At 43.5% G+C, this 72089-nt stretch overlaps 1 protein-coding gene across 1 annotated transcript; it reads right to left on the bottom strand.

Annotated features, from left to right (window-relative positions):
• Window positions 1–15402: 15402 nt before the first annotated feature.
• Window positions 15403–63004, bottom strand: LOC147900715 (brefeldin A-inhibited guanine nucleotide-exchange protein 2-like). Its single transcript, XM_087375926.1, has 11 exons — window positions 61590–63004; window positions 61118–61435; window positions 60690–61041; window positions 60025–60447; window positions 59629–59921; window positions 59243–59516; window positions 42816–43324; window positions 42370–42691; window positions 41629–41977; window positions 27800–28488; window positions 15403–17486 (listed from the first exon to the last, which is right to left on the bottom strand). Exons 1-11 carry the CDS (start codon window positions 62771–62773, stop codon window positions 16860–16862), a joined length of 5340 nt encoding a protein of 1779 aa, XP_087232052.1. The 5' UTR covers window positions 62774–63004; the 3' UTR covers window positions 15403–16859.
• Window positions 63005–72089: the final 9085 nt, after the last annotated feature.

Here is a 72089-nt window from a genome sequence, read left to right as displayed (position 1 = left end):
GAGTAGCAAAAAGGCCATGGAGAGGGTCAATAGACATGGATGACAGTTGGGTAAGATTAGCAGGGATAGGAGTAATCTGAGCAGAAGGGCTAGAGCGATGGATTTGAGTTTTGACTCCTAGAGAGGTAGCTTGAGGCTATTTGGATGGGTCAACAGCCACAGAAGGGGAATTGATGGAGAGGCACCAAAAGTAGAAGTAGAGTGGATGGGAACAGCAGCAGCAAAAGTAGAGGGAGATTTGCTTGTAGATGCATGAGGTGTTGAACCTGGGAAAGAGGGAAGGGGTTCACCGGTTGTGGCACATCTTCTTTGATGAAAAGGGGGAAGCTTTGCATGATCATCTAAAATAAAACAAGAGTGCTTGTGTCTGGCAATATCTACACTTAACCTTTGATGTTCAAGGTTGTATGCACTAATGATGAAGTCAATTCTCCTTTTTTCCTGTTCCACCATGCAGCAAACATAGCATCAGTAGAAAGATCTTTATGATTAAATTGGAAGTTATTTATAGATATTCAAATGAACCAGAGTGCATGGGCTCTGATGATAAACCAAGGCTCATGCCCTACCCTGCAAGCATCTCCTAATAGAATAGCTTTCCAGTTAACAGGTTCACCACATTCCATCTGAATAAATTTCCATACTTTCTTGGCACGAGGGCAAGCAACAAAAAGGTGGAAGACATCTTCAACAAGGTCTAAACATCTCATACACTAGCCATCCCCTTTGCCAATGCTGAATCCTCTTGACTTAGACCAAACAGATCTATGAAGTATTAGCTAGGTAAGACACGACATTTTCTCAAGCACATTCCTAGTCCAAATTCTGTGGAATCTGTAGTACCATTTGGTTCTATCATCATTCAACTTCCACCTTCTGTTAAGGGTTCTAAATAAATCCTCCATATCAGCAGTAGGAGTTGGGATGGGTAATAAGGAGGAGCACCCCACCCAGCTAAACTCCTTGTGCATGCGTAGTACTGACCCTCCCTTCCAAGTCACATCTCCTTGCCATAATTCCAATCTATCCATAATGAGTCTTTGATGTTGGTTGGTTAAACAGAACTCTCTTCTGATTTCAAGTCAGGATTTGCATCTGATATGTTCTCTATTCCAAAGCTGCCCTCAAGTTTGAATCCCTTTCTTGAACAACTTAGCTGCAACTGTGAACTAATCATCTGACAGAATGGCAGATCTAAAAATGGAAGAGACCCAAATAGAATCAATTAACATGAAGTTACCTTTACTAGTGAAGATGATATAAGCTTTTATCTCTTCAAAAGTTCCCCAAATAGACTTTCATAGAAGACTCCCCTTGGATTTACAAGGTTCAGGATTAAAAAGAGCAGAAATAAAGGGATATTTTTTCCAATTGGGTGCCCTACATGGTCTAATATAATTCATGTTTCTCAAGAGCAGTTGTGCCCAATCCTCCTCAAGATGAAGAGCATCTTTGATGATCTAAGTGGCAGATAGTTTTTTGGCAGCAGAGGAGATGTCAATCACCCCTAACCCCCCTTCCTCTTTGGGTTTGATACAATATTCCCATTTAACCTTAGAGATTTTGTCAGACCCCCCCCATAATAGTGTGATAAATCTGTCCAGGCTAGTTTTGGTCCCCACTGTTCCTAGCATTTTTTCATGATGATGCTAACACTTGCTCCTCCATCTAAGATTGCCATAGCTTTCTTACAATAGAAGGAGATGGGTATCACTGCATTTGTGTCATCACTCTTAAAGTATTGGCCCAATTTGTTGACTGGCACCCTTGGAAGGTCTTGAGCATTATTGGGAGATTCAACATTATCAAGATTTGTGGGTTGGGGTGTCACCTTTTGCCCATTCATCCAATCCGAGAGGTCTCTCCATGGAGTAGGATTACCTCATAATAGTGTCGCATTGGGCATCTTGATCTCAGTGGATAGGAATGAGGCTAATCCAATGATGTCTCAAGGACTAGTGATAGATTCCATGCCTACTGATTTAGACTCTTCGAAGCCATATAAGGACATGTCATCTTCCTTTAGTTGTTGCAAGGCGGGGTCTTCTTCAAACATCCATTGCATTAGGGTGGATCCCTTTGTTGAAGGGCATGACACACCTTCTTCCTCTACCCTTTCAGGTATTTGCAAGGCTTTTGAGGCTCGAGCATTTATCTCATGTCTAGGATGAATTGTATCAGTACTCTTGCTTGCCTTAAGACTCTACCGACATTCCTCTTGGCACTTGTGTACCAATTTATGCACCTCGGTGGGACATTGTCTCCCCACCCATGGGTTGGAATATTCACCGTGACCCTTAGGTGTTGTGGCTTGTGGGCCATGGGTTGAAGCTATTAGTGTTACCTCATTTGCCTCATGTGAGTGGTTGTTGCTGGTATCATTTGAGAGGGTATCATCAGAGGAAGATGATGTTGCTAGGGAGGCTGTATCTTCATCTGACCCATCTTGGATGATGACCATATTTTTTCCCTTCCCAATCTTCGTTGCACCCTTGGTGCTTACTCGTACTGATTCAGTTGCCTCTCTAGGTTGTGGCATACTAGCTTTATCCCTTTGGACTTTATCAAGGCTTAATAAGTTAAGGCTTGTGGATTAAATGGCCTTCTCATCGAGCAATCCTTAAAAAGATGGTCCACACCACACCTAGTGCATAATGGTGGTGGTGTATTAGACAGTGGTGCACATGTGATTTGCTGCTTAGATTGCCCCTTATATGGACATTCATTGGTTGGGTGTGGCCCTTGACACATATGGCATTGAATGGATTGTGTCTTGGTCAAGTTCATATATCCCATTTTTGGACGAATCGGTGTTGTTTGGTAGACAGGAATGTGTTGATCACCTTGTATAATGTAGTGATTATAATGCTAGACTGATTTGCATTGTCACATTTTAGGGATAGTTGTGTCCACTATAGGTAGGTTTTGGGGTCTCCCCAATCACTAGGTAGCTCTTCCACTAATATTTGATTCAAGGGAGTAATTCATGGAGGTGGCGGTTGAGGTCCCATTACTGGCGGGGGTAATGGAATATTTTGAGCCCTTAATTGCCCTTGATTGGTTGATGTGGCTCCTTGTATTGGCCATTGTACCTGATTGGATGGATTGGGTGGTGCAGGCAATGGTAAATGCAGCCTCTGTTGATACATGGGTTGAGGAATCCTCCTAGGATAATGACATTGGGATGTGTCATGATTTCCCCAATGAACACAATGGGCACAATAGAGTGTTGGCCTGGCTCTAAGATGAGGGAATTCGTTAGTGGGATGATTTCCAGTGCATACCCCACACCATATGTTATCTCTTTGTGGAAAGAGATGGGGGTTGCTAGGAGCATCTTTTGGTGCTTCTATATTCCATTGTTGGCTCAACTTGTTTAATAGATCTATGTCCAACTCTTCCACGTTGAGCACCTTGGGCATAATGCTTGCATCCCTAGTTGCTTTTAAGGTTGAAGACTATGCTATTTGGGACATATCTGAGGAAGGTAAGGATTTATCATTTTGGGGCTTCTTCCTCATGTTATCCCTTAAGCGTATCGCCATCTTGCTGCATAGCTCAAATGATGTGGGATTCATAGCAAACAAATGATCATGCAACTTAGCATCTCATAGCCCTATGAGGAAGCATGGCAGAAGTTGCACATCACTCATCCTCTCATGGGGTTCACATCATGAGTTCAGATGCTTAATCCTAGTGATATAGTCTCTTAAGGACTCAATATCCTTCTACTTCACCTGATAAAGCTGGTTAAGCGGGCTCCACTTGGGACCACTAGGGGCAAACCCCACAATGAAGGATTTATGCAATGTGTAACAATTTATTTTCTCCTCTAGGTTTAAGGCTCTAAACCATTGTCCAACCTTGCCATCAAGACTCAAGCTAAAAGATTTGACTTTGTCTAGATCCTTGATATCACAAAGGTGTCACAAATTTGTTCAAACCTCTCGACATGGGAGACTGGATCTCCTTCTCCTACAAACTTGGTGATTAGCTTGGAGATTGTGATAGGCTTGCTCCTTGAGGGATTGGTATCCCCTCCTGGAAATATTGGTGGTGGAGCGGTGGCCCCCCTTCCTAGTGCTTGCACTAGGATTCTCATAGCTTCGTCTGTAAGGACCATTTGTGATGTAGTGGGAGGTTGTGGAATGGTGGGCAATGTCTCATACATTGGTGGTCCTGATGAAGGGTTCCATGGATTTGATGACATGAGGCCAAAGGGATGGGAGGATCCAGACCCACGGATAGGCATTTGCATTGTGACTTGGGTCAGGTTAGGCCTAACAGGGAGTGGTATGTTCCCTACAGGCATAGGCCTATATGGAGCACTTCTTGGGTAGGGAATATCTCCCATGTTTTTTTGCCAGGGAGGCATCATAGGGGATTCTAAGGTGGAGGGTCTTAACTGTTCGCCTTCAAAATTACTCCTTTAACCCCTTTACTTTTTTTGGGACCTTAGTGAGAAGGTGGGTCCACGTCCATCCCCATAGGATTGTCTATCATCAAAGACTTGGTACGACGCGGGTTGATTGCCATTAGATATTGTGGGACTTGTTTCCCTAAGAGTTGCTTCTCACATCGAAGGTTGGGCATGCATTTGAGCCTTTGACATTGCCCTAGTCTGTTAGTTGGTGGTTTCCACCTGAATTGCTTTGCCTTTCTGAGCATATGTCAATCTGGCTGGTGGTCTGCTTTCCCTAGTAGACCGTCTGAGCTGCTGTGGCGCTGCTTGGGGTGTTGCTGGCAATTCTTGCTCTTCTTCATCAACCTGTTCTGTAGATGACTGTGAAGTCGATGCTTCTATCTCCTGTGTAGGTGAGGTTTTCCATTCTGATTCCTCATTGAAGATTACATCTCTGGAGATAATGACTTTGCGGTTGATGGGATCATACAATTTGTATGCTTTGCTTTCTTCACTGTAGCCAACCATGATGCGTTTGCATGACTTCGCATCCAATTTCCTACGATGATCATCATGTATGTGGGCATATGCTATGCAACCAAATATGCGGAGATGCCGTTTGCTTCTCTTACTTTGCCCCTTTCATCCTTTACCCCTTGTGACCTTCTCTTACTTTGCTCTCCGTGTCCTCTCATTCTCTCACTTGCATTCTCTCGTTCTCTCATTCTCTTTCTTTTCCCTTTTGCTTCCCTCTCATTACGGCAAGTACCCTAGAGGGAAGTTTTTGTTTTGTGAGCTCTCCTTGAGCCACGTGCACAATTCTAAGCCCTTGATTTTACATTAATCTAAGGGTTAAAACAATGAATCTTCCAAATTTTACCCAAAAGCATACCAAAGATTTAGATTGTAAAAGCATGCAGTTTGTTTTGAGCATACAACGCCCTGAATTAAAGCTCCTTGTCAAACATGAAGAGTCCCTTAAGCTTCGCTCAACCACTCATCATTGAGTTGGGATGGTCAGCGCCATAGCCTAATGCTTCTACGATTGAGTGGCTCTAAGATAGGTGATATTGGAGAAGAACGCGATGTGGGATTGCAACCAAAAGAAATAGGAGATCATGTTCCATCAAGATCCACATACAACCCGATGCTCCAATCTTTCGCCAATACATTGTTGAACCTTTTTCATGCCTTTAAATAGGAAGAGAGAGAATTTTAAGCAATTAACAATTCTCTACATCTTTCACTCTATGCATGAGGCCTATCGTCATTTTTAACAACAGTTTAGGAACGTGCCAAGAGCTAGCTAGAGATGGAGAAATGACCTACGACATATCTTCATTCAAGCCATTCAAAGCATCGAAGAGCTCTTTTCTTCGACCTCATCGTGCTGTAGATTGTGGATCATGTTGAATCCGAAACTTTGCAAATGTCTGGGCTGGTTTATTCAAGAGCTCCAAACAAACAATATGTTCATAATGAGCGATCCCAAGGAAGGTCCCACTTCTGCACCACTTCTACTTAGAGGATCCAATGCTTTGCTTATTTTAATCCTAAATTCTTACAACATTTCTCTCTTTTGATGCATGTTATTGATGCAAGGAAGAAACAAAATCCAAGTTGGATACAAGATCGAAAGATACCGACACCTTTATTCATATGATTGTAGTCCATGTGACAATATTGTATAGACTGGAAGAAAAATACATTATTCTATTGCCTTATTCATGTATTTGTTTCACAAAGTCAATAATAAATCACCACCCCTGACATTTGCAAGGAGGATCAGGTCCTAACGGACCTTGTGTCGTTTCTCATGTCCACATTTTCACTCGTTTGAATTTTTCATAAAATGCTAGGATTCAGCTTCAATTTTGAGTTAGTAGTTACGTGCTCAACGACAGAAAGGCTGCCTACCACAAATCTAGTTTTTTTTATTATGCCTATTATGAAGATCCTTCATCTTCCACTCATAAGCATTCAAATCAATCCCCCCCCATAGTTGTAAGAAATCTCCCCTCCCTCTCCTTAATGCATCTCCTCCCACAATTCTTGAAGTAACGCCCATCCATCTCTATCATCACCTTGGCATTCATGTGTCTTATGTGCACCACAAATCCCCTGTGCCTATCCTCTCTATGATTACTCTTTGTTCTATTCCCATTGCGTAATAACCATCTTGCACGTTTGATGACCCTCACACTATTCAGCTCCCTCTCCAACCCTCCTCTTTCCTTGGGGAAACAATTCCATGTTTGCTAATGAAATGTCCAAAGGCAATAGGTTGATGTATCCTTGACAACTCTGACCTCATGCAGCCTCCTTTCCAACTCTCCTCCAATTTTACTAAGGAAACGATTGAAAGTTTTCTAAGGAAATATACAGAGATAAGATTTAACAAGTGAGATCCTTTGCACTCTTCTTCTTTTCTTTTTCTTTTCTAGCCTCGTTTGCTTCTACGATCGTCTATATGTTTTACCCCTTGGCATTTTTGTTGATCATTTAGAGAACTCATTTGTAATCATCATCAAACGATGATTATATACAAGCTATGAAAAGTCCTACTCCTTGCAAATCATCGATATTTGTTTGGAAATCTCATTTTCATTCATCATTTTTGTAATCATCGTCACCACAAAGATTACATCCAAGCTATGAAAAATCATATTCTTTGCAAATCAAGATGTAGCTAGGTGCTAAAGCAACTGTAGTTTGAGTGAGAAAACTTTTTTTGCACTCCTTCATAATCATTGTGAACGGACTCCTTCATAATCATTGTGAACGGTGATTAGTTACAGTGATGTTTGGAAAGAGCTCATATTTTGAGCTAGTTTGAGATGACAGTATCTATATCTTCATTACTTAGAGTAGTTCCTTATTTCATTTTGAGTTGATTGACATGATAGTATATATGTTTCATTATTCAGAGAAGTCCTTTAGAATCATAGTCAACAATGATTTATACATGCTTTGAAATGTTAGGATTCTTTCAAATCAAAGTGTAGCTCGGTATAGATATCGCTAAAGTGTGTGTAGTAGAATCGGTTTAGGGTAGTTTAGTTACACTCCTCAGTAATCATCATCAATTATGATAAGTTTTGGGACAAATCAGGTTAGTTGCAACTAAACTTCAATGCACAAAGTTTTAAAACTAACCCTACATAAGTTTTGAATTGCAGAGATAAAGTTAAGATAGGTTTGAATACTTGAACAATTATACAGTCTAGTTTCCAAGGATTCAAGTTCTGTAGTATAAGTTGAGAAAAATGGAATGAGATTCTTGCTGCTAGCTTGACCTATCTATGCTACCATTTTGCATGTATGACTTGTTTGGATGGGCCTATTTGTTGGCTATAGCTGTAAGGTTGATGTATTTTTTATTTTTCATTCCTCTATTCACATTATTGCTTTATTTAGGGTGGCTCGAGAGTTCTCAGAGAGGAGCAGTAATAAATATAGGTTTGAACTTGGGTCATCATTTTCAAAGATGCCTAGATGAGGAAAGGAAACACCTATGAAAGGTTAATTTCATATTTTCTTTTTTATACATTTAAGAATGTGTGTTCAATTGTTCATGCATATGGATTTTCCTTCTTGTACATTTATGAATACATGTTAAGTAAACTATGTATACTTTTTTTCTTATTATTACAACAACAGAGTTGTGATTTGCATTTAGGACCATTATGTAGAGCTGTTAGTGAAGAGGTTACCTCTAGGCCCAAGAGTGCTAGAATATATGTTGAGTCTTCACTTGATTGTCCTACATTAACAAACATCAACCAATAAGATGAAGTCAATTGATCCCATCACTTAAGTGTTGAACAATGTTAAGAAGAAAGGAGTTAATGAGGAAGCCATGGGAGATATTAATGTTGAAGGAATTGGAGAGCAAGATGAGACGAATGTTGAAAGAGAGATCGAGGATCAAGGTGGGAAAGAAAAGGGCAATGCATCTCATCCTCAAATCCTAGGGAGAGAGACCCATCTTGCTCTCTTCACCACTTGTTCCACTATGTAGGCTAGTAGCAACTGAAGCTATTTGTCCTGTCTCAAGTCAAGTAGAAACACTACATAGGAGTTTTAATTTGAATGGATATTCCATGGAAAGTGCACCATTTTTTGTTTCTTTATGCAAGCCAAGTGAGGATGGCATGCCCATGACCGACATTGATTTGCATGAATGAGGGCCCATTTGGAATATGGTAAACGCAGACTTTGAAAATGAAATCAATGAAAAGTGGTTAGATCTCAAGGGAAAAACATTTTATGTGGGATGGAAACAATAGGCTTAAGGCATGGTGGAACAAAATTCAAAAATTAAGTAATATTCATTATATCATTCTTTTTCCAAAATTGATAATGTAACTTTTTGTAACATACCTTGATTGGGTTGTCTAGCCTTTGGACAATTCCCTTCTTGACATATTCAAGCTCGTTGTGTCTTCTTGGACGTGGAAAATGAAAGAGAAGGAGAGTTGCTACTTGAATTGAGAGCAATAGACGAGTAAGTTTCAACTTTTTTCATATTATTTTACAATGGTAATGATTTCATGGACTTAATCTTTATTTTTATGGATTATGTTTACTTGGTCATAGGGTTACTCATGCACACTTGCCTGCATCAATTAGCCATGATATTTTCATGTTCCAATGCTTTAGCATGACGGTGTACAAGACCCGTCTACTAGCCAACTTGATCGACACAAGAAGTGGGTAGAGGTTGAGATGGCATTGGAGAAGTGAACCAAAATTTCATAGTATAATGCATCATTGAAGTGTATTAGGTCAGCTTGTTTCAAAAGTGGGAAGCATATATGAATACATACAATCTTGATGTGTAGACAAACACGGACATATTTGTATATTTTTTATTGTGTGTGGAAATATATGTACTGCCAATATGGATATGTGTGTGTGTGTGCGCGTGCACGCGTGCACGTGTGTGTGTGTGTAGCAAGCAGAAGAGAGAAAGAGAAACATACACACACACACGCGCACACACACACACACACATGCACGCACACACGCACATGCACATAGAGAGAGAGAGAGAGAGAGAGAAAGAAGTTAGAGCGGGGGGGGGGGGCAAAGAGAGCCCTTGGATTGATGAGGAGGAGCTTGGAATATTGCTATAGTACTATCCATAATGTCAGAGATGGATAATCGTTTATTATGATACATTGTATCATACTTAGATCTAACTAGTCATCTTCCAACACACAACTCCAGAAGCCCATATAAGGTATGTGACATGGAGACTTAGGAGCTCATACGAAAAAGACCTTGGAGGCACATGCTATTGGAGATCACTACCACACATATGAGCCCCCAACAAGAAGGACAAAGACGCAAGTGATGATCCATATTTGGAGGCAAGTGCTATTGGATATCATCACCTCACATATGAGCCCCCAAACGAGGAAAAAAGAGGCAATTGATGATTCGTATTCGTTCTCTAGAGCAAAGACAAGTATGAATGGGTAATTTGGTCTTCAAAGCAAAGGCAAAGTATGAAGATTAAACTGAGATCCGGAAGGTAGGAATCCCATATTAGATCCCAATCATAGATAAATCTACAGATATCTCGAACTAAGATCCAAAAGGAAAGAGTCCCTAGTGGGACCCAAAAGATAGGTAACCTTTCTAACAACTCAGATAGTACCAATTCAAGGGCTGACTAAAATGGTTGTAAATCAAGAGGGATCTCTCTATGATCGTCGTTTGAGATTTGAGGCACCTATCGTGGGCAAACACCATCGCCACTTGCAAGATGGCAACAATGAAGGGAGCTCTATCCTATAAAAGGCCATTGACTTGTACATACGTAATGCTAATGCTAGTATAGTTGTAAGCTCATGTTGTTGGAAGTAACAAAATTGTTGTTGCTAAGAGTGGTAGATATGACATCCTTGTTGTTGCTAAGTTTAGTGGATGTGTTGTTTGAAGCAACATAATCCTTGGTGTTAATAGGACCCCCAGTCGGTGAAAACAAGGTATCAATTAATTCGTTGTGGAGGTGGGAGGGTGCAATGCCAGATTTACCAAAGTCAATGGCGGTGAATTAATATAAGGGGAATAATTCAATTAATGTAAGCGAGGGAAAATGCCCGAAATAAATGTGCAAAAGTCGAGAAGTTTCCCATAAATCTAAGAAGGGTTTGTATTTTCCTCCCTCAGCAAGTATATGAGGGAGAGGGGGGGGAGAGGGAGGTAGAATTGAGGGAGGGGGAGGCAGAGTGAGGGTTGAGGGAGACAAATGGCTGAGTGGAGGGGAGAGGCTGAGCGAGGCAGGGCAGAGGGAGGTTGAGGAAGGTTGAGAGAAAATTGAGTGGAGGCGATGGAGAGGCAAGACAAAGCAGGAGACGCGAAGGGAAGAGGTGAAGGGGAGAGGCAGCCGGAGAAGGAGAGGCAAAGGGAGGCAAAGGGGAGAGGTGGAGTTGCAAGGCGGCAAGGAAGATAGAGGCAGGCACAGAGGAGAGTGAATTAGATTAATTAGGCTAGAATAGCTTAGGTTAATTAGATTAATTAGCAAATAGCTTAGATAGCTTAGGGTAATTAACTTTAAGGGAGAGGCAATTCAGATTAATTAATTAATAGATTAGGTGTTACTAGGAGCTATTGGTGGGAGATGGAGCCTTGTACGTAATGTAGCCAAAAAGCTCATCATCCAACAAAGAATGAAGCTTAGTAGTGTAATGTAGTTGCAAGCTAAGGTCCAAAGACAAGATGAAGGTGGCGTAAGGTAGCCACAAGAGAAGGTCCACAGCCAAAAGGTGTTTAGTTGATCTTAGTCTATGCAAAGCAGAGTTGGTGCAACTATGGGAATTGCCAAGTTGAACAAGCACATAATATCCCAGAAGCCCTTAGAAAAGGCAGCAAGGTTTACACCACTCTTTCATCAATGGAGTTGAAGTGTTGTTGTAGTGAAGCCCTTGATGGCTGTGTGTAGTCAAGAGCTCCTTGATACTTCTGTGTAATCAAGGAACGAAATCTTGTAATCTTTGGTTGATAAATTCAGCATTCCTATCTTAGCGTGCATCATTTTATCATATTTAGTTAATGGTCAGCATAGGACCAAAGAGGGGTTTGGGAGTCACCCCATGAAGTAAGACAAAGTCTAGCAGTGAGATGTGTGATGAATCAATTTTCCTCCCATGGTGTCAAACGGGTGGCCATGTTTAAAATTTTTCAAGCATAGCATCAACGTTGCATATATCATCAATCAAACCTATGTACATAGTCCTTGAGTGAAGGCTTATAACAACACCATGTAAGGCAAAGGCATGTCGCCATGCACCTAATATACCTAGAAGCCTAGCACAACATAGCTACATATAGCACTACATTGTAAGCATCAATCTTGAGTTGAAACTCTAGGATTATCGAGATAAATGACATCTATCAAGAAGGAACAATTCAACCAACAACTTCCATGCATAGCACATAGGTCATAACTAAGCAAACAAATTCAATGCACAAGTTGCACCCACTACAAATGCATACAAGGATTGGGAAATATAGCACTACCAAGAGGAAGGACATTAACAAGCGCTCAAAAGCATCCCATCTAGCATAAACAAACCTTGTGAAGACAAAAGATCTTGGCATGATGTGACACCTATAAGCAATGTGCAAGAACAATAGCAAATTCCAAAAAATGAGAGGAGAGACTCTCTGTTGACAATGGTAGCTTTCAAAAGAAGTCAATCAAGAATTTTCCTTTTACATCTCGATTAAAGTGGGGGGGGGGACCCTTGGCTCAATGGTATGGAAGTTGAAGAAGACCTTGTGTTTACTCACCCACAAGCATAATCTCTCACTTTAGGGATAGCCCACAAAACCAATTTGGTGATGACGATATTTAAATTTTACCACATTAGCTTCTTCCCCCAAGGGCACAGTTTTCCTTACAATTGTGTTAGGTGCAGCTTGGGGTGTGAAGTAGGATTTGAATTGAAATCAACAAATGACGTGACCCAACACCAACTGCATTATTTGTAATTCTATTTGAGCTATTGTCAAAATCCATTCAACTACCAACTATGCCTTCATGGTTTTTCCCTTTACAATAACCTTAATGTGCATTTTTGCATTTGGGGGCACTTAAGGGCTTTGAAGAGACACATTATTTAGAGCAACATATCTTTTGCCCGTAGATCCAAAGTAAAGATATGTCTCTAGATCAAAGAGCATAATTTACTATAGAGATTACACTACTGACACTACACAATTGAGTAAGCCTATCCTGCATCAAGATGACTCAATGGAAAAGTCCAAAGTTCCAAACAGTTTGTGATGGCAACAACTCTCGCATATCAAAATGCCACACCAATAATATTCTTATGAGAAACTACGAAATCTTGTACTAGGGAGATGATACCATGTGAAAAAGCAACTAAAGAAGAAAAGGTGATTTCAAAATATGCATTCATGTTGAATTGCGATTATGTTTCATGGTCCAATACGAAGCAAGCTATTGTGGAACTTTCTACTATAGAGGTTGAGTATATATCAATTGCTAAGTTGCATGTGAGGCCATATGACTTCATGTTGTCCCAAAGATGGAGTAACTATAATCTTTCATGATAGTCAAAGTTCCATAACCTTGTCAAAGAATCCAAAAGATCATGATCTACAAACACATTTATCATTGTACACTATCTAAACACAGGTTTCTAAGTTGAGTTTTCTCTAAACTCATTTACACAATATAATGCACAATACTCAACACAAATTCTCATAACTAGATGACCTGCCCATGACATAAATAAAAATTAGATGTCCCGCCATTAGATGATTATTAGATGGCCCACCATTTTCGACTTTTCCATCTTCGACTTCTCAGAAAAATTTCAATTAAATCCTTCTTCGAGATCTTCTCTTTCTCGTGCCCTATCCCCCTAACCTATTCTTTCCAGCTTCTCTCAACTCAGCAGTTGGGGATTTATTTATATTTTATGGGCAAAGTGTTGTCAATTGCAGCCTTGCGGGCTTGGTTTTCTTCTGTAGTTGGTGCTGGTAAAATCACTTCATTTATATTTTTGCGAAAAGGATTTTACTTTGCTCACTGTACAGATATAGGAGACTATTTTTCAACTACTGGGCATGGAAGGAGTTTGTGGTGCAGGACACTTTGCAATGGTAATGCCCTGGGATCCTGTTTTCGATCTTGCAGAGTCTCTGCTCCGTCACTGCCTAGTGTGGGTCTCTCTTAGGACTTCCCAGTTCCTTTTCTTCCACATTCTCTCCCTAACGGCCCTTCTTGGAAGAGTGCTTTTTATTCCTAAAAGTGATTTTTTGCTCACTAGCAGAGATGTTCGAGTTTGTGTGATGTGGGATATGGAGCAACCTATTCCTGCTTTCTTAGATGTGGATCTAGGTTTGGCACAGCCTTTTCGGATACATCTACAATTTGCTTCTTTTCCAAATGCTTATTACAAATGCAGACAATTTAGTCATTTCGCGAGGGACTGCCCTTCAACTGTAGCTAAAGATTTTACAGTCTCCTCCTACAATTCCAACAACTTCTATTTCTCCTTCTAGGCTACAAGTAGCCAGGAAATCTTCCAAACCAACTAAGGTTTGGAAACGAATTGAAGAAGCTTCGACATCAATCTACCCTTAGGTTAATCCCTATACTGTTTTAGAAGTTCAGGATCAACCTATTGTTGAGCAAAAGCAAACCTCCTCTCTTCACGATATGGATTCCCTTGCTGGGGAGGGCATCACTCAAGATGATGCACATGTTCCATCAAAGGTTGGTACACAAGGTGAAGCTGCCATGATATATCATAATTTATCATATACAACTCCCATATCTGAGATTGTGGATGCAGCTCAAATACCACTAAAGGAAAATTTAAAACCAATTTATGCTCAAACTACAAATGCTACTTTCACTTTGAACTCTTTTCATCCTTAGTTGAGACAGGTTTTTGATCCTATGGTTCAAAAATTCAGGTTGCCAACTTATATTTAAGAATAATCACAAGGAAAAAAAACAGCTTTGTTTTATTGACGGTGATGTCACCCCGCTACATCACTTTTTGCAAGTCAATAATCTAAAACTGGAGAATGTTTTGTTAGATCCTCCTCCAACTGACCTCCTCCAACTGATATGCAAATTTTATCTTGGTCACCTCATGAGAGTTTCTCTCTAAGGCTTGCTTGTAAATTTTATCTTTGTACTTATTGGTGGGTTTTCACCTCGTTGTGAGGTTTCCCACAAAAAATAATAAGATTTAACTAAAAATGTGTGTTTAGTGTGTGTGTGAACCATTTTTTAGGTCCAAGGGTCTTTATATGATCATTACCTATGCATGCATGCACAAACATGAATGTGTGTGCATGTGTGTGTGTGTGTGTGTGATTGGGGGGTGTGGGGGGGGGAGGGGGTGGCTTTATACAACCATATTCACACAAGCGGGCGAGTATGCATTCGTGTGCACAGGGATGTGTAGGTGTGTGCACATGCACACGCACGTATAACCATACATGGGTATAACATTAGCCATGGCTGTTCACAAAGGCATGTGGAAGTCTATATCTTATGATTGAGAAGATGGTCGTATTCTTCACAAAGGCTTCCCGCTCAACTTCTCTCATGCCTTGAGGTAGGTCCATCTTCCAAAGTTGGGTCTTCATGGAAGTGTCCTCAGAGCCACCTTTTTCATTATTTCCTTGAATGATGTTGCTGATCCATGATGACTTGGGAAGATATTGTAAATGAAATGTGGATAATGTGTTAAGTGCCCACATTCTTGACATTCTTGACATGCACATTATCAATTCACGCAGACACAATAGAACAAAAAATAAATGCAATTTCTCCTCATCTCCATCCATCCGTTGTGCATGCAAACCATAGATCCATCAATCTGTCCACACATGCATATGTTTTTATGTCCTGTGACCAGCACATCTGTATTCAACACACCGCCCCCCCCCTCCCCCCTTCGTCCGCCCTGGAAACAAAAACAAAACATATGCATAAAAATAAAAACTATCCAGAGAGAGAGAGAGAGAGAGAGACCATATGCTTCTCCAAAATCATCAACAAAAGCCCCTCCTGGCAAAGAGTTTCAAAATTTCTGTATGCCTTTTCAAAGCCCATTCAGCTAAATGATCTCCAACTCTTGCAGTCCTGAGAATGCCATACGTCATCAGCAATTATTAACTGTGAACAAAAGCAATCAAAGCATAGGTGCAATCTCTTCTAATGATGGCACTCCATATTGGCCTGATTGAGCCACATTGAACCATTGAAGGATGGGATTCGATATGCCACATCAGCTGATCGGTGTCAGAAAAATTGAATTACAAGACCTGGCTGCAGGATCCAAACATCCACTCATATTTTATGCTATTTTCAGAACAAACCATGTGTAGATAAGCTGTTGGCCTATCTCACAGAGCGGAGAGGAAGCATTTGTACCATGATCAGAACATAGTGACAGTTTAAAACCACCGTCATTTCTTCTGGAGTGGATCCATCCTTGAGAAAAGTGATGGGAGCTCATCCTGTGTCTTTCTTGAAGAAGTGTTACCATTATGTAGACAACTGACTGCCTATGCAATCAAACCCTCTCCTGAATTCATGAAAGTTGTGCAGCCAAAGGCATGGACTGATGATTTCAAATTTTAAATCCAACCCACCTGCTGCACCATTGGCAAACAAAGAAAGCTGGTTGCCACATACCCTTGCTTCATGATTGACCAGGATTCGATGTCCCAAGAAATATTTGCCACAATATGCTCAGAATATCCAAAGCGGCACAGAGATTGTACACGTTTATTACGACTTCTTCTATATGAGATCTATAGCACAATTAGTGACAGTTCAAAAAGAATGTGTAGTACTGAGCCATCTTATTCTCAGGGAAAGTATGAACATCAAAGTACTTTGCAGTCACAATTCAAAGCAACTGAGGTGTGCGCTATCTTATTTTCAGGGTAAAGGTGAAGATAAAAGTGAATTTGGAGGTTCCAAATATGAAACCAGTTCAACGGATGTTGTTGCCACTCAAAAGTGAGTACATTGAGCTCCTTGATTATACTAGAATCACCCAACGTTCCCACCTATCATATCTTCTCTCCTTCCATTTTCTTTGAGGGCCTTTCACAAGATATAAGTGCCCTGAATAAGAATTGGACCTTCGTCGTAGGAAGAGTTCTGAGACCTGCTAATTGTAACTCCAGCAACACTAGACTTCCTCAAGAATTAAGGCCCGAGGATACGATTCCCTCACTTCAAAAAAATGGGACTACAGTACATCTACACGGAGTGACAACAATCCCTCAGACAATCATAAGACATAGACTTCCACATTGAAAGGGGCAAAACTGTTATTGATGGATTGCCATGACAGGGACTATTAAATCCGCATATGACTGTATACATTGAAAAGAGATTTCGCTGAGGGATATAAAAAATAATTTCATCAGCAACCAGGAGCTAACCTGTAGCCCGCAGTAAAATGGGGCCAATCCAAGAGCTGAACATTTCACTCAGAGCCACCTGGACCTCACCTGAGCCATGCTCACAACTTATTAAGCTTGCAAGGAGAGGGAAAAAACGCTTTAAGTATTTCTCAAATGATGAATCTTTCAACCCACTGATAGCCTGTAAAGTAGCTACAACCAAAGGAGCTCGTGAAACTAACTCTCTTCTCCTTGAAGAACCCAATGGAATTATCCAAAGCGGACTACTGCGCTGCTCCAAATGGTCCTTAAGAGTAGGCTGAGGAGCAGCCGTTGCAGTATTCAGATATACCCATAAGACTTCCTCACACAGCTCCACTAACCTGCTCTCCACTTCTACATCCTTGGCAAGGGCAGGTTTATCCAAAGGTAAATGCTGTAGCAAAGCTAAGTATGCTTGGTAAGACTCACTTTCTAATCGAAGCAATGGTGGATCAGGCATCTGAGTGACCATTTGCATTCTTTGTAGCCTTGACCTTAAAAGGAAGTCGCCATTGATCTTATGGGAATGAACAGCAACTTCATGAAGAGTGTCCAAGAGAAGCATGGTATGCCCAGCTGTCAACCTGCCTCCATGCACGCTATAAATTTCACTGACAGCCTGTAAACACAGGAAACAAAATAAATTACTTGCTGAAACTTTAATTAGATACATATTTGAACGACAGATTTTCTTCTTTTTGAAGTAAACAGGAGTCTGTATATTGAACTGAAATTAACACTACCAACAATAGCAACAAGTGTATCAAACACACAGGCATCCAACAAGAAACAGCTAGGACATGACCCAAACATTATCTCGAAATCTATGATCCATAGTTCTCGAAATCTAAAGTCCTTCAATATAGACTACTGAAGTAGACATTCTGCTAATTAAGTACATCAATGTGATAATCAGGAAAAAGGTGATGTGCAGCTCTCTCTCTCTCTCTCTCTCTCTCTCTATCTATCTATCTATCTATCTATCTATCTGTCTGTGATAATCCGGAAAAAGGTGATGTGCACCTCTCTCTCTCTCTCTCTCTCTCTCTCTCTCTCTCTCTATCTATCTATCTATCTCCCCTCCCCAAAAAAAACACCTGAAACTGGTGGGATCCTCCCCTCCAACACCACCTGACAGAGGAACCCTCACCCCCTTTCCCCCAGCCCCCTCTCCCCCCATGGTTGTGCACCCTTTTGGGCCCATTACCTGCTGCAGTGGTGCTGGCAGCCTTCCTTCTAAGGGCTGCTTGGATTCCACCTTAGAATTTCAGGATGCCTAATCATCCAACTGGCAATTTGCATGAGGTGCAGGCAAAGAGGCGTGTATATGAGAGAGATTCCCCAGGTACCACGAGATCAGAATTAATATCGTTGCTTTTTCAAACAAGCTTTCCAAAGTCAAGTGATTGATTAATCAGACTAGTACTTTTAGCTGATCTGTTTTGCCATTGTTGCTGCAGACTTTTACCTCTGTTCTGGTCATTCTCTAGCCGCAAACTTGGTACTAGCTCTGCTATGGACAGGTGGCCTACCTGTTGGATAAAGGTTGGTCTTCAAAGCAATTTTTCAAAGTTTGCATTACAAACGACACGCTGCAAATATTTGTCGCGTCCATACTCTCTGCCTCTGTGCTGGAGCTGCTCCAGCTCCACAATGGCATCCAGGTATGCCCTTATGTGCTGCCCACATGGCAGCCTATGTGCTGCCCATGTGGCATCCCCTTTTCATTGCTTTCCTCTGTGAATATGCTACCCGCATGATAGCCATGTTGCTGTCCATGTGGCAGCCCTATCCTACCCTAGTCCACGCCCTGATGCACTCCTCATTTGGGGGCTTATAGATGGGGTCCGGGAAGGTGACCAAACCATTTCCAACAATCAGGTGGTTGTATGGCACTTCAGCATTCACTTGAATGCATAGAGATGATATTTACAAACTTAGTATCCAATTAGTCCTCCTATTAGATTAGGAGATGCATCCCCACTAGGTTGGTTGCCTGCTAGCGAAGGAAATACCCGAATGCCTTAGCCACAAACGAAATCAAGAAGGGGGCTAGTGGGCAGCACTAGGGCACTAAGCATGAGAGGGAGAAAGCCTCCCCTTGTACCATCAATACGAATATGGCCGGAGCTGCTTGCATAAAAATGCTGAAATCACATCCTCCATCTCTGTTTTCCAACATCATAGGCCTTCTCAAAATCCAAGAGGAGGACAGCGAGAGGCAGAGCCTCCTTGCGCGTCCAATCAGTGGCCTCCCAAAAAGTGAAGATGTTTAGGATACTCGTCTCTTGAACTAGCATTGTAGATGATGTTCAAGAGGTGAGGTTGAAGCGACAAGCTCCGAACCTTAGCTAGATCTTGTAGGTCGTGTCCAATAGAGTGATTGGATGCCATTAGTGATCCCTCTCCTCCTTAATGTTCACAAAAGATGTGAAATTATCGATTCATATAGCAAAATGGGTGGGTATAGCGGGGATCCCTCCTTCTCACGAACAGCACTACTGACGTCTTTAGACATACCTTATATTATGCTCACTCTTCTAGTGGCTTCCTCTTATAAATCCACAATTGCCAAAGTGATGTGATCCTCAATGCAAAAGACCTAAAGTCCAGAGAGACAAGCTCAAGGCATTGACTTCAGATCCTTCTAGAAGTGTACAAAGTAGAAATATCTGTTTTCGGCGTTAAATCTCCCCGATGGGTGCTGCAAATCGAGAGTGGAATGATCTCGTCTTAAGTACTCATTGTTGAGCATCTCTAGGGCTGACATGTACTCATCTGATACTTATTGATGAGCATCCATCACCTTGGCCATCAAGCCGTCTACTAGGATGGTGTGATAGTTATTGTGTCCACAGTATCACTTACTTTTGGATCCGGATGAAGGTGTTGCTAGTCCAAGGAATGGAAAAGACTTTGCAAAAAGCGCCATAAAAATTTTGGCTAGGATAGGAGCATGTGTTTCTCAATCATGGGTTAGGAGTTGAACTTGAAGGTCTTCATAATTCTTGGCTTTGCCATTTCTAATTCATTGGACATGGTGTGATGAAAAGTTTGGAGCGGGTGGGGAAAGGAATATCATCTATGTTATGGGATGGTTAGGTGCATCATAGAGTGCATCATCATCAACCTCCTAAAGACTCAGGTCTTGGATAGGGCATGGCCATCTCTTTCTTCTAGAACTCTTTGGAGTTCCTACCATAGACAAAGCTCAGGAGTTTCTACTCATCTTACTGGAAGTCATCATTTCTTGCGCATCACAAAGTATTGAGACTCTTTCACAAGAGGTCTATGTTTGAATGTCCTTGCTCGGTCTCAAAGTGCCAATGTCTTTTTATCGCTTTGCCAATGTATTAACCACTTAAAGGAAAATAGATCCTTTAGGTGGCTTTCATGTGGAATTGATCCTATAAGGAAAATAGTGTGCGTGGTGATATACCGATAGATGCGTGTGAAGTTGGGTTTCATCTAGGGTTGGTTTGTTCTTAGTGTTACCTAAAAATGTTTGTAAGTAGCTGCCATGTATATGATCCAATTAGTGGTCAATTTCGTAATGGTCTATATAGGCTTGGGCTGCACTAGCCCTATAAATAGGGCCCAACGGGGGCTCATAATTCATCCTTGAAGCAGCAATTCTCGAAGGCATCCTCAATTCCAGTTACTGCTTTGTTCTTCCCAAGAGCATCTACTCCATCCATCTCTTCGTTCTAGTCAGAGGCTGTGAGATGCATCTAGTTTAACTACTTCATTCAAGTTGTTCTCAACAGTTCTAGACATCTCACAGTCCCTTCAGGCAGCATCCCATTCAGTAGGTTCATTAGAGGGGTGCTCATCAGCAGCTCCTCCATTCTCTACTTAGAGGTGTGCAGTACCAATCCTCTCTCTCTCTCTCTCTCTCTCTCTCTCTCTCTCTCTCTCGCTCGCTCGCTCGCTTGCGTGGAGACATCCATAGTTCCAGATTCCAGGAGCGTGACAGAGCTTTTTCTATCAGCAGTAGTTACTCCATTCGAGGAGACAGGTGTATTCTAGCTTTCTTTCACCACAGTCATGTAGGCAGTAGTACCTCAGTTTTATGACATTTGAGTGATCTCAAGTTTCTGGGCATTTGATTCTTGTTGCCTAGTCACAGTGGCTTGGTCTTCACCCCAACCGCTCATAGGGTATCACCAATAGTTCTATGAGGGGTGCATGCCAACAGTCGGTAGCCAATATCATGCCGCTAGCCTTCCAAAGTTAAGTACCTCCGAATCAACAGCACGAGTAGTTCACGAGGGCAGCATGCAGTTCATATTCCCAGGAGCCTATCAGAGTGCGATACCAAACCATTGAACAGGAGTTCGCAGAAGTAGAATGGTAGAATGATTGGACACATTAATTCGGCTTCCAGTTTTTGCGGCAGTACTGGTTCTCAGGAGTAGTTATTTTGTTATCATAGCAGAGCATTTGTTTCTCAGCTCTTTGGAGCAATGGCAGCTCAATACCAATGCCAGACTATTATTCTCCATTTCTTTGGAAGGACAGCCAAGTTTCGAGCCGCATCAAGTGGTCATCATGATCACTTTAGCTTGGTGGGTTTATTCAGTCCCTCAGCATCTAACGCCATCCAGAATTAAAGCAGGAGGGAATGTCTCATACATCCCTGCACTAGGGTGCATTGTAACACAAATTCAAACCCAAGCTATTTTGCCGTATGGCGTTGACCCATTGTGAGCTCTAGTCTGGGCACAAGTCAGGCACGAGCTGTGGGTCCATTCCGAGCTCTCAATGTCATAGGCCATGGCGGAGCAGTTTGGGTCGCCAGGGCAAAGCATTGCAAGGTGTCCACCTAGCAACAAGATCAGTAGAGGGAATGTCACGTGCACCATTGCAAGGCACATATAATAGTGACACATGGCTGCACAGTCATCAATTCTCAGTAAGGATTCAGGGCATTTCGGGATATCCAAGCAGCTTGTTTACAAGCCAGCTGGGTAAGGGAATTGGGGGTGTCTAGCACATCCCAATGAAACATGAACTCATGTTAAAAGTGAAAACTGGAATACACTCGGATTATGTGTCTGTGGGTTAAGGCATAGCCAGGTGAAGAGATATATGAGTGATTAGTTTTGTTGCAATAGAGACATCTGTACCTGAAGGCGGGTCATATATTATGTATATTCATATTTATTGTGTATAAGAGAAGGTTACAGTTTTGGGATCAACTTATGTTTTTGGGTAAGTTTTCTATCAAGGTTTTTGAATGATAGAATTAGGACTATAGTGCATGGAAACTAGCTTTTCTTAGTAGCCGTTGCACTAGCACAAAGTTCTCTCCTTTTGTTGATAGTCCCTTAGGACATGTTACTACTCCTGATACTTCTGTCCTTCCTACTGCCTTGAGGCACAAATTCTGACTTTCTTCTTCTAAAGATTCGTGCCTTTAAAAGGACATAGAGCAAAGGAGTTTCCAAGTTTATGATCCAAGTAGAATAATCTTTAGGGGTCTAAAGGTCTTATCACATTGGAAATCGATAGTTGAGTCTAGTAGCTGCAAAACTAAGATAAGTTCCATTGGTTTGCACCTCTGATAGTGGCAGCTCTCTCTCTCTCTTTAGAGAATGAACTATCATTGTGTAAACTCTAGCAAACGTTTGTGATTTCTTTATCTAGAGAAAAGACTTTCTATTGATACTTGAAAAATCAGCCATCTGTGGAAGAAACAATACCCTGCCTTTTTCCAAGGAACACAGCTCACTGTCTAGAGAATCTCTAAAACAGGGGCCAACAACCAGGGTGGAGGACTGTACATCCAATAAATGCCTTTCTCACTGAATACATAGAAGACACTTGCAGGCCAAACCCTTTAGAAACACGCCTGCCTCTCAACGGTCGTTCGAGATCCTAACTTTCCATGCTCCCATTTGGCAGGTAGGGTATAGATAATGTCTTGCTAGATGACAACAAGGGTAGCTGCCAGGGGGACTTGATGGCCTCCCATCACCAGGCTGTAATGGGTGGCCCGGATGTTCTAAGCATGGATGCTGGAAATGTCTCCATCTCCCATCTACTGTCCTCTAGTGAAGAAACAGAATGTTATGGGAAGGAGGAGTCATGTCTTGTACCTCGTGTTGGGATTATCATGGTCACTTCCACACCTATGAGCCCCCATATGAGGAGGACGTGGGGGAGGTGTACCAGCAGCAAAATAGGGCTCTGAGAGAGGCTGCCATAAGGGCAGATCTGAAACAGAGAAAGATTGGACAGTGACTGCCATGTGGACAGCATGGAAGGCTGTCAAGTGGGCAGTACCCATGCCTTTGGATTAAGGTCACATTGGCTGGGACAGGATTGTGACGGCAGCCAAGCCCTTCAAGGGCAACACACATGGTCTGCCAGGGCTGCTATTAGGCCCTAGCACTGGTCAGAGGATCTGGGATAATGCAGCAGCAGGTCGGGGCAGTGCAGCCGTAGGTCAGAGTTCTGGCGCTGGGTCGATGGTCTAGTCCTTGCTCAAACGGCCAACTATCCTGATCCTCTGCCACTCAAGCAAATCTAGGCCCCATCTAGCTCTGAGTCTCCATCTATCTCTTGAGAAAGAAGGCCTCCAAGTCCCACTCTATAAAGCATGGAGTAGAAGGATCCGAGGGCTCGATGCAAAAACTAAAATCCTCAAGGGTACCCCTGTCTTAGAGAATTATCCATACCTGCGCGGGAGAGCTGAGGCTCTGTGCAAAACCAACACTCCAAGACTCAAGGATGGCTAAATCTATCTCTTAACATCCTAGTGTCTGCCCCCTCAGATCACAGAAGGACCACGCTCATGCCTCTATCTCAATGGGAAGACGGCTCTATGCTTCAAAAGATCTGGTTGGTCCACTATCCCACTACACCCAACCAATGTGCGACCGCTGCCCTAGCATGAAGCCCTCTTGATCTCAAACCTTCAGATGCTAGAGGGGTTGGCGCTTAAAGTCCTCACGACAACGAGGGCTGGCCCAAATAAGCCCCAAACAAAAGCTATAAAACTCTATGAAGACTCCTCATCAAGGTTGAGCCCTTCCCTGTGAGTGGGACCTTTGAGAAGATTCACCTATGAGATTGTTGCCATTGGCCTCGTGTGCGCCCAGGGGGGGTGGGGGGGTTCTTTGAGAAGCACTCTTTGAAGAAGAGCTTCAAGGCTTTGACCTAGGGTGAGATCCCGGACCACTAGCTTGCCGAAAAGCTGGGCTCTGCTCTGCCTCTTCAGGTCCATAATGCCACGTCCTCCCTCTGCTTGGGGCAGGAGCACCGTCTGCCAAGTTTTTTAACTCCTCTCGGAATGTAGAAGGAAGGGTATTCCAATCTAGCCATACTGAGATAGATTTGAAGATTTGAAGTCATCTTTATTTCTTATTTTTATTTTTCCATTTACTCATAATTTTGACTGATGTCGCTTACAGACCCCATTCTTTCCTTTGTTCTTTCACTTTGTTTTATAAAAAATTAACTTGTAAGATTGGATATATTTTAGTCTAAAGGATGTATTTCTATTCATCATGGTATTGATGGTTGTGTCACGTGTACCAGTGCAAGGCACAGGTGGCAGTGACACCTGGCTGCACAGTCATCAACTCACAGCAAGGATTCAGGGCATTTGGGGCTATCCAAGCAGCCTCTTTACAGGTTGGCCCAAAGGGCTGACCAGGTTGGGTCATTTGACCCAACCAAGCAGGTTAGTCGACCAGACCAGCAGGTCGGTCAACCAGACTGGTCTGGTCAGTAAAAACCACCAGCCAGTCGGCCAGTTCCAGCCCTATTTAAAGGGTTCTCAGTTCCTCATTCCAGGTGGACATTATAGCAGTCATTCCAGGACAGTTTTGGCTTCCATCCTCAGCATTCTGCCATCAGGTTCCCGTGCATTTTTGACAGTCATATAGGAGCAGCTTGATACTCTGATGTGTATCCATTTTGTACGCCATTTGGCACGCATGTATAAACAGTAGTTAGGGCATTTTGCCAGCAGTTATACATCATTAATTAAGCAGTGTACAGTAGTTAGGAAGATCCACAGTTTCCTACACACACTCAGTTAGATTCCGCATAGTCCATCCCTGCATGCTACATTGGTATCAAAGCAGCATGCTTCGTTTGGATCTGAATAATGTTTGAGGGAATCCCGGCAGCAAATCACAGCACTGGGGAGGCGGTCAGCAAAGGAGGGAGCATTGTCCGGATATTTCCAAATTTTATATTTTGTCCCTACCCCGGCCTAGTGGTAGCACCATGCTCCATTAGCCTCTCCCTCCCTTCATCGCGCATCGGGTCGACTCTCATCTTCACCCGTGTGCATTTACACTTTGCGGCAAAGTAAGGGGGGACGATTTTTCTTTGGCAGTCATTGTCACAGCACTTGATGGGTCCAGTTTTCCATCGTGGACCCATCCAATATATTCAGTTTTAAGTGCTACTGGGCTTGAGGCTTGAGGTGGGGGGGGGGGGGGGGAGGGGGGTGCAGGAGTCTATCAAACCAGTTTCAGGCCTAGCAAGAGGGAGGGAGGGTCGCATCTGCACCTTATGAAATCTACAAGAGGTTGAGTCAGAGGAGCACTTTGCTTTCAGATGTCTTATGTACTATGAAATCCGAGGCCGCTGCCACTGTCTTTTCAAAGATGGATTCAAACCCCTCTCCAGCCTCTTAGCTCATCCAAACCAAAGACAACCAGTGATCTTCCTTCACAAGGCTATATGACACTAAGAATAACTACTCAAGACACAGAGACGAGACCGTTAGACCCAACAAGAGTCCACTAGAGGATGATTATTGATTTTTTTTCAGTCAAATAGCATGGACCAACTGTCCAAAAGGAGACGATGCAGCTAAGACCCAAAGCAAGAGACACGACTAACTCGCCACTGTGTTGACACACAAAAGAGGCTTGGGGATCTCCCCTCCATGTTTGTTGGATTATGAATACCTCCGGCAGGGGAAACAATGGCACTCGAGGAGACCACAACGGACCACACAAGTTGATCGACATCAGCACTCTATCACGGGTTTTATCCCCACCAAAGAGCCAGTTTGCTAAAATCCCCAATGGACCTGGTTCCTCAAACAGCATATAGAGGACAGATATATAGTTTTTTGTATTTGTCTTGGGTGTAGATGCTGGCTTAGTGGCTCCACGTATTCAGCTCATTGTATATGACTTTTTCAGCCTCACAAACCCTTCGGCCTTTCGAAAACTTTGTTTCTTTCTCCATCACTTGCAGATAACAAGCGTGTTTGTTCCTATGGTGGAGATTTATTTTCAGCTTGTTTGGGCTATGTTTATTCTCTCTCTCTCTCTCTCTCTCTCTCTCTCTCTCTACACCAGGATACATGCAAATCCACTTACCCCACTCATTGAGAATCACTATTGGGTAGTTTCAGGTCTCTTCACATAGACTTCGTATCGAGAGCGGCAAAGCAAAGGGCATACCCAGGGAGAAGCACATATGCACATTATGTGACATATAGGAGCTTGAGACGGAGGAGCACTTCATCTTCAGGTGTCTTGTTTACTATGAGATCCGAGGGCGTTTCTACTGCCTCTTCAGAGATAGCTTTGGGGTTTTGTCCCGATTCCTCTCCTATCCAAACCAAAGATGATTAGCGGCTTTCATTCATGAGGTGGTCAAGCACCTCGAGAGACTACTTCGATCACAGAGATAGGAGCAGACTTCTTCCTTGGCAGATCCCTCTCAGAGCTCTATCACGGAGTTCTTCTTGCCAAATCGCACGGACCCCCACGATACGAGGCCTCGGTATCGTGGCCTCGACATGATCGTGACCCAGAGCCAGTGACTTGACAGCTCAAACAGAGGGTTGACGCGTAGATTACACCCGGAGATATCCCCTCTTGGAGCCCGGCCGACAAGGGTTACTGTAGCCCTTGTTAGATGCAGAGCTATGACTAGGAGACGTCACAGGACCACACCTATGAGCAACCGACAACACTCTATCAACGATTTCATGCCTCTATTTCCTCGTCCACCTTGATGTCCTGATGATGATGATGATGATGATGATGAGATTAATATGTAGTCGACCACTGACATGACTATGTTGTACTTAGTACTATCATTTTGCATTTTTTGCATTCTACATTGGTGTGCTCATTTTGTAGCTCCACCCTCACAACTCGTTTGTACTAGGATTTTCACAGTCTCATAGACCCATCGGTCTTCGAAACTCCCTCTCTCCCCCCCCCTGCCCCCCCCCCCCCCCTCTCTCTCTCTCTCTCTCTCTCTCTCTCTCTCTCTCATGTGTGAACATTTCTTGGTTAAACATTGCTTCTGTTGTATGCATCACATGGATTGTGAATTCCTCTCACTGGGGAGGGGGGGGGGGGGGAGGGAGAAAGAAGCAGAAGCTCGAAGTAGATTAGAGAGTAGTAGATGTCAAATCAAAACACAGCATACATAAACGGGGTTCAGTCCTCCCACACATACTCCTTTTTTGTACTGTCTTTCTAAATAGCCCATAGTGCTAAGTTCCAACTTCGCTTCCTTCAAGCTTATTTTTTTCCTTCATGGCAGTTGGATGATGATCAGTATGATAGTTATTCTTGGGTAGCAAGCCAATGGTTAGGCAGCATTCCGTGCAAAGTTGTTCCCTAGACAAGGACGGCCCATGCATATATGGGAAATAAAACCACAAGAAACGTTTTTAGTGAGTTGTCATTATCTTAATATGTAACAGATATACCTTCATAAGACTCTAATATATCCAATCTTATTAACCTTCAATTGAAAATATAGTGCTAAATTACAGTTCTTGTAAACAAACATGAATGCCAAAAAAAAAAATGTTCCAGCCAAATTTCGATTCATAAAGCAAGTAGTTTAAAACCAAGGAAAAAATAGACAATGTCAACTTTATAACAGCTTCTGAAAGGAGGAGACGATGTGTATGCTATGCTTCAATACATTCACCTGAACAATGAGCAGCTGTACTGCTGTGCGTGACTTCACATCTGAAACAGCTAAGTGCAATCTGCTCAGCCTTCCCTTGTGAGTCCCTTGCTTACCACCTGTCTCATCTCTCTCTGCATAGCCAGTCTTGAATCCATGTTGTTGCATTGTCCGAGCTACTTGATATTCAGCACTTTCCACAATTTTGGCCAGATCAGGTAGTGTCTCCAGTGCTGCTTCTTTCAAAGCTGACAAGACTTCTGACCATTTTTCATCCGAGAAAAGGTTCCCCGCATTACTAATCAAGCGAACAAATGCAGCTACACCAATTGCGGCCAAACTCTGATGAGATCTCTTTATGAACCCAGTTAAGAGATGTAAAATTTTCCCAACAAGTGGGTTGACAACACTGTAAAACTTGACAAAGAGATCAACGATAAGTTGCAAAGCCAATGTGCATGTCTCATATAGCCAAGCATTTATCTCAACTTCACTTGGTTCTCCATCTGCTCCCTCATCCGGCTGCTTTTGGAGAGCTGGATCAGTAGCACGGCGGACTGAATCGAATATAGGAAAAAGAACAGAATCAAAAACACGCTCCCAAAGTCCAAGGGAGAACAAATGGCCATGGAAACGTAGGGTATCAAACAATATGTCTAATGCACTCTTGCGAATATCAGGCCTTTCATCAAAACTCAGCTCTGACAAACCTGTAACAAATCAAAATTCATGATTAACTTCTCTCTCTCTCTCTCTCTCTCTCTCTCTCTCTCTCTCTAGATCCAAGATTTCCTTGGTCTCATAGGCCTTTTGGCCTTCAAAAGACATGAGTAAACCTCTCTCTCTCATTTCCTTGGTCTCATAGGCCTTTTGGCCTTCAAAAGACATTAGTAAACCTCTCTCTCTCTCCCTCCAAAAGACAAAGAAAATGCTAACTAGCCTTATGATATGGCTCTAGAGGAAAATTTTGGCAGCTTAGTAGGATTGTACCGATCCACAAGGGGGGAGATAGCAAGATGGCAAAAAACTACTGTACCTCATGGTGAGCAGCCTAATCACTAAGCTGTTTGGCACTATGATTGAGTAAAAAATCAGTAAATGGGCGGAGACACAAGGGGTCGGGGCAACATCTCAGGCAACATTTTGTCCCAAACACTCGACAGTAAACCAACTAGTTGCCATAAGGGTTGCATCAGAGGGCTCCAAACACAAGAAAGAGGCCGTCTTTTTCTGCTTCATAGACTCCAAGAAAGCCTTTGACACAGTCCCACATAAGAAGTTATGGGAATGACTGGAAAAGCTCCAAGTCCTTCAGGAACTGAGAGAGACTACATTCCGACTCTACAAGATAGTACTAACCGAATTGGCACAGCCACTCGTAGACAGGTCATGCTCCAAAGGAAAAGCTGTCATAAGCAGTGACATATAGTTTAAGAAAGGCTACCCCCTCTCACCCTCACCAACTCTTTTTGGTCTCTATACAAGAGCTGGAAGATTGGATGAGAATTCACAGCAGAGAGGGAATCCAGATTGCAGGATATGCTCTATTAATGCTTATTTATGCAGATGATGTAGTCCTCTTTGCAAGGAGCAAGAAGGATGCACTGGGAAAATTCTGCACGCTCACGTATGCAGGTAAACATAGCAAAGTCAAAGGTAATGGTAACTGGGAGTCGCAATAAACAAATTGATGTTTGGAAACAATCACCACATATAAATATTTACCGCTGGAATTTGCATATATAGATATTTAGGGCTGGGATTTGCAGATGAGTACAAATGCACCACACGTGGAAAGAAGAATTCTAGGAGGTTTGAAAGCTGGGTATAGCCTCCAAAATAAATGCAAAAAGGTGCACCTATGGAATTAGGAAATGAGAAATTTTGTATACACTATGCTTGTCCTTTATGGATGTCCAGCCTGGGCACCTGAGCTCTCTAGGACCTACTGGAAAAGAATAGAAACTTTACATGAACGTTTTCTCAAAGGGGAGCTAGGGGTTAAGGTGCACACACCCTACTCCATTTAACTGGCTGAGACAGGTATGATACCCCTCGAAGGGGAAGCATGGTGGTAATTCATGGCCTACCTGCCAATTCATGGCCTACCCTCAACAAGGAGAGAAATGGACGCTAGTAGGATAACACATAACGCAATGGAAGCTTCACAAAAGAATGGATGGCACGAAGAGGGTATGAAATGGATGGAATTATGGCGCATAACAGCTGTTGATATAGCAGAAAATGCATGTGAAATCAGGAAATTAGTAATGCCGAAAATGCTGTAGAAATTATGGCAAGACCGGAGGGCAAAAATGCAGTTTTACAAACAGGAAATGTATGATGTCAATCTACCTTACCTGTCTTCTTTAGTATCAGCTCTAGAGGTTCACTTCAAAGGAAGTTGGAGCTCAGAGATAGAGACCTCCAGGATGACAAGGTCTTGGATTCCTTAAAAAATGCGAAGGATCAGAGTGGTTGGTCATTGTAATGAAGGCCAATGGGCCAAGTTACTAAGGGTTAGGGCTAATTTCTCTAGGGGATGTTTAGGCCTGAAAGGGCAAAAAGGAGATAGCGGACTAAAGAAGTCCACCTCCCCACCCTTTTTGTACAAACTTTTGATGTGACATCTAATCCTATCTACTCTCCCTCCCTTCCTCCTACTTGCTTGCGCTCTCTCTCTCTCTCTCTCTCTTTGTGTTACATCAAAGGAGGGCTACTTGATTCACCACCCAGCCATGGCTTCATGAGAGCTATACCCCCGTAAGAACATGCGTGTCCGTTGTCCTAAGATATCTTCTTTCTTTCCAAGATCAGCTCTCCTGCCTAGAAGCCTCCCGTAAACCCAACACTTGCCAAGTGTCTCCTTGTTTGGTGCCACGTGTCCCACTAGGAACCTTAGAGAGGGCTCCCCTATTGCACCCCTCATTTATGCTTAAGCCTACGTATAAGCCTAAAACCAAGCATTCGTAGCCACACCAATAAGCAAGTGTTATCAAGCCCTCTTGGTCTCCCGCCTCACCATAAGCAGGCCTTGATTATGGTTGACGTAACTCTCTCTCTCTCTCTCTCTCTCTCTCTCTCTCTCTCTCTACCCCGTCTCCTTCTTTCCCTTTGCAGCCAAGTACTCCTTGAACCTTCTGCCCACATGGCAGCCCATGTGCTGCCCATATGGCAGGCCCATGTTTGTGTTTTGTTGTGAGCTTGCAGCCCACATGTCAGTTAGAGTGCTGCCCACATGGCAGCCACATCACTCCTTGGTTCATCCCCCCCATGGTGGGGACTTACAGAAGGGGAGGTGATCATACCATTTCCAACACCCCATCTCACCGACACATATTGGCCCAATGCCAACTCGCCGTGAAGATAGTAGTTCCCATGTCGTAGCTCTCCGGTACACGCTGGTGTCGATGTCACTTCCTAGCTTTTCATGCAGCAATGGCTCCTGCTCCACCAGGTCCAGTCAAACCACCCTGATACACAAGTCCATCTTTGGTAGCACCACATGGCACTACCTCCTTCAATCACGTACCAGCCTTGAACTGGAGCACTCTAGGCACCACCATCCTCCAACGGTCCCCCTCATGATGGGTAAACAGCCTAAAGCCTTCCAAGCACCATGCTCTCAGGGTATGTTTCAATCCGTTATCCATCTAGCAAGGTCTGCACCGACTCTACAACCAAATAACATACTCAAGAAATCAAATCCCAAAAGTCATAGCTTCCATGTGCAGTCCTGTGATGTCCCCCTCCAAGTCATAGCATCCATCAAACTTTAGATGCAAAGGTCCTGTCAAAGAGTGTCAGCAACACCTAAATGGCTCCAAGCACTCAATGCTGTCCTTCACCTTCACAAAGGTTTCCGACTCCTTATCTGACCATCTCTCAATGTTAGACATCCTCACCGTAACATCCAATCATGCATACTTTGCCTCAGCAACACCTAGAGATGTCACCAAGAAAAGCTCCTCTATGACCACCACATTAGCTGTACTCTTTGACTCCTCTGAATCTGAGTTGGCCCCTTCCTCTTCTTATCTACCTTCTTCTTTCTGCAATCCTTTGCAATATGTCATGGCTGATCACAATAGAAGCACTTTTTCTCTTTCTTCCTCTTCTTCTTATTTTCATCATTGGGAATCCGCTCCATCATCAGCCTTGTCTTTCTTGCGCTTGCCTTTGCCAGCTTACCCTTAACCTTGCCTTCGCTTTTGCCCCAAGATATAAGGGTTTTGTCATCAGTTCCGTTGTACTTCTTCTCCCGAGCTTCTTGCAGCAAAATCAATGGTAACAGCTCATCGACCATCACTAGCGCCACCCTCTACCCTGCAATCATTCTAGTCACGAAACTATCATCACTCATCGGAAGCATGTCAAGCAATAGCCTAGCCATCCTTGTCAAACTTGTCCTTTGACCAATTGCTCTCGCTGATCCCTCACTGACTTCATCTTGGTGATGTGCGGTCCTGTATTGGATCCCCCTCATCCATGCTCATGCCATAGAGCTTTGTCTTGAGGTTGCTTCATTGTTTAGCTCGTACATGTCCCTCAAAGTGGTCCAGGCCTCGAAGGAAGTGTTCGTCGTTTGTATGTGAGGAAGTATTACACCCGCGTGGTACCTACAATAATGGCTAATGCATCCACAACTTGAATCTATCAAGCGCTCACCAAAATAGGATCTGCTAGTCAGTCAATTCTGGTGTAGGTGTTGTTGTAGCTGGAGTTACCGTGGGCTGAGGCATTAGCTCTCTGCCCATCGCAATCTCCCATGACTCCTCAACACTAAATGGCTCCGGACTTTCATCTTCCACAATGGGGAATTGCTTGTCCCCAAAATTAGGGATAGCATATCTCTCTGCCATGACAATGAGCTTAGAAGAGAAAGTGTAAGAGAGTCGTACACTTGTCTAAACCTGAGCCTCCCTCGCAAGGACAATGTCCTTCAAACATCAAAGTAGATTCCCTTGAGCTCTGAATCGAGGTCGTCCTTCAACAAGGTTCTTGCCTTCACGCTCCACTTCTCATGAACTCCAATCAGGGCTCTGATTCCATGTCACAAATCACCAAACAGATGGTATCCACCACAAAAGACTAATAGATGGGCCCAAGAATTCACACAGAAGTGTTTAACTATGAATGCGAAAACTCCTTTACTTGTGTATACTCAACATGCATGTGTGCAGACCAATAAATAGACAATGCTCCAAGAGAGATATAGAACCAACATAACATATATTCCTGTCCACAAAAGGGCACAATACAAAAGAGTTGAGTCCCACCAAACCGTGGTCCTCTATGCTTACCAAAAGTTGTCCTACTACTTCTAGATCCTTGAGCCAGCGTGCTCCTTGTCGACCTTCTGTGGACGTAGTCACCGTGCCTTGATCCATGCACCTTGCTGCCCTAACTCAGCCCTCAGCCCTCCTTTATCCTCAGTTCCTCAGCCCTCCTCTATCCTCCTGGATGTAGGCCCAAAGGATGCTCCAGTCTGCTGCTTTCTTTCTGCTCTAGTGGATGCTAAATGAGCCCCTTCGGCTCCTGTTGTATAGGGGCAGGTAGCCCCCCAGCCAACCAACCTGCCGACCCAGCACCCTGCCCCAGCCGACTGGCCCTGGTCTGTGTACCGACCTGTTTGGCCCTCTTTTTAAGGCCCTTGCAGGCCCCACCTGGCCATATGGCAGTCTGCCACTGGGCCAGGCAGTCCTGCCCTAGACCCTGACCTGTTCCAGCCCTAAATCTTTACCAGAACCTGCCCCAAACCATGTGCAATCATTCTCTACTTCTCTGCCTTTGTTCCAGGCCCTGCTGCTGCCCTGATATGTCCTCAACAGCCCCAGATTCTTTGCTGCAGCCATCCATACTGATCCAGACAGGAACGCCTTCAGATCCGGGTCTGTTCCAAGCTCTAGAACAGGCCGCACACATGATTTAGTTCCTCCTGGACATGCCACAAGGCATCGCAGCACTCTCTGGAAGTGATCCATGTGCTCACCTCCTTGCAGCCAAGTACTCCTCTAAATCTTCTGCCCACATGGCAGCCCATGAGCTGCCCATGTAGCCACCCCATGTCTTTGTGTTTTGCTGTGAGCTTGCTGCCCACATGGCAGTCAGAGTGCTGCCCATGTGGCAGCCTCATCACTCCTTGGTTCACCCCCGCAATGCTCTCCTCATATGGGGGCTTACAGATGGGAAGGTGACCATACCATTTCCAACACACTCCCCCCTGTAGGTGCGAAGTGAAGAGAGAGAGTGAGAGTGCAGGTACAGGACGAGTCGAAGAAGGAGTCACGTCAAACTTAGATTGATGGATAAAGTCCCTAAACACAAGTACAAAGTACTTGTATCTAGGCCTAGGACTAAGTGTCCTAGGTGTCACATAGGACTAAGTGTCCTATGTGGCATAGAAGGCACTAACACTATAAGTGCCTACACTTATGACTACAAGGCACACACCATGGCCTATAGGGCATCACTAGAACCACCAAAAGATGGCCTACAAACCCCCCTCCATGGGATGGGCTGAAGTACTCTGGAAACGTCTCAGAATACCTGGTAGTTTCTGGTCATGGTGGCACATGTTCATCCAAAAGGATATAGCCACCTATGAATGTACAAGGAATGTCAGATCATGTAACAAAGGGAACCAAGTGTAAAGCTTGTCGAAAGACTTCGAACTTGGGACGAGGAAGTGCCTTTGTAAACATATCTGCGATGTTGTCCTCTGTGGGAAGATAGGACAACTCTATGTCTCCTGCTGACAGCCGCTCCCGAACATGATGATAGTGAACTTCAATATGCTTGGTATGCGCATGAAACATTGGGTTACGCGCAATGGCCAAAGCACTCTCGCTGTCAGTGTGGACAATAGTGGAGGATGTCTGGCAAATACCAAGATCTGTAAGTAACTGTCGAAGCCAAACACACTCTACTGTAGCAGTGAAGGCTGCCCTGTACTCAGCCTCACAACTAGACGTGGCAACTGTCGGTTGCTTCTTGCTGAGCCAAGAAATACATGAATTGCCAAGCAAAAAACAATTGCCAGTATGTGACACTCTGGTGTCGGAACATCCTGCCCAGTCACTATCCGTGTAAGCATGCATGGTGAGTGAACCCTGATCACCATAGAAGAGGGCTAAATCCAGAGTGCCTCTGAGATATCTGAAGACTCTCTTCACTGCCTGCCAATGCTGTGAACTGGGCATGTGCATGAATCTGCTGAGCTGAGATACTGCATACTACTGCAAGTCAGGTCTGGTGTGACATAAATAAATAAGGCATCCAACAGCTTGCTGATAAAGAGTGATATCACATGGTGGGCTCCCATCATGAGCTGAGAATTTGAAGCCAGGGTCCAACAGCTTGCTGATAAAGAGTGATATCACATGGTGGGCTCCCATCATGAGCTGGAGTAGAGATTGGCTTGCAATCCTCAAACTGAAAACGATCAAGGAGCTGTCCAATATACTTGGACTGAGACATCATGATACCCCCCTCAACATGAGCAAACTGAATGCCCAAATAATAATGGAGCTGTCCCATGTCTGACATGTCAAAAATCTGCTGCAAATCAGCCTTGAAAGCTGCAATTTGCTGAGTATCTGGGCCCGTGAGAAGCATATCATCCACATATAAAATCAGCACTAAAAATCAGATCCACTCCCACGGAAATAAAGAGTGGGTTCTGTAGGACTATTCTGAAAACCAAGGGATAGTAAGTGTGCATGAATTTTGGCATACCATGCCCTGGGTGCCTGCTTTAAACCATAGAGGGCTTTTCTAAGCCGGCATACCTTATTTTCAGAATTAACAACCTCAAAGCCAGGAGGTTGTGTGACATAGACTTCTTGTTGCAGATCCCCATGAAGAAAGGTAGTCTTGATGTCAAGTTGGTGCACTTGCCAATGATGATGGGCTGCAATGGCAATGACACATCGAATGGTAGTAATCCTCGATGTGGGAGCAAATGTCTCCTCAAAGTCAATGCCTTGTTGTTGGGCATACCCTTTTGCAACAAGACGGGCTTTGTATCGATCTATGCTGCCATCAGATTTCCTTTTTAATTTGTAGACCCACCGCGTTCCAATGGCATGCTTGCCAGGTGGGAGATCTACTAAGTCCCAAGTGTCATTTTTGGCAATAGATTGTAACTCAGCTTTCATTGCATCCATCCACTCTTTGCTGTCAAAAGAATCTTTATGGCACAAAGGCTCTTCATTGCAGGCTGTAGCAAGGAGTGCAAACTCAAGAAAGTGACCATGCTGTCTATTCCCTGATCTTGTCCGGGCAGCAAAAGGCTGATCTTGTTTGCTGTCCCTCAATGTATCCAGAAGCCATCTGGGAACTTGCCTTTGCTGTCTATTAACAGCTCTTTCTTCAATGACCGCATCATGAGTAATGGGATCATTTTGTGCCGGAAGAGAAACCTGCAAATCAGCATGAGGTTGAGGCTGATTATTGCTTTGTGAAGGGCCTGCAGGAGGCGCATGTTGCTGCTCAAAATCCTCTTCTAATGATGGTAGAGGTAACCAAGATTCAAAGGCATCAAACATGTCAATATCTGGCTTTGCTTTGCAGTCCACAAGAGGAGAAGCTGAATGTTCAGCAAAGATCACATCTCTACTGACAATAATCTTCCCAGTATTTGGTTGATATAACCGATACCCTCTGCTCTCCTGGCTGTAACCAATGAATATGCATTTGATTGCCTTGTCATCAAGCTTATGTCTCAGCTGAGATGGTATATGAACATATGCAAGAGACCCAAAAACTTTCATGTGTGAAAGCGAAGGCTTCCTGCCTTTCCATGCTTCATAAGGTGTAATAGTTTTTAATGCCCGTGTAGGTGATCTATTCAGCACATAGTTGGCACACATTACTGCATCAAGCCAAAATTTATTGGGCAAAGACTTGGCCTTAAGCATTCATCTAGCCATCTCCATAGTGGACCTGTTTTTCCTTTCAGAAACAGGATTCTGTTGAGGAGTGTAAGGAGTAGTGCATGAGTGAATAATTCCCCGTGAGGATAGAAATGCATCAAACTCCTTTGACATATACTCACCCCCCCTATCTGTGTTGAGGGTGACAAGCTTGCATCCTGATTCATTCTCAACCATATTCAGCCATCTCTGAAAGCATAAGAAAACTTCAGATTTGGCCTTTAAAGGATATACCCAGCAATACCTTGTGAAATCATCAATGAGAGTCATGAAATACTTGTATCCTCCAATGGCATTTGTCCTCATTGGGCCACAGACATCGCTGTGTACTAGCTGCAATTTCCTTTGTGAGAGTTTTGGATCGATGCATCTTACCCAAAAGACAACCCTCACACACATGTTTAGAAACTGTGTGAGTCTGAGGTACATCATTTGCCATCTGCTGTGAATGTAGCTTTGCAAGAGCTCTATAATTGAGATGGCCCATTCTCTCATGCCAAAGATGAGTTTCAGCAAGCTGTGAATCTGAAATAGCTAATGCTTCAATAGAAAGTGCAGCTGAATGATGATCAAGGTGATAAAGCCCTTTTTGCAAGGTGCCAGTGAGAACTATGGCATTGTCATCACGAAGATCATATACTAGGCATCTGTAGCCATCAAAAATTACTCTGAAACCTGAAGTAGCAATTGCTGAAATTGAAATCAAGTTGACTTCAATTCCAGGCACAAAAAGAACATTTGTCAGAGTGACAGGATGGCTGGAAATGGATGTGAGCTGCACATCTCCAACTCCTTTTACAGCATATGAAGCATTATTGGCACATGTAACAGTCCCCCCTCGAGGTGCATCAGCTAAAGAATGAAACAACTGTCTGCAAGATGTGACATGCTTGGAAGCACCACTATCAAAGTACCAGGACTGAGCATCATTAGAAGTAAAAAGTGCATCAGCTTTGGAGGGATCAAATGAGCAATGGACAGCCCATGCCCAATCATCCTGAAGAGCATGTGCATGTGAAGCATCTGCTGGCTCATGGGATTCAATGGCATGTGAGACATTAACTGTCAGTCCTGCTTTCTTTTTCTCCGAAGCAATGCGCTTCCTGCATTCTGAAATGTCATGTCCAGGCTTGCGACAATAGTTGCATCTTTTCTTCTTTCCTTTATCTGCTGTATTTTTAGATGCATGGGAAGAATAACAGCTGCTATGTGTAGAGGAATTGCAGCTGCTATGTGCAGATTTTGGCTTGTTCATAGGCTTGGAAGCGTTGCCTCTTCCTGTTTGCTGTGAAGCAAATGCATGATCAGGAATAATGGCTTGTCTGTTAGCTCTACTTTGCTCTTCATGCAAAAGCAAAGTAACAAGCTGATCAAAAGAATAGTGGTCTGGATTACCCATGGCCACTAATCGAAGGGTTGTAGCAAACCCTTGATATGTATCTCGTAGTCCATTCAATGTAGTACTGACAAGCTGTGAATTTGGCACCACCTCAGCTGTTCCATGAGGTCCTTGACCTTTGTCAAATATGCATCCATTGACTCACCTTCATTCATATTCACTTCCTGTAATTGCCTTCTCAAATATGCAACACGAGCTTCATTGCGAATCTGATATAGAGAAGCTTTATCCCAAGCATCCTTTGCTGTCCTGCAGGACCGGATGTGTGGAATAATGATTCTCTTGCATGATAAAGCAATGCATGAATGTGCATTTGCATCTCTTGCATCCCATCTTGACTGTTCTTGAGTTGGAAGAGCAGCAACAGGAGTGCTAGAGGAAGAGGCATCAGGAGGAGTACCACCTGCAGAAGGTGCAGCAGTAGAACCAACCACTGTCACATTGGCTGGCCTCAGATCAGCCCCAGAAACAATATTCCACAAATGCTTTGCAACAAGAATATGTTTCATGAGAGAAGACCACATCGGATAGTTGGTGCCATCCAACTTATCATCTTCACGAAGAACTCCAAATAAATCTTGATTGTTCCCAGCCATAGCAACTGTGATAACCTGTAAAAGACCTGAAAACCCAAAAGCCTCAAGGCTATCACTGCAAAAAAGCTGGCTGTCCCAAAAAATGTGACCCAATCTATGCAAATCTGACTCAATGTCCTGCAAATGTAACTGAATGTCCTGCAATCTGATGCAAAAACAGCAAATTTGGCAAAACCCAAATTTATTTAGGGCAAATAGGCCAAAAAGAGGGCAAATGTGGGAAAGCCCCAAATTTTGCTGGAATCTCGCAAATGTGACCCAATGTCCTGCAAATCTGACTCAATATCCTACAAAAGACTCAATGTCCTGCAATCAAGCTGTACAAACAGCTCAAGTACAACGTACAGCTGTACTGTCAGCTTAAGTACTGTTGTACGGCTGTACGGACGTACAGTGTACTACTAAAGGTACGACCCTGTACGATGGCTGTACGGTGTACCACTGAAGGTACGAGTACGACGAATGTACGGCGCAAAGTACAAAGCAGAGTACGGGTACGGCAGATGTACTGAGCAGAGTACGGGTACGGCGAATGTACGGCGCGAGTGCAGTTGACGACTCACTGAAGGTACGGCGAAGTGTACTACGATGCACGACTGCAGTACGGCGTACGGCGACCCTCGATACGCAGGTACAAACTGAATGTACGTACGACTCTGAAGGTACGACGGAGCAGATAGCGTTGAAAGGCCTCGAACCAGATCTGGGAATGTACGCAAAAACTGTACGGAAGGTACGGACTGTACGACGCCTACTTGTCGACCAGCAGGGCAGAAAAATCTCCAATGAGCAATGGAGGCTCGAGGCTGAGGAGAGCTGGAGGGCTAGAGCAAAACCTGATCTGATACCACTGTAGGTGCGAAGTGAAGAGAGAGAGTGAGAGTACAGGTACAGGACGAGTCGAAGAAGGAGTCACGTCAAACTTAGATTGATGGATAAAGTCCCTAAACACAAGTACAAAGTACTTGTATCTAGGCCTAGGACTAAGTGTCCTAGGTGTCACATAGGACTAAGTGTCCTATGTGGCATAGAAGGCACTAACACTATAAGTGCCTACACTTATGCCTACAAGGCACACACCATGGCCTATAGGGCATCACTAGAACCACCAAAAGATGGCCTACACCCCCCACACCCCATCCCCTTCTTGCCTTTCCTCTCTCCCCCTTCCAGTCTTCTGTCCCCCTTTCTCTAATCTGCCCCTACCCCCTTTTCTACATTGGTCATCTGAGAAGGAGGTGGCCATCGACCTCATTCCATATAGAGAGGAGTCCTCTCAGTGGCGCTTGCAAGCCACTGAGACAAGTGTAATGGGAACTTGGTGAGTGGTTTTGGCCATCTTGGATTGCGCTTTCAAACCAAACAGCAGTGGTGCCCTTCTCCTACACCAACTGCATTGGCAAACGGTTAGGCACAAACGTGCTCGACAAACTCCTACCTACCTAGATTGTAAATCCTCCAATTTCCCAAACTAATGTATATTTAGATAAATCCAGGAACATGCCCAAACTCATTCTGTGAAAACACGACACATAGTGCAGTTTCAATCTCATGATAGTCACACACAAGGTTGAAAATCATTATCTCCATCACGCATGGCAGGGACTAGATACTATGGCATCCCTACCGAAATCATCAGTGCTCAACAGTGGATGTAGACCATAGTATAAACATATGCTATCACACATACATAGCCACACACCCACACATACTTGAGCCTCCATTTATACAAAGGTCTTCACTCTGAGTTTCTGTCAACACTCTAGAGGTGATCAGCCCTGACTAATGCTCACACTAAAGGAGAAGACTAATCAAACAGTAGTCCACATTCACATCATTCAAGCTACAACTGCTTGTGAAGACTATACGATTTCAGTTTAGTCTCTCCCAAACGAGCATTTCTAACCAAAAAATGATTAGAGAATCTAGCTGATAGGGCAATGCACCACTTCAGACAGAAAGAATATATGTCAATATCAGCAAGAGCAATATGGAAGAAAACTTCACAAGGTGAAATTTCTATGTCTGGTACTACCACGGGAGCTTAGATCTAGATGAATCCAAGAACATGCTGAAACTGATCCTCTGAAAACACAAACACATAGTGCAGTTTCAATCTCATGACAGTCATTTGCAAGGTTGAAAACCATAATCTCCATCACACATAGCAAGGACTAGCTACTACAACATTCCCACCAATGTCATCAGCACCCAACAATTGGCGTAGAGTGTAGTATAAACATCTCTGCTCTCACACATACATATCCACACGCCTACATATACTTGAGCATCCATTTATACAAAGCTCTTCGTACTGAGTTTTTGTCAGCACACCGAGGTGAGAGACTCAGCCGTGACAAAAGCTAGCACTAAAGGAGAAGGCTAATCAAAAAATAGTCCACATTCTCTTCATTCAAGCTACAACTGCTTGTGAAGACCATACGATTTCATTTTAGTCTCTCCCACATGAGCATACAAGGCAAACATACAAGACGTCACAATGACCATACCCTAGGTTTTTACTTACTAAACAAAACCTTCTCTATTAAGTGAAGTAACGTCAAGGAATAGTTCCACTGACATATGTATCCAAACTCACAAGGGCAGCTATTATAATGGCCCAGGCCAATGTCAATCACTAATGTCCCCAATTTAAAAGAACCTCACAAGGGCAGCTATTAAAATGGTTCAGACCATGTCAATCATTAATGAATAAAATTAACACAGCAGACAGAAGAAGAGAGTTCAGACTTGCATATAAAACTACTCCAAAGATAATCATGAACAAAGTGTCAGAAGAGAGTTCGACCTGGGCTCACGTTTTTCATGGTTCTATGATCTTAAACACATCACTACCATGCACTTGAAACAAAGAGAATATTTTAACATGAAGTACAATTTTTTTAAAATTTTACTCACCCACAAGAAGTGGAAACCAGAAATAAAGATGGTCATCTTTGTCTGTGAAAGTAGGAGAGTCTGACTTCACAGGCTTCTCTTTATCTTTCTCCTTATTTCTTGCAGCAGCTCCAAGTTCCCCTTCTGCTAGTTTCAATGCACAAAAGCGCAAAAAGGCAATTGCATTCAAACTAACATCCTGATTGAACCTGCTATTTGTGAATGCAATGAGGCAATTTACACAATCAGTGAATGTAGTGGTCTCTGTTTCAGTTATGTAGGGGAAGTATTCCCGAACAATTTTCTCGATTGTCTCAAAAGCCAATAGAACAATGCTTTTGTGATCATCTGTTGCAGCTGTAGTGAAGACCTGGCAAAAAAAAGAGCTCATTTCTAAGCCAAGGAAGAAAATTTTGAGCTAGTACTGAAGTCCTTAATAAGCTCAGCTAATACTTATTCACAAGGTGACAAAGGCAACCTCATAGAAGCCAGTGTGAAACAACCATGCTTCAGATAAGTTGAGTGTAAAACAATTCTCCCTCCATACTGAAAGGGGAGGGGGGGAGGGTAAGCCGCACATTACAGTGCCACCCCAAAAAATAAAAAAGACCAAAATGTACAAGAAGATACTAGTATTCTTTAAAAGCCACAATAATTGTAGCTGTAAGACTCCTGGAAATATTTTCCCCATTACTTTCAATATAAAGCTCAAATGCATGCTTGGAACCACTGCACAGAAATTTACTTTGGTAGAAAACATACCATGAACATGATTTTCCAGCCTGATTTCACATTGTTCACTCTAGCTAAAACCATCTGAGAAACACAACGGATGATAAGTTCTCTGATCTCCACAGCACTGCTTTTCCGCATAACAATCACAAAAGGCTTCATGAACTCATTTTGGAAATTATAATTTGCAAGCTCTTCCCGTTCTAGAAACTTCATGGCCAGCTGCCTCAGTGAATCCATTGCAAATATAGCAATAGAAAGATTGTCAGAGCATCCAACATTGATAAAAAAATCAGAGAGCACATTCCAAATTCGAGACCAGACCAATCTGATCCTGTTCATATTAAAATGCCTGCACAAGTGATAAGAATCCGTCAAATACCGATCTGAAAAGGCCTTATGAGACTTAGACAAGAATATACATTTGGGAAACAAACTCAGAGAAGAACAAAACTTCAAATGGATGTATGTCATACGCAATCTCCACTATCTTTGTGAGACTGAACACACGTGGATCAGTTGGTGATCGGAGCTCCTCCATTGAAACTTTACACAATGCCTTCACAAAATCAACAATAGCTTCACTATTCAATCTTTGACTTCGGGTGAATATGCGATTCGTTTCAAAACTTCCAATTTGCTCTAACATGTTCAAGTTTGACACTAGATTGTTCATCTGTTCTGTTGTCACAACCCCAGCAGCATGGCCCCCAACCCCAGCACTGTCATATGAACCTCTCCGAGCAGCAGCAGCAGCATATTGCAAACGGCCAGGCCCTTTTCTTCGAAGAACAGGAAGGACAGGAGATTTTAATGCATGCCTAGATTTCTCTGAGTCATTTTGGGGTGCTGCAAAGAAGGTTGCATCAGGAGGAGCCCCCTCACCAAGAAGATGAAGGTGTTCAAAGCGTGATACACACGTCAAAATGTGTTCCCAAGCTTCCTGCAAATAATTACCATCTTCATCTGCAATTGAAATAATAGCCTGCAGACCCACCAAACAGATGAAGCACAAATATTGTCAGGTAATGGATAGTCACATAATCCTGATCTTAAAAGGACACTAAAATGAAATTCTATATTTGCCTAGCACAATGATTGCCACGAGACTTTGTTGGGACTTTATCCTACGCTCAAGCAAACCACCGTAAATCGAGTAGAGACATTTCTCTATGCTGAACATAGCATTTTAGACGACTTCACAGTGATACAATGCTTTCTACCCCCCAAAATCCCAAAACACTGAACATAACATTTTAGAGGACTTAACAGTGATACAACGCTTTCTAGCCCCCCCGCGCGCGTCCAAAAAGGACCATCGAATGAAAAAAAATATTCAATCCAAGAGCAAGGCCAAACCTAGCAGTCTGAGCAGATAACAATTACAAGGTTTGACCTTGAACAGTGGACCTGTATTGCCAAACTAAACCAGCAAACAGAAATAAGATCTAAGCCCTTCCCTTTAAATGATACCTTCTAATTAAAGCACAACTAAACCAGGTACTAAAAAGAAAAAAGGCTTACGCTCTTACCTCTATTTGAAGTCGACCAAGAACAATGATGATGCTCCCCCTTCAACCCAAAACCACTTCCAAGCAGCTGATGCTCTTCTCTCGGTGGGTGAGAATCGCCTAACTATAGTAAGCTGTCTCAATGTCAGGGGATAACAAGTGGTGTTCGTCTCTTAGTGCGAGAGAATCACACGTAATGAGATGATTACACGAGAGTAACTCTCGATGATGAGGATCAAGTGGATAAAACAAGGCCCATGTCACACAACTGACAATGTGTACTGCCCTTCTCTACGAGAATAGAGGATCAACCAAGCAATGAAGTTTGAACCAAGGTATACCAAGTGCAGTAAGATAGTTCTCCATAAAGAAGCATATACAATCAATGTATCTTCACAAGTCCTCAAAGTAAGACGCTTGTGGATATCAAAAAGCGCAAAGCAGGCTCAAATGGTGAAACCGGTATCTAGCAAGCTAAAGGGCAGTAATCAAGGCTTCACCCTTGCACTTTGCTTCACTGGCAATTCCACTGTCCCAGGCAATTCCTGGCTTCAATAGGCATCCAATTCCAAGCACGAACTAGCACCCAATTGCCCGGGCAAGGCTAAGGTATTCCAAAGTGTTTGTGACCACTGAAAGTTGATAAGCATTCCACAAGGCATCCAGCTTGCAATAGAGAGTTTGGCAGTCCCAAAATCCAATGTCAGCCTCTCAGGTACAATGCAACAACACAAGTTCCAAAATGAATAAGTGACCTCAAGGCTAGATGAAATTCACAACATTGACTCTTTGGCACCAATCTAGGCACACCCCCTGTGTCTAGATGTCTATTCACAGCCCAATTTAGCTGTAGGTAAAAAGAGCATCCTCAAAATGCGAGCTAGAGAGAGAAAATCGTGCATACAATCACATGCATCAAATGGACTGCCACGTGGCAAATTATTTTGCCCCCTTGATGGTCACACTTGTGTCTAGCCTTCGGCCTAACTTTTGGGCCCTCTTATTCCTTGCCATGGCCTAGCACTTGGGCCTAGTGAATGCACCTAGAATTGGACCCTATTTTTAACATTAGGTCCTAGGGATTTTTGGGAGTTTTGCACCTCCTCTACGCTAGTCCCCCAAAGCCAAGGTATCCACGGCTTAATTGCATACAAAAATCACGTCCATGTGACAAATGGCATGTTGGAAAAGTCACCTCCCTATCTGTAAGCCTCCATAGGAGGAGAGCATGGTGAGGTGTTACCTAGGGCGGATGTGGCTGCCACATGGGCAGCACCGTGGCTGCCATGTGGGCAGCATACAAGCAAGAAAAAGAACGAACATGGGGCTGCCACATGGGCTCCCATGTGGGCAGCAGCACAATCAAGGAACTCACCTGGCTGTGTAGAGACATCTGGCCAAAGAGTTAAGGCAGCAGAAACCCATGGGGACCTGCAGGAAGATGCTGCGATGACACGGACTCTGTGGCTGGTGCAGGACTGTACGGAAACAGTGCGGACCTGCAGCGATGCTTTCCAGGGGCTGGAGGTGGCCTAGAACAGCAGGGCTATGAAGGCGCCTATTTGGAGATGCACATGGACCAGATCTAGGACTGGAACATGCCCTGGAGATAGGCAGAGAGGCTGCTGGTGTAGGGGCAGCAGATCTGGGCCAGGAAAGGCCTCACAAAGAGGCAATTTAGCCTGGGCCAGTGACAGGCTGGTAAATGGGCAGCCAACCAGTCGGCTGAGAGAGACTGCCAATCAGCCAGTAGGGGCTGTCCAAGCTCGGCTGTAATCCCCTACTGGGTCGGCCTATTTTGGGGGCCCTCCGGGCCTATAAAAGTGGAGCCTTCAGGGCTCATTTCTCATCCCCAACAGCAGGAGTTGAGGAGCAGATTGCAGCAGCACAGAAGCAGGTTTTGGGCCTACCTCTAGAAGGACCAAGAGGAGCTAAGTATTGTAGACATAACTCAGGGAGGGGCTGCAACCTTGGCTATCTTCCAGGGCAGCGAGGTGCAGGGATCAAAGCACGGTGACTAAAGTCTACAGAAGCTCTACGAGGAGCACACAGGCTTAGGGATCTAGAAGTGCCACAGAGGTAGTAGGACAACACCTTTTGGTAAGGACAGAGGACCACGATTTGGTGGGACACTGGAATCCTTTTGTATTGTTTTATTTGGATGGAAATATATTTTGCTGGTTCTAAATCTCTGTTGGAGCATTGTCTGTTTACTGGCTGCATATATGTATGTTGTATACACAAAGCAAAGAAGTTTTGGATTAAGTAGTTTACAACATCTGTGTGAATTCTTGGGCACTCTATCAGTCTTCCACCACGGGTACCCCTTTGTTATGATTTCTAACATGGCAATACTAGGAAGAAATACTCGATGGTTCTGTGTGAATTCTCGAGCACTCTATCAGTCTGCTGCTACAGGTAGCCCTTTGTTGTGATTTCTAACATGGTGAGACTAGGAGGAAATACTCGATGGAGAGGTAAGTATGAAGTTATAGCAACTCCAAACAAATGGAATATCTTCCCAAGGGCTTGTGATGATGTCGTATGCTGAAATCTGATGAAACTTCAGACTATAGAGGTCAATTACAGATTTTTGGCGAAGTTCGTCAATAAGAAAAATATTTTTCCAACAAAAATTTTCCTATCAATATCTTCTCCCTTACTTTGATTTTGATCCTACCTTTGCTGATATTCCCTCCTAGTTCTTTGATGTGCCCCTCTAAGATCTTCCAAGTCTTTACCCTTGGATGAAAAAAGGTCATTTGCAAGTTCTTCTACATTTGCAGGTTTTCTTTCCTCTTCTGCTTCATATAGCCTTCTGCCACGGTCCTATTTGTGTAGGTTGTCACCCTTGCTTCAGGTTTGCAAGTCACATTGCCATTGCAGGTCTTTGTCAACGCCGCTACAGCTTTGCTTTTGTCCACAGCCCTATGCACCGACCTTCAAGTCGTCTTGCCCCTATCATTTTTTTGCAGGTCATCTATCAACGCTTGCCCTGATCTACATTGCAGGTCTTCACCAACCCTGCTGAAGTCAATTTATCATTATTGAAAACATTGTGTTGCTTTGCCGTTTTTCTATGTTGACCTTCTACTCAAGCTCTTGTGAGTTAGGCATTGTCCATGGGTTGCGTCTTTGTGTAGGTTGTCACCCTTGCTTCAGGCACTAGTGTTTTGCAAGTCACGTTGCCATTGCAGGTCTTTGTCAATGCCACTACAGTTTTGCTTTTGTCCACAGCCCTATGCACCGACCTTCGTCTTGCCTCTATCATTTTTATGCAGTTGCAGAGAAAGAGATCCTACATGAAGACAAACTTAAATGATCGGTAGAAGAAGAAACTGAAGACGAAACGATATACCTGTACAGGTCAAAGCAGTGAAAAGAAGAAAGATGAAATCAACCTCACCAACATTTTTAGTCGCATCATCAACAAGACCTACAAGGAGTAGAAACGACACCTCTGTTGCAGAGAAGAAACAAGCGGTTAGAAGACAAAGACCAGAGGTGATGAAGTGTTTGTAACGATAGTCTTCCTCAACATCATTTGAATTGATTTATAGAGTTCCCAAGAAGAGCCTAAGCCAGTGACCACAACTTGCAAATTACAGGTGAAAGGAAGAGAATGTGCATCAAGGAAGAAGCGGTCTAAAGAGGTTTGCAAGTAGAACGGCACATGCAATAAAAATAGTGACGCAACCCATGGGCAATGCCCAACTCACAAGAGCTTGAGTAGAAGGGCAACATGGAAAAACGGCAAAGCAACACAATGTTTTCAATAATGATACATTGACTTCAGCAGGGTTGGGGAAGACCTGCAATGTAGATCAGGGCAAAGCGTTGGTAGATAACCTAATGCAAAGGTACTTCTTCCACACTAAGCTCTCGCCCAAAATCTTCTTGTGTTTGTGAGTTCCAATGTGAGCTATGGCTTAGATTTATCTCAATTGCCTACAAATGCTTTGCAAATCTTCTTCTGCACAAGCGTGAGCTTTGTGGGATTTCCCTTATCTAGGGTTTGCTAGGTCTTGTGTGACACACAGCAAGGCCACATGAGATATACCTAGATGAATCCAGGGACATTTCCAAACTCATCCTCTAAAAACACGACATAGTGCAGTTTCAATCTCATGATAGTCACTCATAAGGTTGAAAACCATAAACTCCATCATGCATAGCACAAACTAGCTACTATGACATCCCCACTTGACGTCATCAGCGCCCAACAGTGGGTGTAGACCATAGTATAAAAATATGCTCTCACACATACAAATCCACACCCACACATACTTGAGCATCCAACTAGCTACTATGACATCCCCACTTGACGTCATCAGCGCCCAACAGTGGGTGTAGACCATAGTATAAAAATATGCTCTCACACATACAAATCCACACCCACACATACTTGAGCATCCATTTATACAAAGTCTTCATACTGAGTTTCTTTCGACACTCCGGAGGTGAAGGGCAGACTCAACCATGACAAAGCCTAGCACTAAAGGAGAAGGCTAATCAAAAAGTAGTCCAAAACCTCTTTATTCAAGCTACAACTGCTTGTGAAGTCTAAATGCTTTCATTTTAGTCTTTTTTTTTTTTTTTAAGAAGACAGTAGCAGAGACTGTTTCTGCTAGCAGTTTTCACTTATCTGAGAAAGTATCTACTGTCAAAAACAGCAGAAATCAGAGATTTGCAGAAAAAGAATACGCATGCCTTTGAGCAGAGAAAAGAGGGAATCAGATGCATTCTGAATGTTTTCTTTGCAACAGCCAGAAAAGGGGCAATATAGTTGTTGATGCCTTGGCAACTTTGTGGGTATATGCCTTGAGCTGACAGCCCAGTACTGGCATAAATTGTGAATGCAAGACACCTCTTGTTGAGGTAAATTTTCTCTTTGAAAAGCGAAGGCAGCGTGCATCAGTTGCATACATAGTGTGTGTGTGAGAAACTTGCAGATCTCAGACGAGTTGTAAGAAAATGGCTCAATCACCTATCCAGTGGGATTCACAAGATAGGGATGTACATCCAAGACAGAGAAGTGTGCAACAAACGCAGCAAGAATTTGAGCAGATGGTACGCACTCGTATACAAGAGATGGAAAGCATGGTGGAGTGCACAGACCACAGATGGGTCAGCCCCAAAGAAGTGGAAGGATTTCAAGAAAGCCTTCTACCAACAGTTTATGCCTAAACAGTTTAGAGATCATGTTCTTCAAGATTGGGACAGTTTGCATATGGATGCAGGAGATACAGTGGATGTGTACAACCAAAAGTTTTGGGACAACCAAAAGTTTTGGGATGCTTATTTGCAGGTTGCACCTTTCAAAAAGATCTCCAAAGGAACCCAAATGAGAAAGTACAGAGCAGGTCTCAGTCCAAGAATCCAGGCAGTAGTGAATGCTTTAAGGGCAAAGAACATTCAAGACCTTATGCATTCAGCTTCAGTAGCTAGTCTTGTGCCGTTACAAGATCCATCTACAGTACTATCCTTGCATGCAAGACGTGTTGAAAGAAAGAAAACTGATTTTTCAAAATCAGAAAAGAAAGAGTACCCCAAGGTTGAAAAGAAAGGGTTTCAGCCTCAGAAGCCGAGGGGTACTCAGTTTTCAAAGTCACCATTCACCCCTGAACAGATAGCTAAATTCCGTAGAGATGGGAAATGCTTCAAGTGCGGCAAAGAGGGGCATGTGGCTGCCCAGTGCCCAAAAAAGCCTTCAATTTCGAAGGGAAAAGAGGCAGAGAAGCCACGGGGACCGCAAAAGCCAATGGCAGGAGGAATTCCTGACATACTGGGTCATGTTTCAAACCCAGAAGAACGAGAATTGCTGCTATCATGGGGCAAAGTCAGAGACCAGCAAGCGCTAATTTTATTTGATCCAAGGCTACTGATAATTTCATATCAGAGGACCTAGCCCTGAGGCTGGGAATAAAGATGGAGGAGGTGGGCAGGGCTTTGGATGCCGATCGGATGTTCTGTGGGAATCCTGTGCCAGTCACTCCCTTGATAGGGAAGCTCCGTCTTCATGTAGAGAGTTATGTGGATCAGGAAGACTTCTTCATTTCTCCACTGAAACATCATGATGTAGTCTTGGGAATGCCTTGGTTTCATCGCAAGGCAGTGAAGTTGACTCTTCCTGAAAGAGTGCTGGAGTTTGTGCATAGGGGGAAAAACCAGCGTTTAGTTGCCAGGAATAAAGAGGAGACGAATTCCGTCCAGCTGTAGAGAGGTGTCTCCTCGTCTGCATCATAGTGATCCTTCTGCCACTTGAGCCACTAGGTGACCGCCTCGCCTGTGAGGTGCATGGATGCTAGGATGCACCGCTCGTTGTCCTTCATAGGCATCACTAACATCATGAAAGCCAACCCTCGACATGAACAGCAAAGAACTTCAACCACATGACACAGGTCCGTTGTACCAGGTGAAGGGAGAGGAGGGGAGGAGAACACAACGGAAAGAGATTTTAGAGTAGCGAGCAGAGATGGGGAGTAGCATAACTCATTAGAAAGCAAGATGACTGATACACCCCCAGAAGATACACACGAGGCGAGCTCTTGACTCTAGCCTCTCACTCCTTCACTCACGCCTCTCGCCCTTGCCAGAATGTCCCCCTCCCCTTTCCCCCTTCCCCCTCTTCACCTTCTCCTCCTCTGCTCCACCCCCCGCTACCAATCTCCTCTCCTTCTTCCTATTGGATGTCTTCTTGCACCCTTAGCCATCCTTAGCCATTCCACCATTTGTGGGCCGCTCTGTCCTTGAGCCCAGCTCGTCTCCTTTTTGTTCCCCTGTACTGCTAGTACAGAAGAAAGATGGCTCATTCCGTATGTGTGTCGATTACCGCGCACTGAATGAAATGACCATCAAGAATAGATTCCCTATTCCGCGCATTGATGATGTGCTGGATCAGTTAAATGGAGCTTCAGTTTTCAGCAAGATAGACTTCAAGAGTGGCTATCATCAAGTCGCGATACAACCACAAGATGTGCATAAGACAACTTTTCGCACTACATTCGGGTTGCATGAATACTTAGTGATGCCTTTTGGGTTGACAAATGCTCCAGCCACATTCAATAGAATGATGGATCGCATCTTCCGAAAGTACATGCATTTCACGGGTACTTTCTTTGATGATATCCCCCTCTTTTCAAAGACAGAAGAAGAGCACAGGGAACATCTTGCTTTGGTATTTCAAGAACTTCGAAATCATCAACTTTCTGCCAATAGCAAGAAAAGTGAATTTTTCTTGGAAGAGATCCATTATATGGGGCATATAATATCCAAGAATGGGATACACATGGATCCTGCAAAGATCCGAGCCATCCAAGAATGGCCTGAGTTGAAAACTGAGCATGAAGTCCGTAGTTTTTTGGGACTTTGCTCCTATTATAGGAGATTTATCAGGCATTTTGCTGATATCGCAGCTCCATTACATGACCTTACTAAGAAAAATGCAGCCTTCACATGGGGAATATCACAGAAGAAAGCATTCAATACACTCAAGGAGCAGTTGACTACAGAGCCTATTCTTGTAGTCCCAGATCTTTATCAACCTTTTGATGTTGATTGCGATGCTTGTGGAGAGTGTGTTGGGGCTGCATTGCATCAGAATGGTCATGTAGTGGCTTATGAGAGCAGGAGACTTCGGGATGCTGAAAGATATCTGGGAATCTATGAGAAAGAGTTATTGGCTGTAATTCATGCCATTCATACATGGAAGCATTATCTTTTGGGGGCCGATTTTACTGTTAAAACAGATCACCAAAGTCTAAGATACTTTTTGACTCAGACCAAGCTTTCCGAGAAGCATATGAAATGGGCAAACATGCTGTCAATGTATCATTTTCAGATTGTCCATACCCCAGGAATTCGGAACAGAGTGTCAGATGCCTTGTCCCGAAGACCCCAGGTCAATAATGTGACTATTGCTTATCATCAGGACCTGGAAGGCATGAGGGAACAATATGCTGATGATGCAGATTTTGGTGAGATTTTACAGCAAATGCAAGAGGGGCAATCCACTAGTCACTATTCCCTGAAAGATGGGTATCTAATGAAAGATAATTGCCTATGCATCACTCAGGAGATGAGGAAAAAGATTTTGGAGGAATGCCATGCACCTCCCTATGCTGGACACAGAGGAATTACAGCAACAACTCTAGCACTAGAGAGGTATTTCTTTTGGCCAGGGATGCGGAAAGATATACATCAGTTTGTTACTGAATACCTTACGTGTCAGAAAGTGAAGTATGATAGACGGAAGGCACCTGACCTACTTATGCCTCTTCCCGTGCCTCAGGCACCATGGGAAAGTATTACAATGGACTTTATTTTTAATTTGCCAAGATCAAAGTCGGGGAATGATGGGATTTGGACTATCATTGATAGATTCAGCAAGCAAGCTCATTTCATTCCGGTTCGCAAAACCATAAAGGCAGATCATATAGCCTTTCATGGCACAGATCTTTAAGCATCATGGTATGCCTAAGTCCATTGTCAGTGATCGAGATCCCCGAATGACCAGTCTATTCTGGAGAGCTTTATTTGATAACATGGGGACGAATCTGAATTTATCTTCTTCTTTCCATCCCCAGACAGATGGTCAAAGTGAAGTAGCAAATTCTACAGCATTGGATATGCTGAAATGCTACGTGGGTGACCAAGGTTCAGACTGGGAAAAGTACCTACCATTGGTAGAGTTTGCTTACAATAATACAGTACACAGCTCTACAGGGAAAGCCCCCTTTGAGGTCATTTATGGAAAGGTGATTTTGACACCTATCCTAAGGACCAAGGATGAAATATTTGCAGCTGATCAGTTTGTGAGAGACCTCCAGACAGCTTACAGCCAAGTCCGGACAGCAATCGAAAGGTCTCAAGAGAAACATAAAAGAGCTGCAGATAAGCATAGGAGACAGTTAGATCTCAAGGAAGGCGATTGGGTACTTTTATAGTTTGAAAAAGCTAGGCTCCACAAGTTTAAAGGCAAACAGAAAGTGTATGCAAAGTTATCTCCCAGATACTATGGCCCTTTCAGGGTTACAGAAAGAATACATGAGGTTGCACACAGGTTATCAATGCCAGAGCATTGGAGGATTCACAATGCATTCCATGTGAGTCTTCTAAAGAAATTCCAGGGGCCAGAACCTACAGAGCCAATATCAAAGGATCCACCAGAAGTGGATGAGCTGGAGGAGATCCTTCAGCTAGAGCAAATTGTGTAACCATACTGTACGCAAAGGCCCTCAGGGCAAGGAGTTTTACAGGTATCTTGTAAAATTCAAGAATTATACGGCATTAGATGCCAAGTGGATGGACGAAGACATGTTATCCGATCATCCACAACTTTTGGATGTTTGCAAGGAAGCTTTTCACTTGAGGTCAAGTGAATAGAAGGCGAGGGGATGTCACCACAATGTAAATATCCTAAGTCAAAGTACAATTGACCATTTATTTGATCATAATTAAAGAGTCTTATATGTGTTAATTATGGTCAAAGAGTTCTTTTAATGGTCAAAGAATTGACTACGGTCGAAGATACTTGACTCTGGTCAAGTAAACCTGACTTTGGTCGAGGAGACTTGGTTTATTACCAAGAGGGTTAACTATAATTAACCAGAGAACTACAGAGCTGACTGCGGTCAAAGAGTGTTGACTTCGGTCAACGAGACTTGACATGCGCCAAGAGGGTTAACCACGGTTAACCAAGATGTGCCAACTTCGGTTGGAGAGTTGTGCCAACTTCGGTTGGAGAGACTTGGCTATAATTAAGGCGCCTCAACCCTTGGTCAAAGCTCCTTAATTATGATCAAGAGCGTTGACTTCGGTCAACCAGAGAATAAATAAATATATTTGTTATATTTCTTATGTGTGCACGTGTTCAGTGGGGATGCCCACCGTGACTAGAATTAGTCCACAGTGTGTTATTTGCATGCAAAGCGCTAACAATTAATGGGTGCCATGGTGGTGCGCTTTAAATTAATTGTTGCACGTACTAGAAAGAGTGATTTTCCTAAGCGCTACGAGAGCCTAACAAGAGTCTGAGAGGCGGTTCGCGTGTGACCAAGTGCTTCGAAGACTCCAGAGTTGCCCTTAGTGGCATGTAATTAGGAAAGTAGTGTAGAAATTGACAAGTGGCTTGTTGCCAAGAAGAGGAGCCTGAGAGCTCATGTAATGGTTCATTCATTCACGTTTTGGATTTTGTATCAGGCAGCTCTACGCTGAACTCTTGTAACAGATTCTCTCTTCAAGAAATAAAATACCTTCGGGGGGGTCCAGCCCGACATGTTGTCCTGGGCCCTAGCTGTGTGTAGAGAGAGAGAGAGAGAGAGAGAGAGAGAGAGAGCTCTTATGAGAGTGCTTCTACAATAAATTATGAGCGTGAGGTTCCACGAGAGAGTTAGTATTTCACCCCCCAGCTAGCCACAAGCAAGAGGTTACTGAGAATACAGCAAACCATACACTTAACAAGTCTTCATCCGTATAGCCCATACGACTGTATGGAATCTATGTGCAAATCGTGCATACATCCATCTGCAAATCAGCTGCAAATCGTCCATACACACATCTACAAATCAATCGTACACTTTCGTACACGTCTGCAAATCAGCCGTACAGCTTTGCTAACACGTGTACATTCCATCCATACAAATTCAGCAATTGACTGTGATAGCAAAATCACCCATACAAATTGACCATACAGGCTGAAAAACATCGGGACACTGCAGAAATCATCTATGCATTTGTTGTACGTCGTCGTACAATTCCTGCCGTACAGCTGAAAATGTATCCGTAGAATTTCTTCAATCATGTCATGCAGCAGCGTACATTTCCTGTCCAGCCCCTCTTTTCATTTCGATGGTTGCATTTGCAAATCTAGTCATCTCATTTGACTTTCTCACTGCTTGACCTATCACAAATTGAGGTATTTCATATACAATGACAGACATTGCAGACGGCTTTTCTTGATTTTGCCCTCTTTTTGCTGCAATTTCCCTCGAGAAATTGGGGCTTTCGGCATTCAGTGGCAATTGTCACTTTTCCACTCAGGCCGGTGACAATTTCAGAAATTTGCTATTTTTAGCAATTTGAAGTGGCAGATTTTGGGGTTTTTTGAAAGAAGTGAAAGTTTATTGCAGACATTGCATGCTGGTACAGTGACATTGAGCAGAAACTTCACTTTGCTCTCTTTTTGGCATACTTTCCTTTTTCGAAAATTTGAGGCTTTGCAGGATTGACACTTGCAATTATCTCCTTTGCCTTGAAGTTCAATTTCAGATTACTTTTGAGCATTTGGAGGACAGCTTTATGCTTTTGGAGCATTGACATTTGCAGAGCATTGCAGTCATATATTGCAAGACAGCCTTTTGCATTTTGGCTCAGTGTTTGAGAGCTTTGCAGTCAACTTTGGAGCAGCCAGCTCAAGCACTATAGCCTTGAGGCTTTGACATTTGCAGGGCACTTTCTTTCTTGGGAATTTTCAATGGGAAACCATGAGTCATTTGGAATGCTTGCCGCTGAGGACAAGCTTGATGGTACCAACTATCCAATGTGGCTGTACTTGGTGCGACACCCATTGGTATCCAGAAATTTCTGGGGTTGTACCTATATCCAAGACTAGACCTCTCCAGCACACGCATCTGCTGCCTCCTCAACCACTACTACTGCCACTTCTGGTTCATATACCACTGCTCCCGCAACGTTTGCCGCAATGCCTGCCACACCTGAACAGACATATTGGGATCAGCCTGCATTGTACTCATGGGTAAGTGAGCAGACCATGTGGGCATGAGGTATGCATGCCACAGGGAGATCTGGATGGATCCCGGCACATCATGGGCAGCCATGTGGACAATGTAGCAGCAAGTAAATTTGCCATGTGGGCTGCCACGTGGGCAGCAGAGACTGCAGCATATGCGAGAAGAAGAAGGTGGTGGCTGCAATCCAGCAAGATCCACATGGAGAGGCTGGTAGACCTGGCAGATGAAGATAGGAATCTGATGAGAAGATCGGCTGTGCACGCAGGCCAGCAGCGTGGCAATGGAGGGAGACAAGGCTGGGGCAGATCAGAGGGCCCAAACAAGTGCAGATCAGGGGGTATGCCCCTATTCCAGTTGGCCAGCATTCTGCTGGTCAGCCATCCTAAAGACTGCTAATCGGCAGTTCTTACTGACTATGGGATCAAGGCTCAGTTGGCCTGATCTGGAAAGGGGGGCAGTGTTGAAAATAGGAGGGAATGAATCACTCAAACCTCCACCCAAGATCTCTCCAACTCTTACACACAATCAACTCAGATAGATGATCACAGATGCAATAAACACTCACTCAGAAATAACTTGGACGGAGAGAGAGAGAGAGAGTATTTATTGCATTTGTGATCATCTATCTGAGTGGAGTGTGTGTAAGAGATGGAGAGATCTTGGGTGGAGGTTTGAGTGATTCATTCCCTCCTATTTTCAACATGGTATCAGAGCCCAAGTAGGAGGCTCACAGGTGTGGGAGCCTGAAAGCAGGGACCTTGCTGAAGGACGACCCTGATTCAGAAGCTCTTGGAAATCGACTTCCACGACTGGAGGATTGTGCCCTTGCGAAGAGGAGGGTGACTCAGGTTCAGTCAGGTGCGTTTAAAGTTCGCAGCCCGGGTTATCTGGAGATGTACTTTTGTTGCAGACCTTGCCAAAGGAAGGACGGGTTGAAACAGACCCTCAGAGCATGGTGCCTGGAAGACTCCAGGTTGTTCACTCATTATGAGGGGGACAACTGGAAGATTGTGGAGGCTGGATTGCTCGAGTTCGAAGGCGGGAACGTGACTGAAGGAGGTGGTACTAGGAGGTGCTACCAAAGATGGACCTGTGTACCAGGATGGTGTGCGAAAGCGGAACCGGACCTGGTGGAGCAGGATCCACTGGATGAAAAGCCAGGAAAAGATTTTGACATCGAAAAGTTCTAGAGGACTACAACCAAGGAGTTACTGGAGCATCTTCATCGACGTGTTGGCATTGGGCCGAGATGTGTCGGTGAGAGGGGGTGTTGGAAAGGTCACCTCCCCATCTGTAAGCCCCCAAATGAGGAGAGCGTGGGGGAGGGAGACCTAGGGCAGGATGAGCCCAAAGAGAGATTACCTGGATGTGTGGATTTGGGACAGATTTGGAGCATTCATGGTTGGTGGGGTATCCCAAGGATGAAAGGCTGCATCAGGAGCAGCTCATGGGTAGGAAGATGGCGGGGACACAGTGTCTTGGATCAGGCCTGGCATGAGGCACTCAGTGGACTGCAGCAGGACCCTATGAAAGGCACGATGACTCAGCAGGATGTACGGAGCAGTACGGTGTAGGACACGTGGCTGGAAAGAGCCTGGCAGAGGGCAGAACCAGCAGGCCTGGTGGAGCAGATAATTGGGCTGCCAGTGGGCAGTGGCATGCCTTATATAGGCTGGGCTCCTGCCTTGATTGGAGGGCCAAAAGCCCTAGAAGTGTGGGCCAAAGGGCCCTAGTTTTGTGAGCCCTTAAAGGGCTGGTTGGGCTGAGCCAACCAGGTCGGTTGGGCCAGCCAACCTGGTCTGTCCAGTCGGCCCAGATTGAAACAGACTGGTCGGGTTTTTGACAGGCCCCTAGGCCTATAAAAGGAGGGGCTTCATGCCCCATTATTCATCCAGCATAGCCAGCAGTTCCAGGGCAGAAAGGAGCAGCAGGAAGCCTACTCTCTGGGCCTATCTACAGGAGGTGAGAGGGTGCTTGAAGGGCTGCAGACTTAGCCAGGAAGAGGCTGGACCTTGGCTGTCTTCTAGGGCAGCAAGGTGCTGAGATCATCATCTTCTGGAGCAGCCATTTACAAGCAGGTTGGAGCAGTGGAACAGGGACCTGTGTGCTGCAGACAAAGCTTGGCAGGGGCTGCCCACCTAGGCTGATTCACAGGCAGTAAGGTGGAGAAGAACACACTGGACGGAAAGTCTACAGACACTCGAGGAGGAGCACGCGGACTCGAGTCTAGAGATAGCCGGCAGATAGGAGAAGGACCTTGTGGTAAGATCAGAGGACCACACCATTGGTGGGACTCTGGATCTATCTCTTTTGTATTGTGTCCATAGTTTTGGACGGAAATATATATTTTGGTGGTTTCTCTATCTGGCTGGTTCATTGTCTATTGATGAGTCTGCACATCTATGTGACCCACATTAAGTAAAGAAGTTTGTGATTCCACACCCACACCGCACACTGTGTGAGCTCCTGGGCATTATTATAAGTCTTCCGCTGCGTGTACCCTCTGTTGGGTCTTTTCTAACAGGCAGACCAGCCCCTCCCCTATATAAGGTCCCACATGGGGCTTTGCCAAGACACTCATACAGAGGCTTCTGAAGCTCACAGGATCATATATCTAGATGAATCCAGGAACATGCCCATACTCATCCTCTCAAGACACAACACTGCAGTTTCAATCATGATAGTCACTCACAAGGGTTAAAACCATTAACTCCATCACGCATACCAGGAACTAGCTACTATGACATCCCCACCGACATCATCAGCCCCCAATAGTGGGTTAGACCATAGTATAAATATATGCTCTCACACACACAAGTTCACACACCCACACGTACTTAAGCATCTATATACAGAAGTATTCGAACTGAGTTTCTGTCAGCACTCTGGAGGTGAAGGGCAAACTCGGCCATGACAAAGGCTAGCACTAAAGGAGCACAGGGCAGAGTTAGGAGTAGCAAAGGAATCCTAGACTGAGCATCCACAGGCAGCCGATTGCAGCAGGTGACAGGATCTCTGGCGGATCATCAACTTTGCCTATTTTAGCATATGGTTTGAGTAAAATACTGAGTTATTTTGCCTTGTTCTACTGCTGTCTACTACTACAGATCCCATTGCTTGTGATTTCTTGTGCACACATTCTTTGAAGTTGGATCTACATCTGTGTTCTATTTGGTTCAAGATTCTTGCGACGGTTCTCCATTCTTTCACTGCAATGACAGGTCAAGGTGTCAGGGTAAAAGTCTAGATTCTCCAACGGACCCAGCCTGGTCAAGTTGATAAGACCTGACCAGACGGCTATAATATATAACCAAACTGAGTCTTGACACCCTAAGTTGGTTTGATTAAGTCAGTTGGCTGACATGGGATCAGCTCCAATCACTAATCTTCCTAAAGACAGAAAAACGCCCGCCCCAGGAGGCTGGCCACTAGCTAGCAAGCTTCCACATTTCTCTCGTCACTGCTGTTGACAGAGTGGTGGAACAGTTAAATTAAGAGACAATGTCCAACCTCTCTGAAAATTTATAATTAAAACAGGCATCCTTATTCTGTTATTAAAAAATAACAAGAAGGACGCAAATAAATTAAAAAACAACCACCAACAGAAACTCAGGACCGCTGATTGAAAAATATATCACGTACTTTGATGGCATCAATATTCTTCTGCTTTATGTCTGCAGCAGAATGCAGAGAAGTAAACTTTGCCAATGAAGTTAAGAATGCATCACGCTGAGTCTGCATACACATGACTGCAGTGATGTGCACCGCATGACGAAATCCTTCAAGACATTGAAAAGTTACAACTTCATCTTCACTTTGGTCCAGAGGCACACTAAAAGCAGCCAGCATGGGAGCCCAAGAGACCTCTACCATTGGCCTTAATATTTCTACATCTGAGGCAGCATAATACACCGTCCTGCAATGTTTTAAGAAAACCATATCATACCCTTTTCAAGATCACTGCCAAAAACAGTCCTCAAAAGTGCAGATCTACAGCCTTAGGTGTCATTCTAATCAAATTAACGTACTCTGATTTTCCTGCCTTTGCTTTGAATTGCTCTTGCATGTGACGAATAACATCATCACTTGTCTCCAGAGCCTTATCGCCAACACGTTTTCGAATAACAATATTAAGTATAGTGTCAAGACCCAACATTCTGTTCGCATTTGTGGGCTGTTTGTTCTGTGGAATCATGGTATCTGCTTTCAATTTGATTTCATTCTTCACTATGCGGTCATACAATGCTCCCAAGAATTCCTCAGGTACATCCTTGCCATCATCAATTCCCCTGTTATTCCGGAAGAAATCTGCTTTAGACATCTGCCAGAACAAAGATAGGTTTAGAACCAAAACTTCCAGCTGAAAGTTCGAGTACAAAGAACTACGTCAAGTACAAACTAGAAGTCGGAAAAACAATACTAACCTTATTTTTCACAGTTGGGTTGTGTGCATCCGTATTTAGCAAGATCACTGAATAAGCAAGCACATAAGCTGTATCTGCACTAGTAAAGGCCTTTGGATTGCATTTACAATATCGTTCTGCAAACTTCTCCATTATGCGATCAATCTTTTGGGCCTCACCAGGCAGCCTGAAGCCCAATAATAGTGTTCGGATTGCATCATCAAATTCCATATCTTGAAAGTTGAAAGAATCAACATAGGCATGCATAACTTTCAAAGAACTCTCCTCATTTTCTCCTAGGTAGTCACCAATCATAGTTTTGTCCAAACCCGAAGCATTTTTTAAAAAGGTAGCTATTTCTTCCGGTGATGCTCCCACCTTATTAGCGTTCACAAGAAATGCAATACCTTTCCGTGGCTTTCTATTAAAAAGTGATATCCCTTCCTGCAAAAATTTTTGACTAGTTAAAATTCCCATCTAACAACAATAGCAAATCCACAAAGCAATGCACCTGTTCTCTAAGAACCTATAGTTTAAAAAGTCCACCTTTCAAGCCTGGGAATACAAGTCTCCAAGAGTAAAGTGCCTCTCCTTAAGATTTCCTTCAGGGGAAAAAGGCGGCAGATAGGCAGGGTGTGAGGAGCATTATCTGTGCAGCAGTTATGTATACAACAGGTGATTCTTACCTGCAATTCTAATTTGTAGGCACGACGTTGCTCAAATGTTGCTGCCTCTGATGTTTCACTAGTAGCTTCACTACGACTATCTGTGCCCTCAGAAGCTTCCTCGCCACCTTCTTGTACAGCCGTTGCACCAGTGCTTCCACCTTCAATAGTTTCCTCTAATTCAGAACTCTTTTGGTAATGTGTAGCATCTGTAATACGCAACTGTTTGTTCATCCAATCCCCCATGGAGCGCAAAACTCCCACCAAACACTTCATGGCAGCGAGTTTTAAGGTCCCATCTTGCATGGGAGTAAGATTGGTGACCGCTCCAGGAGGAATGCCTTGGGCAGTTTTCAATAATCCATTAACCATCCTGTACAGAAAGTTGAGGTGCATTAGCCATCACGAAACGCTGCAAACCGCATGCACCAAGAAGGTTATAGAAATACCTTTCGAAAGTATTAGATGAGTCCACATCACAGTCGTAATTCACAAAAATATCCACCAGGATTTGAGAGTCCACGCATAGCTTTTCCAAAAACCTCAAAACTACCATTTTCTGCTGAAAGTTGGGCTGAGCCACGTTTTCCAAGACTCTAAGAACAATCATGGGAAAAAATACTCCTATCTCTGCTTTCAGCCCAGATCGAAACCTGGAGACCAGGCTCATAAAGATGGAGCACGACAACTGAAAAATGTTCATTGTTGATGAAGCACTATTTTTTAATAATGATAAGCACAGATACTGTTTAATTGCACCTAAAAACCTGCACATGAAAAAAAGGACATGGGTCGTAAAATCACCACAATGAAACCTGGAATCCTTCTATCAAGAGGCCAAATCTCAGAATGTATCTTTATAGCCAAATTGCAACCAACTAGTAGCGATAATGATTAATAGTAAATGAAATTTTTATGTACCTATCGCTTTTTCGAAACACTTCTCCAGCATTTTCCAGCAATATCTTCAGCAGCTCCAGCGCTAGAATCTTCCCACGCATGGACTGCGGATCAGTTCCCTCTTGAGGCGAAGATTTCATTGACAGTTTACAGAGCGCCCTAAAGACTAGAAAAGCGTCTCTGCGGAGTTTGTTAGTAATTTGTAATTCTAGATCTCCATCCCTGTCTAGGTCTATTTCTGAAAGCTCCCCCTTTCTTTCTTCCAGCGCATTTTTATACATGCTTATTTCCCAATACTTTGCATCTAGCATATCTTTGTCCGTGGATTCCATATAGTTTGTCGGATCTGTGCTCTCCACAGCTACTGTATCAAAAGCCCCGTCGTGGCCCATCGACTTCAGGGAAGGTGACGGATTCAAAACTACCTCGATATCTTGTACGACCTTCGTAATAAAGGTCTGCACAAATTGGGTGATGTTCGAATCAGAAATGGATCGCTCAGTCGGTTCCATCAGATCTGCTACAACGATTGGCTGCACCGGCACAGTAGAAGAATCGGCCTCCATTCTTCTGAAAACGATGACGAGCATTTGAATGAGCGATGCTTTGGCGGTTGTCTGATTGACGACGACTTTGCTTCCGAGGTAAATGTCGTAGCAAGTCCGAACGGCGTTCAAAAGGCTTTCTCCGTGCACTCGCAAGGGCACAGAAGTAACGGCTGAAAGCAGCGTTTTGAGAACCAAAAGCTCAATTGCATCGTCCACTATATCGTGGCATTTGCACACAGCTTCCATCATCTGTACCAGAATCTGATTTTCCACCGCATTTGCAGCATCCACTTCTCCGCGGAGATGGCCATGAGAGATCAACTTCTGGATCGCGTCCAGAGCGGGTTCAACGACTTTCACCGATCCGGTCTCGCACGCAACGACTAAGGGTTGCAAAATGAAGACTGCATCGTCCGCACTGAAGCAGCGAGAGCCGTCGAAGAGAGGGCTGTCGGGTTTGGCTGAGGGTTTGTCGACGCCATCGGCCTGTTCGACAGCTTCCAGGGCGGAAAGCTTGTCGATGACGGCCTTACAGTCCTGGACGAGCTTGGAGTGCTTCCGCCAAGCTGCATTCTTGATAACCTTCTCGAAAGCGGGATTGAGAACACGGGCAAGGCGAGAAAGGTTAGAGGAAGAACCTGGGGAAGGAACAGCCATGGCGAAGTCGGGATCGACGTCGAAATGCAAGCGGGGGGAAGGATTGAGGGGAAGATCAAGCGATTTCGCAAATTTCTTGTGGATGTGATAGTCGGGAGTCGGCAGGGATGGGGTGGGGAGACTGAGGGAGGAAGAAGAGGAGCCCTGAGATGTAGTGCGTGAGAGGGCAATCCGCCATAGCCTGAGCTTCAGAGCTCATCGCCGCAGAGCTTCAGAAGCTCAGGCCTCCTTGAAAAGTAGCACGATCGTCCCTTTCACTAATCGCTTCACTAATCCATCTTTACTTATCTAAAGCTCTCTCTTAAACGTAGCTTCAATTAGCATTGGCTTTTTGGTTTGCATCTAATAAGAATCGATGTTGGAAAAAATCCACCCAATTTGGCACTAGCTAGAAAGTTAGCTTAATGTTATCTCCTTTCAATAGGCCTTTAACTCCAAGTGTGTTGCTCCTAGTAAACTTAGACAGTCCATGCTTTTATCAGGTGTTGATCATGGGAAATAAAGAGAAAAAACTCATGTTAGAAAAAAACGAGCAAGTTTCAGCTGATTAGGAGTAGCTAGACAATTAGCTAGAAAAAAACTAGTGCCTTTTACCCGATTAGGAGTAGCTAGACAATTAGCTTAATGTTCTCTCCTTTTAATAGGCCTTTAACTCCAAGTATGAGAAGGAGGAGTGTGTGGTCAATCTTGCTCCTAATAAACTACCAGGGAGTGCCCTATGAGTGTTCATGCTATCTTGTTTTTATCAACCCTCCCTCGTACCTGCTTCATGTGGTTTTTCACGTGTTTTTTGTTAAATTACACAGCGTAGCGGAACAGAAATTGAACAAAGAATAGAGAGCACACAACAAACTGGAGAGGAACAAACTTTTCCTTCAATACTGATGTAGTACAAATGATGGCTCCGTCCACCCATGCGCTCCCACAGTGGAGCTTAGATGGCGATCTAGACAGATACTAGGTGAAGAGCTACTAGCTGGAAGATCTGATCTGATCTAAACTGATCTAATACAATGGACTGGGGAGGTCGCCTCTTTATAGCTATGAGGGCGGTAGTCGGATCAACGTGAGGGCGGTAGTCGGATCAACGTAGTCGGTGGAGTCGACCAGTTGACCTTGTTGGTGGATCTGACCAGTCAACCTAGTCAGTGGAACCGACTAGTCGTCCATTGAATATTCAGGGAATATTCCCATCAAGAATAAGGGGCTCCCACACAATCACCTTTCTACCATCAACAGTCTCATTGATAGACCTCATCTGACATGCAAGTCAGGATCCATCTAGTGTCTCGGGCTCACACATGGCTTCTCCTCATATGGGGGCCTTACAACTTGAGCACCTTGGACCACTGGTGGTTACTAGGAGGGTGGAGCATTGAGCATATCTAACACCCCCCCTCAATGTCCACCCGTAGGTGAACTACCTTCTCGGCCCAATGCCGAGTCTCTAAAGATGACCCTGAAGCTGATCCTTCTCGAGTGCCTTGGTGAAGATATCTGCTCCATTTTGCTCTGTTGGACAGAAGACCAATTCCACTATCCCGTCCTCGATCAAATCATGCACATAGTGATACTGAATCTCTATATGTTTTGTGTGTGCATGAAACACTAGATTTTTAGCAATGGCCATGCAACTTGGATTGTTGCACCTCAGCACAGTTGCCTCATCCTCTTGCACTCCCATGTGCCATAAGGTCCTCCTCAGCCACACTGCTTCACATGCAGCAAAACATGCTGCCTTGTACTCAGCCTCGGTAGAAGACAATGCCACTGTTGATTGTTTCTTACTGATCCAAGGGAAGATACCTGAACCTAAAGAGAGACAATATCCAGAAACTGATTCCCTGGAATCAACATCTCCAACCCAATCTGAGTCACAATGACCAGCCAAGGAAGTGCCCATACCATAGGTGATGCCATAATCAAGAAAGCCCTTCACATACCTAAGCACCCGCATCCCTACTCCCGGGGCTTATTGGAGAACTTGCTCAAAATGCCAACAGCAAAACTGATGTCCGGTCTGGTGTTGCACAGATAGATGAGACTGCCGACCAACTTCCTATACCTCCCGATGTCTACTGTTGGTGAGGCATCCTCCATAGAGAACCTCGCATTTACCTCCATAGGTATAGCTATCTCCTTGCACTCGGACATACCAAATGCCTTCAAGATCTCCCTTGCATATTTTTGCTGAGAGATGAAGATCTTACCTGGCTCTTGCCAGACTTCAATCCCCAAATAGTAGTGCATCAAGCCTAAGTCTGTCATCTCAAACTCCGTGCTCAACGCCTTTCTAGTCTGCTCGATCATGTCTTCATAGTCACCTGTAATAAGGAGATCATCCACATATAGAACAATAATAGCAGTTTTTCCACCTTTCCTGTACACACACAAGTTAGCATCTGAGGCACATCTTTTGAAGTTTAATTTATGAAAGAATTTGTCTATCCGTTGGTACCATGCTCTTGGGGCCTGTTTCAGCCTGTACAGAGCCTTCTTCAGCTTACATACCTTGTTCTTAGAATGGGGGGCCTCAAACCCAGGTGATTGAGCCACGTACACCTCCTCCTTGAGGTCACCATTCAAGAATGTTGATTTAGCATCCATTTGATAAATTGGCCACTTTTTATGAGCAGCCACCGATAGTACTGTGCGAATAGTGGTCATTCTAGTAGTCGGACCAAAAGATTCGTGAAAATCAAATCCTTCAACCTGCGAAAATCCTTGTGCAACCAATCTGGCTTTGTACTTTTTCAAAGTCCCATCGGCCTTGTACTTTACCTTCCAAACCCACTTGGTGTCAATAACCTTTCTGTTAGGTGACTGGTCGATCTACCAGCTCCCAAGTTTCATTCTTGATGATGTTGTCATATTCTACTTGCATAGCATTTTTCCAATCTTGGTCTGTAAGTGCTTCCTCCAAACTCGCAGACTCCTTTACTTCTGCAATAATCTCAGCCATCAAGGCCATATTGACTATGTGAGCAAAAGCCCTCCTTTGCTCCTCGATTCTCTGAGACCGCCGCCTTGATCCATCTGCATACTACTCAACAAACATAGGCATCTAGTTATCATGGTCGTAGAGCTGCCTTACCCATCGCGGCAATGGCTTTTCCGGTGACATAACAACAGGTTGGTGACTTATAACTTCATCATCTGATATTTCCTCCTCCTTTATAGCTCTTAGCACAGGTCCATAGTGAATTACCTCTTCGCTTGATGATAAAGTGGAAGAGCTCTTCTCTGCCTCCACTGCATGTGGCTGCTCCCTGAACACCACATCGCGGCTCACTATGATCTTCTTTGTCTCTTGGTCATACAACTTATAGGCTTTCTTCTCATCACAATAGCCTAAGAAGATACATTTGGTGCTTTTTGGTTGTAGCTTGTTTCTCTCTTTGTTTGGTACATGCGCATAGCATTCACATCCAAACATTCTGAAGTGGGAGACAGATTGCTTCTTACTGTTGTAAGCCTCATGTGGTGTTTAACCTTTGAGTGCCTTTATATAGCTGCGATTAAGGATGTAAACCACAATATTGACAGCCTCAGCCCAAAAGTGGTTTGGCAGTCCAGCACCTTTCAACATACAGCTCCCTATCTCCATTGTGGTCCGCATTCGACATTCAACAACCGAATTTTGATGAGGCATATGTGGTGTCGTCGTTTGTCGCTTGATCCCTTTTCTCTTGTAAAAATCTCCAAACTTTGTAGAAACAACTCACCACCACCATCTGATCTGATTTTCTTCACTTTTCTCCCTGTTTCATTTTCAACAAGCTGTAGCCATTCTTTAAATTTACCAAAAGCTTGAGCCTTTTCGCGAAGAAAGTACACCCGCATCTTCCTACTATAGTCATCGACAATCAATAAAAAATAGGAAGATCCCCCCAAGGCCTGGCATCTTACTGCACAAGTCAACATGCACCAACTCTAGAGGAGCGTTTGCTCTATTCTTGCTTTCTTGTGGGAATGCCTTTCTCTATTGCTTGCCCATCATGCAAGCTTCACATGGTTCTTTGATTTCTGTGACTATAGGTAAGTGAGCAACCATACCTACATCTCCTTCAGCACTGCAAATCTGATGTGGCCGAATCTTTCATGCCAAAGTCTGCTTGTGCCCACTCCAGTGGTGGCTATAAGAGCACATAGCTCATATAGGTTGTTCCTCCTTACTCCTGTGCCAACAACATTGCCTGCACTATCCAGAAATTTTGCTCCTGTCTTGTTGAACCTCACCTCATGGTCAAGGTCAGTTATGGAAGCAACTGATAGCAAATTTCTCTTGATTTGTGGAACATACAGCACATTAGATAGTTTCTTAACATCTCCATTTACAGAAACAAATGAAACCGTACCTATATCCTCAACAGGGCATTTTGCGTTATTACCAACCGTCATGGTGATGGGTTCCTGTAGAGGTTGCATGGAACAATATAGACCCTTCTTGCAGGTCATGTGACGGGAGGCATCACTATCCAACACCCATGAATCAGTGGTTGAAGCTTCTTGAACTGAGGAACACTCTTCCTCAATGGCCAGTAATAGATCCAACTCTGCTTCCGTTGTGTTAGCTGTCTCTTTCCCCTTATCTATCTTCTTCAGGATACCATTCTTTTCATCTGCTTTCTTGACCCGGCAATCTGCAATCATATGGCCCTTCTTTTTGCAGTAGAAGCATTCTCCCTGAAACTTCTTCTTGCCACCCTTCTTCTTTTTGTCACCACTAGTAGAGGACTCACCTTTGGTGGAGGAACCACCTTTGCCTTTCGCAGTGGCAGAAAAAGCAGCATCCCCATTGTTGCCTCCATCTCGAGCTTTAAGCCTCAATTCCTCCTCCATAAGTAAAGCATAGAACTCCTCAAATGACAATGGTTGGAGTCTCACCTGAGTGTTAAGCGCTGTTACTAGTCCATCAAACCTTGGTGGACATATCTGGAGACATCGCCGAGCTAGCTCTTCGCTAGTCTTTTGTATCCCAGCACCAGCCATCTAGTCATATAGATTTTTTATTCGCGTTATGAACACCTCCATTGTCTCTCCTTCATTAAACTTCTCAGTTACGAGCTAATTCTCCAGGTTCTAGATCCTTGTATGATTCCGCGTCTCATACTGACTCTTCAATATGTTCCAGGCCATAATTGCCTTAGATGTATGCTAAATCAAGGTCAAAACACTATCAGTAGTACTTGTAACTAGGGCACATAGAGCATCTGCATTCCTGCGTTTCCAAGATGTTAAATTACACGGTGCAACGGAATGGAAATTGAACAAAGAATAGAGAGTACACAGCAAACTAGAGAGAAACAAACTTTTCCTTCAATATTGATGTAGTACAGATGATGGCTCTATCCACCCGTGTGCTCCCACAATGGAGCTTAGATGGCGATCGAGACAGATACTAGGTAAAGAGCTACTAGCTGGAAGATCTGATCTGATTTGAACTAATATGATACAATGGATTGGGGAGGTCGCCTCTTTATAGCTATGAAGGCGGTAGTCGGATCAACATAGTCAGTGGAGTCGACCAGTCGACCTAGTCAGTGGAGCCGACTAGTCAACCTAGTCGATGATACCGACTAGTCGTCCATGGAATATTAAGGGAATATTCCCTATACCGTTGCCTCGAAAGCTCTCGCCGCCAAACCCCCACCAGGGGGGCCGTTGGCCCCCCAGGCCCTAGCAAGAATAAAGGGCTTCCACACAATCACCTTTCTACCATCAACAGTCTCATTGATAGACCTCATCTGACATACAAGTCATGATCCATCCAATGTCCCGGGATCACACATGGCTTCTCCTCATATGGGGGCCTTACAACTTGAGCACCTTGGACCACTGGTGGTTACCAGGAGGGTGGGGCATTGAGCATATCTAACATTTTTGTGTTTTTTCAATTTCTAAGTAGCTTCGTGTGATTTTTCACATGTTTTTGTGGCTTTTTCAAAACGGATTGTTTTTTCCCTTTTGGTTACCACTCTCATAATGGCTTCTAAAGGTTACACTCTCTCCACATTTAAATCTTCATGCTTCTCTCATTAGGCAATGCCCACTAGCATTAATGCTTTCTTCATGCTCTAGCATATTTCTTATATTTATTTTTTTAGTTTGTTACTTGAGCATTTTAAGTTTGACAACATTACAAATGGCATGAGTATATTTGATCTAGGTTGCCAAAACAAATTGGGGCTTAGCCATTTCTGCTTTAAAGTTGGTAGTTGCTACTATAATCCTTAAGGAGTTACATGAAAAAGAGTTGCTCCTATGAGAGCAAGCTAGTCACGAGCAAGGGTACAACAAATCCCCTCTTTACCTTATAAGATGATGCTTGACTTAATGCCCCACGTATTGCCCCTTTTGTTGGTCTTCAATAAGGCAAGATGCATTGCAATTCCTTGGTGGTTTTGGGCACTAACTTAGACTCCTTCACAAAGAGGCCATGATTCCAGTATAGTGTCTAAAATAATTACAGTTTATCTAGCTAATGAAGGGGGTGAGTAACATTGCAATTTCTCAGTCGTTTTGGGCACTAACTTAGACTCCTTCACAATAGGATTCCGAGTCCAGCATAGTAACTAAATTAATTACAATTTAATCAGGCTCATGATGGGGGTGAGTAACATTGTTCTGCAAGTCGACAACAGCAGCGTCACATTCCCCATCTTATGGCAACATGATGGCATTCTATGACTCCAATATTTGCATCATAGGCTAGATGGGTTGCCCGATTTTAGATTCCTATTGTACTCATTATGGATGTGCTTTGTTAGGGGAGAGTCTTTTGCCTAGCATTTGGGGCACCTATTGCGGGTTGTCCACTTTGTTATCATTCTCAACTTTACATGAACTCATGAATGGCTAGAATGTCTCTACATCTCGATCATGAACTCACAAAAATAAAATGGTTATGAAATATTTATAAAGATGCTAAGCAATACATAAGTTTTCATAGTGACCATGAGAAAACTCCTAGGCTTCGATGCTTATACATTGATTGACACATCAACCATCCACATCATTTTAAATTTTTTTGTCTAAGTTAATACTACATAAAACTTGTATAATACCATTCCTCCAACCACCTTTTGGTGACCTTGTTTCAACTGCAACTATCTCCATCCATTCTTTAATTGAGCTTCGGTAACTTTTCAGCGCACTAATTCATGTAAGACATTTAGGGTTTTCCTATGCAAGAATGTCTAGATGTACGAATCATTTGACTCGTAGCTTGATTTGTATCCTATAGGTCACATAGTTTTGTAAAGAGTCCTTCAATATTATCTATTTTGAATGATAAACTATGGCTATTTTTAAAAAACTTATTTGAACTGACCATTGAAATGAAATTAATTTATTCAAAGGTGATTGAACACAGCATGGGAATTAGCATTTTGATGGGCTTTCATGCACTATGATGCAAGGCCCAAAAGTGAACAATTGGAATCAAATATTTATGTGTATTACCCACTCATTGAACATCAAAACACTTGCCACCTTATAATGTTTACATGAGGACCCCTTGATACATCAAAGACGAAAGGAAACAAACATTGAAATTTGTTATATTTCAATGCCTTGACAAACCTTGAGAGAATTCTAACTCATCACCTTTGATCCTTTTGGGTTCTCCCACCAATAGGACCACTAAGACAAACTCTATAAATATGGCATTCTAATATGTAAAATAGGAAAATCATTAAAAAATGCTTAAATCAATAATGGTAATTTTGTATCATGTAAGGGATTAACCCCAAGGCCCTAACCCCAAAAAAATGTGAACATGCATGTGAGTGCATAATAGAGGTATTTGTACCTTTTTAGTACATTTACAGTAAGGGGTAAGGTGCTTTGTGTGAGGATTAGGTATGCAATAAGAAGCAAGATTAGAGCTGCAATAGGGGGTACAACTTTTCTTGCCATACAAGATATATACAAAGATCTATTTTTATCTAGCATGTGATAGGTGCTAGATTGGACATGAGGCGAACAAATAGCCAAAAAGGAATTTAAAAAAATAAATCTTCATGGAAAAACTAATATTGTAACATGTTTACTATAAGGTTATACATTCAATTATTTCCTTAAGGGCACCAAAAATTTCCACCTAATTTGCATACAAAGGAGACTCAAAACCATACCCCACCCCTGCTAGCCTGCCCACACACTAAGTGCTCAGTTAAATAGATAGGTGTAAGTGCTTACCATAGATAATATTCAATAGACACGAAAATACACATAAAGGCATTCAAAACAATAGCTACATAGACAATCAACACATGAACCCAATGTTTGCACTAGAATATAAGAATTTTTGGTTGAAAAGGAAGCCAAGATACAAATGAATGTACATCTCACATTGGCTTTTGGCAAGCCAAATTTAATGTATGCAACCTAAAATTTTACAGCTAATGCACATGGTTCAATTACTCTAAGATACATTGAGATATAGTTTGAAACCATGCCAAGCATAAACAACCTACTAGCTATCACAATGATGCATCCTTATCTAACGATAGGCAAAGATTGTCATGTTTCCTTTTGTATTTCTACTCCTCTTTCTCCTACTTGAACTCCATAATGTGTTCCAAAATCTTATAAATTATTGGAATTATTTTCCTTTCCCACTCGTTCTTGGCTTTAAAGTCTCTCTTATGTTTCTTCATCTATGCTTCACCATCATATATTAGACTTCTAAGGGCATTGTGATGCATTTCATATAACAATCTCTCATCATTCACATGTTGATATACTCAAACAAGCATATTGGAATATCACAAGAATAAAAAAATGTGAAGTTTCAATGAGAAGCTAGAATTACATCTCCTTGAATTCACATTTTGTCCATGTTCATACATGAGTGTCCATGTTGATCTTATGGTAACCCAATCTCATTGCTCCCTCAAACAAAAAATGTCATTATATCTTATGCCTTAAAATCAATATGATATCAATTGTCTTAAAGGAACTAATATGGCAGAGATCTCAACTACCTTGTGGTGGCTGACTGCTTAATTTGGAGTGAATTCGAATAGCTAGGCATGGTGGACTATATAACTGGTGGGTTGCCTAATCTATGTGTGTAAGAAAAAAATGCAAGCAAGCCAAGCCTTTGAAAATCTTAAGGTATTTCTAGAGATGCCTCATTATTGTGCTCCTACATCAATTGAATAGGGTGGTTGTAAGTCAGATATGCTGGCCTCCCAACACAAGATCGCACTATGCAACTTATAGGTATGTCACATTGTGATTGGCCACTATTTCCCAAACATTATGATCTGAAAGGCAAGATGGGCATTGCTTGATATCATTATGGCCT

This window comes from Dipteris shenzhenensis, chromosome 6, assembly GCF_047967505.1.
Source record: "Dipteris shenzhenensis isolate YYH24624 ecotype China chromosome 6, Dip_SZ_1.0, whole genome shotgun sequence".
Classification (NCBI taxonomy): Eukaryota; Viridiplantae; Streptophyta; class Polypodiopsida; order Gleicheniales; family Dipteridaceae; genus Dipteris; species Dipteris shenzhenensis.
This window is presented reverse-complemented; position numbering and strand designations above follow the sequence as displayed.

Bases quoted from the DNA above. Each gene is read 5' to 3' on its own strand.
- LOC147900715 (XM_087375926.1), bottom strand. From the start codon at position 62,773: ATGGCTGTTCCTTCCCCAGGTTCTTCCTCTAACCTTTCTCGCCTTGCC. The intron at 59,922-60,024 runs GTTAGTATTGTT...TTGTTCTGGCAG, and splicing joins ACCCAACTGTGAAAAATAAG to ATGTCTAAAGCAGATTTCTT. The intron at 59,517-59,628 runs GTACGTTAATTT...AAAACATTGCAG, and splicing joins GCAAAGGCAGGAAAATCAGA to GACGGTGTATTATGCTGCCT.